A 72,089-nucleotide genomic window follows, 5' to 3' on the forward strand; every position below is an offset into this window, starting at 1 on the left:
AATTTTAAGCGGTTTTATACAATTATATATATCCTGTAAATGAGTTTCAATTGAGTAGCTAATGTTCTGTATTTTTTTTTACGTTTTGTTTAAATTCTTGTAAAACATGCACTACCTATGCACAAAAAACTGATTAATTAACAGTTCATTGGACATGATACTTACATTTCTGTAATATTTTAAATATTTTAAAATAATTGTTAATTCTTGTGATTCTTCTTAATTGTTTACTTTTGTGATAAAATAAATTGTGTGGGAAAAGGCACAAAAGAGGCAAAAAAATGTGTCTGTTTTGTATATAAAGTAGGTAACAAAAATTCTTCTGTAGGAGTCGAGTCTCCCCCCTGCAATGCAAGTGTCTCTTTTACTCTGAAGTAATGTATTATCGTTTCATATTATTGTTTTTTTTTAGGACAAATCAGTTTAACTGGATATTAGTGAAAGGCTCTGGGAGAATACCGTGATGTAATTTAAAACCATAACATAAAGGTACATTTCTCTCACTAGCGGTGCAATATTGTTCTGTTAGAGGTACAAACAAGAAGGTACAAAAATGTACCAGTGTTCAGAAGTACATTGCTGTACCCTACTAGGGTACTGCTGGGGCGACAAAGCATTTGTACTCTTTTAGGTACATTCCTGTACCTTGATTTTTCTGTGTGTACCTTGTCCCTCTTGCAGAATGAAAACTTAGACCTATCAATTCCCCACCACCTAACCAAAATGCAAAGTTCTTGAGTGAACCTACTCCGAACCAGTGAACCCAGCCTGACCCGAAGGACATAACTGGATAATTCTGGCCCGGCATCGCATTTCCATTGGTGACTCCCGATCACCAACCTCCCACCATATCTTCCAACGGTACCTCAATCCAGAATTACTCTAACCCTATCCTGAAAATAATCCTCTCAATCCCCCTACAGACCAGACAATAATGCAAAGGACCTCCTCTTACTGACATCCTGAAAAAAGAGCAAGCTTTAACAGTCACTGATCATTGCTTTTAAAGTGATTTGCATGTTATTTGTTTTTAGGCATGAGCAAAGAAAGGACAAGGAGGGACCGGGAAAGGTTAGCACAGGATTAAGCCAGGCATGAGGAGCTCTTTAGGGAGAGAAGGAGAAAGTTAACTTATTTATAATGGAGAAATTGAGTTGGTGAAACATTCTCTAAGACATACACTTGTATAGAAAACATGTAAAAGCTGTCTCTGTTACATCAACAGATATCAAGAAAAGAAAGCTAAAGGAGAAATTCAACCACAAAATATAACCAGCCTCCCAAAACATAAGAGAGCAAAGCATCGTGAGGAAATGAAGAAGACAGCAAGGAACAGAAAGAAGAAGGAGGATCTGGCAGCCATTTTAGATATTACTCCCCCATCACCTGAAGAAACTGACGTGTCCTTTAGTCCAGGTCATCTTTCTCCTGCTCATGGTTCGATTTCCCCAATGCCAAGTTCTTGGATGAAGATGTTGAAAGTGACCAAGTCCAAGAGTTTGAAGTGGGAAAGAAGCGATATGTGGGCCAAGTTTTGAATATTTAGGGAGAATAAATACAGGTGAACTGTACGGTTTAACATGGAAACAAGAATGCCTTCCAATGTGCCATTCCACGAGCTTCTCGGTTTTTTCGTTCCTCTCAAAAAAATCTGTAACGGAAAAATCGCGGACACACTCGAGGGGCAAAATACTGTGGGCCCCTTGATCCTCGCCCTCATTCCATTCAAGGAGGACATAGCGAATTTCCTACGCAGATATAGCTATTTCTCCCAGCTGCTATCTTTCGGCGTGAAAGATTCATGGAAAGATGACGGACGACGTCATCAACTACGCGGCGTGCTATCTTTCGGCGCGAAAGAGCGCACTGGGCCGCATGTGGATGACGTCATCAATTACGCGATGCTAGCGGGATCGGTAGCAGAGTGGAGGAATGCTTGCAGTATAAATAACGCTATAAATAACAAGACACAGTTAAAGAAAAGCAATAGACATGGATCCAGTACGTTACAAAAGGTACCTCGCTGGCAAAGAAGCACCTGTTCCAGAAAGAACAAAGAGAAGACGTAAACAAAAGTTTTTTTTAATTTTATAAATATATTTATATATTTTATATTATATATCAATATATTAAATTATATAAAAATAATAATATATGAATAATATATTATTTATATTAAATATATTTATAAATATATTTTTGTACGTCTACTTTTTTCTCAAAAAACGAATAGGTAGATATGATATTTCTTGATCAAGGATTTTTTTATTTTAGGTATCTCACCCAAGAGGACAATCAAGATGACCCGGTGTCTACTGCTTCTGATGACACAGTAAGTTGCTAAAATATTCAAGTTATGTGTTTTTTTTTTTTTTCGTTTTATTGTGCATGCACACTAGATAATTACACAACCCAAACTTCCAATTGATGTTGCTTAAAGTGGAGCACTAATTGGAAATACCATACCTTATTACTCTGTCCTTTCCATATTGCAGCGATGCCCATGTTTTCTGACCTGATGTCACTCTGACGTCAACACAGGATAATGTCAGAAAAATATACATGTGGACAAAAGGGGGCACAGTTTATATATATATATATATATAAATTAATTAATTTATGATATAATGATTTAAAAAAATCAATGGAATGGACTGTTAAAAAAATAAACAAATACATTTGAGCCTGACTTCAAATGCAGATGGCTACCAACCACATGAAATGGTACATTTGTATGAGTTTGTGCAAATTTGGGATTGCTAATCCAATGTTTTAAATTCACAGATGAACCAACCCATACCTGGCCCTAGCTCTTCAATTGGGGAGCCAGTAGAGGAACATCTAGAAGACCCCAGAAGTCCAACTTTAGACCAGAAACCAACAAAAGAACAGGTGGAACTCCTGCCGCTGGCATTAAAACTCAAACACGGATTAACAAATACACCCTTGGAGAACATCATGCATCTTATAAACTTTACTGCTGGTCCTAGAGGTGAATTGGAAAAGTACCTTTTCTACAAAGCATTTAATTCAGTGAAAGACATACTAGAAGTCAGTGGTGGAGGAAGTACTGAATCTCAGTGCTTTAAGGGTTACTTCAGCGATTAGCATATGGCTTTGTATCAGTAGAAACCCTGGAGTATATTCAAATGATTGTGCTTTCCCCCCTCATATCTCCCTGAGATAAGAGATTTATGTATTTTATTTCTGGAAAAATTCCTCCTATGACGCAAATTGACGATATTTGCATCATGAATGTTTGGCCAAAGGCTAAAGACTACAGCCAGCAGAGGGAGCCATTTCCACATGTTTTGAACCCTGGGGGATGGAGATCACACTCACAGCTCAGCTCAGCTGCAGGCACTCATTTAAACGGAGCGATGGTGAGCAATGGAAGTCTTTTAACTTCTCAAATTAATTTCTATGAAAGTTAAAGGGGGGGTGAAATGCTGTTTCATGCATACTGATCTTTTTACACTGTTAAAGACTTGGAATCCCATACTAAACATGGACAAAGTTTCAAAAGTTAAGGTGGACGTTTGATGGGAGTATTTCTTTGTCAAAAATACTACTTCCGGTTAGTCATAAGTTTCGGCAAGTTTTTTGAGATCATGCGTCCCCTTTGACGTTAATGGGGGCGGAATTTCCTTGTATGGGCCTTACGGACAATTCTACCGGAAGAGCGTGAGAGAGAGAGAGGGAGAGAGCGAAAGTAACAGGCTACGCCCATCAAAGCGCTGGCTTGTAGGATGCTGGACAGGTGATGTGCACATAACAATGTCACCAAAAAAGTGTGTTTTTGGTTGCCAGACCAAGACAGTCCTGCACAGATTCGCCAAAAACCCCGCGTTAAGGCAACAGTGGATGGAATTTGCTTTTCCGGATCAGCAACTGAGTTGCGCGAATGTTTATATCTGTTCGCTGCATTTCGGTGCCGACTGTTTCATAAACAAGGCCCAGCTCGACGCCGGATTTTCCCAATCGCCTAATGCTGAAGGATGGAGCAGTCCCAACGATAAAGGTCCCAACGTTAGAACCGCAGGCGGTGAGTGAGACTGCTTCAAATGTCTGTGTTTTTGCCTATGCTCATCAAGTAGCCCAAACATGATCACGTATAGTTAATTGATCAATGGAGCATGCGATGTGTAGTGCGTGTACATTTGTTTAGCTGGCCACTATATGTGTAACTTTATGTTTGTGTATTGTAAAAGCACTCCAAACAACAATACACAAAGAGTGGGGAAATATGTTGAACTAAATAAGCGCGCTTCTTCATTCAAATGTGCTACTATTCCGTGTCTTTCTATGTAAACACTAACTTAACCTGCCGTGCAAAACCAGTCCGCTTACTAACGTTACAATTGTCTAAACCACGCGTAAACACACACACACACACACGTGCACAACTGCACTTCCCACATGTACACCTTCAAAGACAAAAATACGGCGATATAATTCAAGTATAAATATGTAAATAACACAAGCCGCTCAGCATATTATATAGTTAGTGTATAACTTGTAACTTACCACATAGAGACGTCCTGCTCTAGTCGTTTTTGCTGCTGCTCCTGTTCAACTGCAGCCTCTGGGTCTGATTCCGGATCATAGATGTATGGCTGTATCTGATTAAAAGCCATATTTTTATTTTGAATAAAGTTTTTTTCCCGCTGTTAGGGATGACACAGCTTTACGACGCACTCAACACAATAGCAGCGGCGCGCACACGTCATTATTTAGCTCCGCTCACACGACACGCCCCCACCCGCTCGGCTTTTTTCGGAAAGACTCGGAACAGCGCATCTTTCTTATATAATTATAAAAAAAATAAAGACTTTTCGGAGATATGCAGGATGCAATGCTACTCTATAGGTACTCAAGATTGACATGACACTAACTGAAACTGAGTGTTTCACCCCCCCTTTAAGCTTGCAAAGGCATGAACTGAAATGCGCCAGACTGAACTGGCGTTGTGAATGTATGCCGCGAGTGTAGTCGCGATTACCTCAGCGCTCATCACGAGAGCTCATCAGCTCATTTATCTCACTCCTGCAGTCAGTGCTCAGTGCTGTGAGACTCGCGCGGCGACTCACTCATTATATTGAACACACACGTTCAGTTTTTAATTGTAGTGTCTTCTCCAACTCAGTCACTGTAATCCAGTAGCGGTGGCTTTGGGAATGGCCTCATAGCGCAGCGAAGCATTCTGGGAATTGTAGTCTTTCATCCCCATGAGACAAAAATACATTTTCTGTCTTTTCTCAGTCTAGAAAGCACCAAATTCAAAAATAATTTCACATTTCTACTGCATTGATGACCCAGTTTAAATACAGATTCATCTTCCCAGCTCTGAAGTACCCCTTTAATGATTAAAGTACAAATAACCAGAGCCATATTTACTTAAGTAAAAGTAGAAGTACTACAACGACAATCCTACTTAAGTAAAAGTAAAAAAGTACTTGATTTTAAATGTACTTTTAGTATTAAAAGTAAAAGTACTTGTATAACAATTTATTCTCAATGTCTATATTTTAATAATTAAAAAGAAGAAAACAGTATGGGCTGTGCCATTTTAATTAAGTTAGTTTTGGGTTAATGTCGGCTAATTGTGCGAATCATCTGTTGCCCAATAAATTAAAGGGGGGGTGAAATGCTGTTTCATGCATACTGATCTTTTTACACTGTTAAAGACATGGAATCCCATACTAAACATAGACAAAGTTTCAAAAGTTAAGGTGGACGTTTGATGGGAGTATTTCTTTGTCAAAAATACTACTTCCGGTTAGTCATAAGTTTCAGCAAGTTTTTTTAGATCATGCGTCCCCTTTGACGTTAATGGGGGCGGAATTTCCTTGTATGGGCCTTACGGACAATTCTACCGGAAGCGCGTGAGAGAGAGCGAGGGAGAGAGCGAAAGCAACAGCCTACGCCCATCAAAGCGCTGGTTTGTAGATTGCTGGACAGGTGACAATTACACATAATGTCACCAAAAAAGTGCGTTTTTGGTTGCCAGACCAAGACAGTCTTGCACAGATTCTCCAAAACCCCGCGTTAAGGCAACAGTGGATGTAATTTGCTTTTCCGGATCAGCAACTGAGTTGCGCGAATGTTTATATCTGTTCGCTGCATTTCGGTGCCGACTGTTTCACAAGGCCCAGCTCGACGCCGCATTTTCCCAATCGCCTAATGCTGAAGGATGGAGCAGTCCCAACGTTAGAAGGGTGAGTGAGACTGCTTCAAATGTCTCTACACAAACCACGCGTAAACACACAAACACACGTGCACAACTGCACTTCCCACATGTACACCTTCAAAGACAAAAGTACGACGATATAATTCAAGTATAAATATGTAAATAACACAAGCCGCTAAGCATATTATATAGTTAGTGTATAACTTGTAACTTACCACATAGAGACGTCCTGCTCTAGTCGTTTTTGCTGCTGCTCCTGTTCAACTGCAGCCTCTGGGTCTGATTCCGGATCATAGATGTATGGCTGTATCTGATTAAAAGCCATATTTTTATTTTGAATAAAGTTTTTTTCCCGCTGTTAGGGATGACGGACTCGACTCAACACTACAGCGCTGCTGTACACGTCATTATTTAGCTCCGCTCACACGACACGCCCCCACCCGCTCGGCTTTTTTCGGAAAGACTCGGAACAGCGCATCTTTCTTATATAATTATTAAAAAAATAAAGACTTTTCGGAGATATGCAGGATGCAATGCTACTCTATAGGTACTCAAGATTGACATGACACTGACTGAAACTGAGTGTTTCACCCCCCCCTTTAAATTAGAATAACATTAGCCTAAATGGTTGTTAAATTAAATAATTTACACTGACAAATTACAACTGCATTAAATGATATTATTGTCGCGGTCAAAGCTGATTCGAAAGACCACCGCCGTTCGCCAGTTTCTGTGTTTACTAGAAGCACGCAAACGCAACTCGGCCGTCGTCATTATGGCCCCGCCCACCGACTCTATACACAATGTGATTGGCCCAGCAAGAGTGAGGGGAACACAGCTCAGAAGGGTATTGAGAGTTGCTAGACGACACTCGTGGGCAGATTAGATTTGCTGCCGCTAGGGTGCGTCTAGATTTCTAGGCTAGGCTATAGATACTTAATTAATTTAACTCATAAAAACAACCATATTATTATTTTTTTCTTTTTAATTCAATTTCTTCAATTTCTATGAAAGTATTTGCCACAAATTCTGTGTTGTGTATTTTATGGTAATCAAATGAAGACATAGCCTATAAGATTAATTTATACTTAATGAAACTTTTGACACTGAGCTTTATAATGTTAAAATTAAAAAATGGAAGAAAAATGTATATATTATGTAAAAAACTGTGTTTTGATAGTTTATAATTATAACATTAGTGTATTAGTATTTGTACAACAGTGATATATTTCTCAAGTAAAACCAAACTTTTATTTTGACGGGTTGCCGTGAATAACTTTGAGTGTCTGTGTTTATGACATGACGGTGGTTTTTCTCAAATTAAACGGTAAATTGCTCGTGAAGTGATTCTCAGAGCGGCTCTGGAGATGACGGACATGCGTTATCCCAGCTAACAGGGAACGTTCTCAGAACGTTGGCTAACGTTCTTTGAAAGTTCTCTAAACGTTATCAAAAAACATTCTCGCAGTAACGTTATTAGAACGCTGTGCCAACGTTTTTTGCTATAGAGAAACGTTCTAAAAACGTTAGCTATAAAACGTTATTCTTACATTGTTAGTGGAACGTTTTAAAAACGTTACTACATTAAAAAAAGTATTAGTCATTACAAATTAGTCATACAGCTTTTTCTTAAACTTCAGATATATTATTTGTATATCTAGAGATAACTTAATGACACTTAAATGCTATTTTCGTGTATATATTAATTTTTTTACAATCAGAAGTAAAATCTTGTAAACTAATTGTGTACTAAATAAAAATGTAATATAAATTTAAAAGTCAATTATAAAAGTGGTTTTAGCTTTTTTTAAGAAAGAATAAGTTGTCAATAAACAAAAGCAAGTACATTAAAGGAGAAAACAGGAATATTTTATTTGATCATACTCCACACCCTTATAAGAACGTTATTTAACGTTCTTAGAACCTAAAGAGAACGTTAATACAACGTTCCACAAACTGGACATTTCAACGTTCCTAGAACGTTCAAAAACGTTTTTAGAACTTAATGGGAACGTTAGGGAAACCTAAAATATAACCTAAAATTGTTAGCTGGGATGTCCTCGTATGAGATGGAAACGTGATACTATGTAGGCCTATGTGTTTGAGGTAAACTGCGGGTCACGCCATTCATTCATTCACACACACACACACAGACACACGCAGGACACTCAGGATTCGTAGCCTAAATAGTCTTTTTGCTGTTTAATATTCACATACACTATCACCAGATGCGTTGGTCTAGCAACAAGTGCAAGCCACTTCACAGACATAGATAGTTGCATGTTCTGTTAACACAATCAGAGCCTAAAAATACGGGATATTTCACAGGAAAAGAGCTGAAATATGTGAGAAACCCAGAAAAATGGGAGGTTTGACACAGCTATGGCTCGGTTACAGGTGACAATACCACCACCCACACTAAAGACCCTCTTCGATGGGGCGCTAGCTGCAACTCCACACGGCTGAAGTCGAAGAGCATTTTTTTGAAGGCGCTGCTCTCTTTCGCTGGCTGTTTCTGCCGTGTTGTTGGAGTATGCATGCGCTGCCCTCGGGAGAGAGGAGGGGCAGAGGGCTATGGAAACCCTGAAGGAAGATTAGGTGAATGCAAAATGTATGTATTGTGCTATACTGTCGAGGGGGAGAAAAAAATAAAAAAAATAGATTTTTTTGCCCAGCCCTATTTTCGATACTATTTAGTATAGATAGTACGTGAATTGGGATGCAGAGAGTGGCTGCGTTCGGAACCGCATACTTCTCTACTATACAGTATGAAAAAAGCAGTAGGCGAGCGAAAAGTATGTCAGAAACCTCAGTAATCATAAGAGTAGGCGAGAAATCCCAGATGGCCTACTGCGCTCCGCCCAGATTGTGAAGCACTCATCGTCGGATACTGCCTTCCCATAAGGCCACAGGAAAGAAAACGTCATTAGCAAATATGACGGAGATAGGCGACGCAGGTGTTTTCAAATGTGAGTATTACAAAACAAAATCACGGTTCCCTTGTGTTAAAATGCCATTGGTTGAGCTCCTGTAGAGTAAACTGTTGAATTATTGAAGGTGTATAGACAACAGACAGTAGAGTATAGTTGTAATTGTGCTGTAAAAACACGTTTTATTGTGTATAGCTAACGGGAGCGCCAGTAACACTATTCATGCATTCACACTAGAATGTTTATTCTAAAACATATACAGCTTAAATATTCTTATTAAATGTGTGACAGGAAAATCTTCAATGAGTATTGCAGATGAGCAATCATGACATTAAATAGACACCTGAGTCATGTCCTATATGTGTGCTGTTAATTCAGTGTTGTCAACACTGCTCACATAGCTAAATGTAAATAATGTAAATAAACAATTTTGCATAAAGTTACTTAGCATTAGTTATTATTTTATTTGTCCATTAGTACTGTTGATAATTTGAGGAACATTTGCAGTGGATTTAAAGCGAGTTGATATACCAGCAACTACCTCAATGTGTAAATGTAGTATTGAGCACATAATCACAGAGGTAACGTGAATGTTGTCTGATGGTACAGGGACAGATGAGCGCGCACACACACACACACACACACACACACACACACACACACACACACACACGTGTGGTTATCCAGTGGAGAGTGGCTCATGAAGCCCTCTTCACTGGGAAGCAGAATGCTGCCATCAAAGGCTTTGAGTGAGTTTACTACTGAAATAGATTAAAAATGTATTTAAATCTTATATATATATTATTGTAACTTCAAACATTCCAGTTATTACAGCCCTTTTCTGATCTTTATGTCTGTGTATTTGCTGCAGGGCCTTTGTGGTGGAGCAGGGCCAGCAAGGCAGCGTGACGGAAGCGTTTGTACAACAAAAAAAAAGGGAAAACCTCAAACAAAAATATAAAGTAAGATTCAATTTTTACTTCTAAAACAGAAATCAAACGTCATTGAGCTGTTTAAATCACTACATCTGTATTGTTTGTGCATTTGTATAGGATCTGAAATGCCGGCAGAGTGGCGTCAGCACTGAGGATGGGGAGCCCACAGCAGCTCCTGGAAGAGGTACAGTGCCCTGGATGAGGAGATTGGGGAAGACCCTCCATCACTCCACCTGCCCTGAGTGCCTCATCTGGCCCAGATTGAGCTGTGGCCTCTTCATCCTCAGCAACGGAAAGAGGAAGAGGAAGAAAGCGGGCAACCCAAATTATAGAGCTGATTAGAGAGATGGAGGAGAGGGAAGCAGCGAATGAGAGGGAGGAGAGACGATGGAGAGAAATGGAGGAGAAGGATGAACGGCGAGAACGAGAGAGAGGAGAGACACGAACGTGAAAGAAGAGAGCGAAGAGAGATGGCACCAGGAAGCAGGTGTGAGAGAGGGAGACAAAAGAAAGAGATGAGAGATTCCTTCGTCTCCTAGAAATAATTTCAAAAAAATAAGATGACATTAAAAAAACAATTATGACACTGAACAATCTTTTGATCATTTACAAATTTGGAGTGTAATTTTTTTTTAAATAAATATAATTGAATTTATTATAAATACAAAGTATATATATATATATATATATATATATATATATATATATATATATATATATATATATATATATATATATATATATATATATATATGAATAGTACTTTCTGAAAGTATCACCTAATTTACTGTGAATGGCTAGAAATTATTTTATATCTAATTAAAAAAAATGTTTATATATTGTTATTTTATTATTTTTCTAGGCATTCACAGTACCTTATGTATATCTGGTGATACTTTGAAATAGGAATATAAAAAAAAATAGTGTATATATATATATATATATATATATAGATAGTGAGTGTGTGTGTGTGTGTGTGTGTGTGTGTGTGTGTGTGTGTTAATGACTGGTGTAATGTAAACACCTACACACGCAAAAACAAATTTTAAAATATATTTTATTGCATGTGATCTGGCTTCTGAATGCACACAGAGCACACAGTGATGTTCAGACAGGTCATGGAGGGCTACTGCAGGCTTCAGTTCCAGCACAGCTGTTTGTCATTTGAGTAATCAGTTATTCATTGGTTTGATGGGATTGTTCAGGTGTGTTGAATTAGGAAGGACTCTCTGCTGGACATTGGCCCTCCATGAGTTAAGTTCAGAATGTTTACACAAACTACCTTCAGTTTAGCATTAAGTGCAAAAGAGATTAACAGTGAATAATAGGTTATTCACCCAAATACACCAATTCATTATTTATGTTTTTTAAAGGGGGGGTGAAATGCTGTTTCATGCATACTGATCTTTTTACACTGTTAAAGACTTGGAATCCCATACTAAACATAGACAAAGTTTCAAAAGTTAAGGTGGACGTTTGATGGGAGTATTTCTTTGTCAAAAATACTACTTCCGGTTAGTCATAAGTTTCGGCAAGTTTTTTGAGATCATGCGTCCCCATTGACGTTAATGGGGGCGGAATTTCCTTGTATGGGCCTTACGGACAATTCTACCGGAAGAGCGTGAGAGAGAGAGAGGGAGAGAGCGAGAGAGAGAGAGAGAGAGAGAGAGAGAGAGGGAGAGAGAGAGAGAGAGGGAGAGAGCGAAAGCAACAGGCTACGCCCATCAAAGCGCTGGCTTGTAGGATGCTAAACAGGTGATATAACCAGTAGCTACTGACTTACCCACTGATAGGCCGGCGGTCGATCTGTATTTGCACTTTCCTCACGCGACGGGCGAATCACTTTCCTCACAGAGCGACTCACTTTCCTCACGCGGCAGGCGAATCACTTTCCTCACTGAGCGAATCACTTTCCTCACAGAGCGACTCACTTTCCTCACGCGACGGGCGAATCACTTTCCTCACAGAGCGACTCACTTTCCTCACGCGACGGGCGAATCACTTTCCTCACTGAGCGAATCACTTTCCTCACAGAGCGACTCACTTTCCTCACGCGGCGGGCGAATCACTTTCCTCACTGAGCGAATCACTTTCCTCACAGAGCGAATCACTTTCCTCACAGAGCGACTCACTTTCCTCACGTGGCGGGCGAATCACTTTCCTCACTGAGCGAATCACTTTCCTCACAGAGCGAATCACTTTCCTCACTGAGCGAATCACTTTCCTCACAGAGCGACTCACTTTCCTCACGCGGCGGGCGAATCACTTTCCTCACTGAGCGAATCACTTTCCTCACTGAGCGAATCACTTTCCTCACAGAGCGAATCACTTTCCTCACGCGGCGGGCGAATCACTTTCCTCACTGAGCGAATCACTTTCCTCACAGAGCGAATCACTTTCCTCACGCGGCGGGCGAATCACTTTCCTCACTGAGCGAATCACTTTCCTCACAGAGCGAATCACTTTCCTCACTGCAGCGCGCTGCTGCACACGTCATTATTTAGCTCCGCTCACACGACACGCCCCCACCCGCTCGGCTTTTTTCGGAAAGACTCGGAACAGCGCATCTTTCTTATATAATTATAAAAAAAATAAAGACTTTTCGGAGATATGCAGGATGCAATGCTACTCTATAGGTACTCAAGATTGACATGACACTGACTGAAACTGAGTGTTTCACCCCCCCTTTAACAAACATGACCAAAATCACCTTTTATGTTCAGGGAAAAAGGGGGATAGAACAACATGAAGCTGTGTAAATAACTGAATGTTATATGTTTGGGTGAATTAGCCCATTGAGCCCTGAAATGTCTGAAATGTCAGCATTTCGATTATAGTAGGACCTTCAAGAATTAAGCAGCTTTATTGAGCATTTGTGGCTGAGGCACTTTCTAAAAAGGATTACTGACAACATGAACTGTAAAATGTTTTATTATGTGTTTCACAGGTAATCGTGCTCATGGAGAGCTGGCACATTGATGTTTGGAGCGGACACAGCAGCAGCCAGATTGTCCCGCACATGTTCTCCCACTCTTGCTTCAAGGATGTGGGGTTCAGGGGGTCCGTCATCAAGGTCTTCCTCCTCCTCTGCCTCAATGATGTCCCCATTGAGCAGAGCGAGATTGCGCTGTTCTTCACAGCACGTGATCACTTCAGGCACAAAGGCAGGGCTCACCTCTAAGGCCTTGAAGAAAATGGAGCGCCAACGGGTCTTCATCATGCCAAAAGCTCGCTCTACTATGCTTCGTGCACGGGAGTGCTTGCTGTTGAGACGAGCCTGCACGGGGTTCTGCACAGGCTCTCTGTATGGGGTGATGAGACAGACAGGTGCACTCAGGCAAGGATAGCCACCATCCCCAAGGATGCCCTTGCCTGCAGGAGGATACAGGCTTCCAGTATACACAGGGCTGTTCCTCAGCACCCTGGCATCATGCACAGACCCAGGATATCCCACAAAGACATCAAGGATTTTCCCACAGTGATCAGTGATGGCCTGGAGTTGGATGGAATGAAATAACTTCCTGTTGAAGTAACAGTGGGAGTTATTTGCTGGAGGCTTTATTCGGACATGACCAACTGCTCTGCTGAAAGCTGGTGACCCAGCCAGCTGTGCAAATCCTGCTCCCACTGCCTCCAGGTCATCTCCGGTTGGAATATAAATCACGCTCCTCAACATTCCCATGATGGCCTTGCTCACTCTGTGCACAGTCATGCGCAGAGGTCTTGGGGATATCGAAGGTCTGTAACACCACTCTGTATGATACTGCATGGGCCAGCCAGAAGAGGAACACAAGCACCTCGATGTCCCGCTCCCATCCATGGTCAGTTTCCAGTCTGACTGCAGCAATGAGGGACATCAATCTTTTCCGAAGGCGATATCTTCGAGCAGCTGCCCGTCGTCTTTGTGTAGATGTTTGTCTCGTTTGTGCTGACAGTCCAACCACTGCAAAGGGATGAAAACCGCAGTAGGTAGGCTTGTGGAGTTACTGATGCAATCAGGTGTTAGTGCACCTGACACTCATTTCTTTTATTGTTTCATAATTACATGGTTTTATCTTTAACAATAATAATATTTTAAAAATACCATGGGTTTGCATACATTATTCACAGAGAAAAAAAGCACAATAACAAGGTTAAATATCTGAATAATTCTTAATGCAATATATATTTGTTGAAGTGATGAGACAAGTTAAATCTAACTAAAGGGAAATATAAAGGCGATTTAGGCCACTTGTGCTTGTGGAGGAAATCTTTGGCATATAAAATAAAGAAATTAAAATGTTAAAGAGATCACAATTTTTGGTTTTCGCAAGGATAAAAAAGGACAAAACTGTCAGATTAGTAGGGTAAAAATCTATTGCTTATACTACAATCACAAAATAAATGGGCAGAAATGTTTTATACAAAAATAAACAGTTTAAACCAATATAGATAGATAATTAAACCTGCCACACGAGTTGCTGAGCTTGTGATATCGTCATGAGTCACATGATAACGTCAACATGCCGCATAAAGTGCGGATCGCATTCATACTTAACGAGATCTGGATATATAGGCTGTGTCCCAATTCAGGGGCTGCATCCTCCTAAGGCCGACTTTGAAGGCCGATTGCGTCACCGCAGAGCGACGAGGCTGTCCCAATTCGAAGGAGCCTTCCAATGCGGCCTGCCGTCAGTGTTGCCAAGGCCGCGGTTTTCACGCCGAATTGGGCTACTTTTATGTTGTTGTTGCGGGTAAAAAAATATTTCCACGGGTTGATTTTCAACCCTGTAAGTACGATTTCGGCGCTCCACCATCCCCAAACGCACAAATTCAGGGAAGAATTTGGCCGCTCAATGGAGAAAATTGCATTGGCAGTTTTGGGTTAGTTTTGTTGCAGAGACCTGGCAACCCTATCTCCCCGGAACGCGAAGGATTGAACGGATTCTCCGCAGCCTAGCCCATCCCACGGCAGAGGAATACAAATATAAATGTAAGTATTGTGTTTTAATTTACTCAAATAACCAACGAAACGTGTTAAAAACCTGGGGTCTTTGTTTCTTAACGTGAACTTGACGCCTGCGTTACCACTGCGGCTTTATCCTTAGGTGATCTGATGTAATGTTTTGTTTTATGGAGCAGTTAGCAGACAGCTTTATTAAAATAAGAGCAGCAAATTAGTATTTATTTACCCGGCCGAAAAACCCGGCCAGTGTGGATTGACACTGATCACTGATCACTCTGTCGGGGTTTATTCTGCGATAACAACAGGCTGGGTGTACATTATCCCTTACTTATACCCCCCCTTATCCAGTTGATAACAATAGTCTATCATAAAAGCTGTGTCTACAAATGTTTTAACCAAATTTGAGTATCTAGAAATATGATTTCTGGAGTATTTTGTATACATGTATAATACATACAAAATGTATAGCTGCATCATATATTTAAAATTCCACCCCTGCCTTGCAGGTATACAAAAAAAAATGGGACAACTAAAAAAAAATACATGTATGCAAGTTAATAGACACATCTTTTCTGACATGTATTGCTGTTGTGTTTGTTGTTTTTAACAGGAATGTTTATTTTCTCTGCATTAGGATTGCAAGTGTCCTGGAACAGGTGAGGGAGTGGAAAACTTGGCCATGGTTTGTCCTCATGAATGACGTGTTGGGACAGGCATTCATGGCCTTCACCCCTGAGGACCATGGGCGTCGCTAGGCCCATTTCAGAGCGACTTCAGCTTTTATTTGTAAATAAAAAGTTATTTCTCTGCATTGTTTATTTTTGTAATGCAATTTTTTTTTAATGAAACCAATACATTGTTTACATATTTGTCATGCAAGTTTTGTAAATGAAATCAATTATTCTGTTGGCTACATTTATTTTTGTCATGTCAATTAATTTGTAAATGAAACAATAAATTGTTCTAAAAACAAATATTTACAGTACTTGTTTACAAGTATTTACAAGATAAGTTACGTTTAAGATGGGAAAAACTAAATAAAATGTTAAATGAACTGTACATAAAAAATAATGGAAGAAAGGGTTTTATGTAGACTTTTATTGAGCAGGGTGGAGACCCTGGATGGGCTGCACAATAGAGACCCTGGTAAAGCCTTTGTCAGCGGGACATCATCTGGGATCAGCGCATATTTCCACCTGTCCAACAGGTTTGCAGTGCTGACTCAGTCGACTGCTGCCATGTCGCTTAGATGTTTTCAGAAAGAGTGATGAATAAATTAAATGAACTTACATCCTCAAAATCAAACCATAACATATTTGAACATGCATAACTGTTCTATGAGCTGAACTCTGCAGGACAGCGGCCCTCCAGGACCAATGGTTCCTATCCCGGATCTTGAGACATATTTTAGTGTATTTTATTTTTGGATTCTATAATGTTGATGTTTTAAACAATATCAAAATCTAATATCCATGTATAAAAAGTCAGTTTTTAATTGAACTACAATATTTGCCTCTGAGATGAAGATTAAACTCAAATATATTTATAGTAAATTTGTTGCAGCATTTGTAATGTTTAGCAACTGTGACAGCTGCCGTTGAAGAGTAGCAGTAACAAACTGAACTGCCTAACAACTAAAGATGTTCACTTCCGTCCATTTATGTACATAATAAAGAGTATAAACTACATAAACTCGCATGTTGGTTACACATTAGTTGACATTTGAATATTTATTGGATTTTTTATTTATTTATCATTAGATAAGGCTACTGGAGTAAATTGAATCCCAATGCTTACGTTACATTTATGTGTAATCTGGCTTTCTTTAAACAAAAAATCTGACGTCGCGGCGCGCAATGAATTCTGGGGTTGGCAAGGCTGCGAAGCATCCATCTGAGTATCCTTCGTTTCACGGGCAAATTACGCCACCTAATTTGCAGGCGTTATTTTGAAGGAGCCTTCGAAGGACCTTTGAATTGGGACAGCCTTCGTCGCGCCGCGGTGACGCAATCCGCTATACCTTCCACTGTAAACAAGTCTCGGTGCGTCCTTTGAAGGCCGCGTCGGCCGCGCACTTCGAAGGACACAGCCTTCAGAGGACGCAGCCCTTGAATTGGGACACAGCTTATAGTACCTACTCTTTTAGTGCTTGTTAAGTAAGTACTTATTGAAATTGAGTACCTACTCAATGAGTATGCGGTTCCCAATTTGACATCATGGGCTGTCGGGGGTCAATAGAATTGCCATGATCTGATAGTAGTTCAGACCCCTGTCATGCTGGAGGCGTTTCTAAGAGGAGTTCCCTTTCGAGATGCAACTTTAAATACCTTTGTGTGGACGATTGGGGCTGTCTGATCCCTGGAGATCATAATTTCCCCAAAAAGGGCCTACTCCTTAAAGGGGGGGTGAAACACTCAGTTTCAGTCAATCTCATGTCAATCTTGAGTACCTATAGAGTAGTATTGTATCCTTCATATCTCCGAAAAGTCTTTAGTTTTATCATATTTATAAAAGAAATATGGGCTGTACCGAGTCTTCCCGGAAAAAAACTGAGCGGCTGGAGGCGTATCGTGTGGGCGGAGCTAAAGAATGACGAGCGCGCAAAGCGGTGACGTCCTCAAGCGTGGAGAAACCCATCGCTATCTCAGCTAATACAGATAATGATCCAGAATCAGATCGTGTGCTAACGGACTCCATTGTTGTTTTATGTATAAAGTTACACTAGTCTGACATGCAAAACTGTTTTGCTTGCTACTGCTAAGGTTTAGTCGCATACAATAGTCCATAAACTGAATCATGTCATGTTGACAGGCCTCTAAATACAGTCCATACCACAGAGACGGACGTCCTGCTGTTGCTGTTTCTATTTCAGCCTCCGAATGATTCTGGATCATATCTATTAGCTGAGATAGCGATGGGTTTCTCCACGCTTGAGGACGTCACCGCTTTGTGCACATTCATCATTCTTTAGCTCCGCCCACACGATACGCCTCCAGGCGCTCGGTTTTTTCCGGAAAGACTCGGTACAGCCCATATTTCTTTTATAAATATGATAAAACTAAAGACTTTTCGGAGATATGAAGGATGCAATACTACTCTATAGGTACTCAAGATTGACATGAGATTGACTGAAACTGAGTGTTTCACCCCCCCCTTTAAATCTAGGCAAAGTTTTTTTTGTTTACTGGTTGATAAGGCAGGTAAACTCTAAGCTCATCAGGCTAGAGCATTGGCAGCATTAAGATTGGTTCCTGCAATAAGGTCACCACAGGAAGACATTTTTCATGCTCTAAATAAAATCAATAGCATTTCTTAGTTTTACTCAGGCCTTTACACTTCTGAGCTTCCCTTAGGGACAGGTTTTGCAAATTACCCTTTGGTTATAAACATTATAATACTGGTATGGGATTGCTATATTGTTTACTGTATCTGTCCCTATTAAATAAATTATAAATAAAATAATAAAACAAGCATGGTGATGCATTTAACCCAGTAAAATAAACCCAGTAACCCCCCCCCCCCCCCCCACACACACACACACACTTCCAATTCCTACCGGGAATACCTATAAATCCGATTCTCTGACCATTAAGCCATGTCTGCCGCGGTGGGAATATGTAGACTGTGCAGATACGAACCTATCTTGTGCCACATTATTGCTCGTCTAGCCTGCATTCTCTCTGCAATATTTTTAAGACCCATTTCGCAGGCTAATTGGCAACACTGGAGATTCAGATGATATTTTTGGCAGACAAAGACACCACTGGCTGCTTATTAAGGATGTCCGCCTTCTCCTTCTCCAACTTTGGCTTTTGACGCTGCTTGTGCCAGATTGCGGAGCTTCTTGGTTATGCTGCATCATGAGGAGAGGACTCTGGTGCTTCTGTATCTGATTCCTCCAATTCATCATTCTCCAGCACTGTCATTCATTTCATCCACATAGATGCAGAACAAAGAGAAACAATGGGGAAATTACTATTCTAACAAAAGAGAGAGAATATAAGATTATACTAGAAAAGTCAAATATGCGTGGCCTCCTTTTTAATGGTTTTTTAAACCTTAAACCTTTTTAAAATTAATAAAACACTGCAAACAATCGTTGACTGGTTCTCTGTGCTTGTCCTCTTAAAGGGTTCGTTCACCCAAAAAGGAAATTTAATCAACATTTATTTATTTAAACACAGTTTAAGATATTTTATATTTAGTCCGAGAGCGTATGCAAGTGTATGCACACTATACTGTCCATGTCCAGAAAGGGAATAAAAACATCATCACAGTAGTCCATATGAGACATCAGTGGGTTAATTAGAGTCTCTTGAAGCATCCAAAATACATTTGGGTCCAAAAATAACAAAAACTACGACTTTATTCAGCATTGGCTTCTCTTCCGCGTTTCTCCAAAAAGATTCAAGCGGTGTGAATCGATCAATGGTTCAGGTCGCCAATGTCACGTGATTTCAGCAGTTTGGCTACTCTGATGACCCCCCACCAGGAGATGCAGTGGCAGCAGCACTCCACACTTTCACACCTGGAGCGGCAGGGGAGCTATGTGCGGATGCTCTTTGTGGATTATAGCTCTACATTTAACACCATCCTCCCACACAAGCTGGTGGTCAAGCTTGGAGACCTCGGGCTCCCACATACCACATGCAGGTGGATCAGCAGCTTCCTCTCTGGTCGTAGACAGAGAGTCAGATTGGGACATCACACATCCACGGGCTCTCCTCAGGGCTGTGTGCTGAGTCCCCTGCTCTACTGCCTATAGACACATGACTGCACCCCTGTCCATCACAGTAACACCATTGTGAAGTTTGCAGATGATACCACAGTATCTTTGGGGGGAATGAGTCCGCCTACAGAGAAGATGTGGATCAACTGTCGAATTGGTGCATGGCCAACAACCTTCATCTTAACACTGCAAAGAGAAAATAACTCATAGACTACAGGAGAAAGAAGACGGAGATTACACCATTGCTCATTAGCCGGGACAGTGTGGAGAGGGTGGCAGACTTCCGCTTTTTGGGAGTCCACATACAGGACGGCCTATCCTGGAGTGTGAATACCTCTGAGCTACTGAAAAAGGCTGTACTTCCTCAGGAGGAATAACATCATACAGAGACTGCTGGTGTCCTTTTATCGAGCCTCTATTGAAAGCATACTTACTTACTGCATTTGGTTTGCCAGCTGTACAGTGGCTCAGAGGAATGCGCTCCAGAGGGTCATCAACAACGCTCAAGAGATTGTGAGCTGCCCTCTCCCCGCACTGGAAGAACTATACAGATTGCATTGTCTCAAAAAAACTCAGAACATCATAAAAGACACTTCACCCCCTGGGCACTCCCTGTTTGAAATGCTGCCTTCAGGCAGACGATACAGACGATCAATGCAAGGACCAACAGACTCAGACACAGTTTCTATCTAACTGCAATAACCACTGTAAATGCTGCCAACAAATAATGTGCAGTGTTATGTATAAAGTAATGACTGTGTGTGTATGACTGTGTGTGTTTGTTTATGGTGCTGTGTGTATTCTTATTTTTCTTAGTAATTTTAACACTCCATTTTTATTTTATCTTATTATTATTATTTTTTAGATATAGAATCAGTGAATGATGCACTGACCGGAAGCACTTTTTATATGTGACAATGACAATAAAGATCTATCCTATCCTATGATGTTTTTATTCCCTTTCTGGACATTGTGAAGTGGGCATTGACTGCCTACGCTCTCGGACTAAATCTAAAATATCTTAAACTGTGTGTGAAGATGAACGGAGGTCTTACGGGTGTGGAACGACATTAGGGAGAGGAGTTAATGACATACATTTCATTTATCGGTGAACTAACCCTTTAATGTGCATGCATCTTCAACCAAAGGCTACGATATTATACAATACAATATTTGTGGTTTTAAAAGATTTTTGTTTGTTTTTACTACAAATAATGAAAATAATGGCATAATAAAAAATAACCCCATACATGCTACCAATTAGGCTAATAATACAAACGATATATTTATTATTTTTGATTTTGGTGCCTTCTAGACTGAGAAAAGATGGAATGTATTTTTGACCCTTTAACTAAGCGTAGTGCCACCTTGGTGAGGCTACACGTGAGACCTGAGAAAAGCTAAATGCTTGAGTATCCAGTTCTGTCTAGATGTGAGCTCTTGTGTGCCACTTCCACTTGGTTTGGGGTGTAACCATTTGGCAAACTGCGCAGCTATGATGCACGTGTTTGTACTTCAGGTTTCGTACACCTTTTCCGAGGTGAAATTTAAGCACTTTCAAGGTCCATTTTAAAGCCTTATGTTTTATTATGTAGTGTTTATATATATATATATGATTTTGACAGGGTCAGCAAAGAAGGCCCTGATAGCCCACCACTGTATATATATATATATAAATCCAGGCTTGGCTTTATTATTGATTTTTATTATTATATCTCTAAATATATATCCTTATACAGCTGTCTCTAGAGTCAAGAGGTTATCTCAGGCCAAAGGCAGGGAAACAGAGAGGGAAATAATTTGAATATTCAAAGCATCATTTGTCATTCAGTGAGCTGTAGTTGCAGTGGTGTGTGTGTGTGTTGATTAAGATCACCAGCTGCCTCTAGTAAGGTGTTAGAGCTGCTCCTCTAGGACTACTAAGGTAAGATCTGTTATCTGTTATCCACTGGAAGTTTCTGTTCATGAAGTAGGTGAACTTAGCACTTGATGACAGACGGTAACGTTCAAAAGTTTGGGATCGGGAACGTTTTTAATGTCTCTTCTGCTCTGGATTTATTTAATCCAAAATACAGTTAAAAAGTAATATTGTGAAATATTATTACACTTTAAAATAGCAGCTGTGAATATTTATTTACTGTATATTGATTGGGCTGAGTAAAAAATAATTACTTGATTTTAATCGATTCTCATTTTTATGAACCAATATCGATTAGTCATGTTGTTTTCAGCTGATGAATGAATGTCCCTTGTCAAAAAATCCTTAAGGATTTTTAATGGAAATCTGTACAGGATTCCATTAAAAATTTCTATCATATTTTGGAACCGTTCCTATAGGATTCCGTTAGAAATAATCTTATAGGATAATTTATGTCTTGTCCTTTAAGATTCTTATCTGATTCCTATAGGATTCTTTGGGAAATGTCTTATAAGATAATACATAAATATCCCGTAGGATAAATCCTAAAGGATTCCAATAAGATTCCAAATGTTATCTGATTCCTATTGGATTCTGTGAGAATTGTCTTATAAGACAATACATACATATTCTGTAGGACAATTTCAACAGGATTTTATTGGATCCAATTGGGTCTTTCTCTCTCTCTCTCTCTCTCTCTCTCTCTCTCTCTCTCTCTCTCTCTCTCTCTCTCTCTCTCTCACACACACACACACACACACACACACACACACACGGTTTTGCTATCTTTGCTTTTTACATGGTAGGGAAGGCATATTCGGACACAGCAAAGATAGCAAAGTGTACCAAGGCTACTATGTCTGAATACTTGGTGCACTGTAAGAAAGAAAAAAAAGTAGAATTAGACCCTTTTCACATTTCCGGGTGTCTCAGAGCGGAAGTCGTCATAGTTAGGTTAACTTCCCTTACGAAAAAGAACTATGGTTTTACTATAGTAAAACTGTAGTTTAACTATGACTAGTATAGACTAGTTACTAGTATGACTAGTAACCGTGGTATTTTGGTGCGAACCATGTTTTTAAAAAACATGGTTTTACTACAGTTATATTGTCGTAATACTTTAGCAAAACTTTAGTTTTAATTACTGTAGTAACTGGTATTTTTAACAACCATGGTTTTACTACAGTTATATTGTAGTAATACTATAGGAAAACTGTAGTTTGAATTACTGTAGTAACTGGTATTTTTAACAAGCATGGTTTTAATACCATGGTTTTACTACAGTTATATTGTAGTAATACTACAGTAAAACCATTGTAACCATGACTGCAGTAACATGGTTTTTGCAGTAAACATGGTTTTAAAAAACATGGATCATGTACCATAAATTGGTTGTATTACCACAGTGCAGCCATGGTTTTACTCAATTATCTTGAAGTACATTTAAGTTACAACAAACATCTACAAAATAACAACAGAAAGAAGTTACCATTCTATGATGCAAACTTTATTACAGAAATTACATAATCTGAACAAAAATATAAACTTTCATGTGTTCTCATGTAACATAAAATAATAAACTACAAAGTTGTAAATTATTGGTGATAAAGTGGTGCTGTGCAATGGTTAAAAAATTCAGTTGCTAATTTACAAATAAAAAAATAGCAATTTGTTCCACTGTAATAATGATTTATACAAAAATAACATTGTACAAATAAAAATGACTTAAAGCACCTTTAAATACACAGCATCTTCCTCCTCTAAAATGTCTATAAGCTGTAAACATGTGCCCAAAACAAGCATACGTTTGCAATTTACACTGTACAAAAATTAACAGGATTATAACAACATTACTTAACAATTAATTACTTTATTACCTAAAAACATTACTAAAATAATGTTTAAAATGATATCCACTCACAATAGTTGAAGACATGAAGTCTCCTGGTGGGGGACGAATACATTCTAGGTGGAAAAGTGTTCAGAAACATGTGATGCGGCATCCATGCCAGCAGCTGTCAGTGTGAAGTCTGTCGTATAGGCCGGCAGGTTACAGTCCAGCTTTGGTTTGGTTCTGTCTTGACCTTCAGCCCAAAAGGATGTAGGAGCTAAAATGAGAAGAATACACACCACATTAACACACGGCTAGCTGGAATTCTTAACTTTACTATCGAGTAGCCATTGAATAATGTCCAAGTGCAATGATGTCTATTCATTCAGTGTTTTCACAACCCATAAATTATTATGGCTCCAAAAGTAAAGCAGAAAGAATGTACATTAAAGGATTAGTGCACCCCAAAATGATAATTCCTGATCTTTTACTCACCCCAATGCCATCCAAGATGTTCATGTCTTTCATTCTTCAGTAGAAAATAAATAAACATGTATATACTTTTTAACCTCAAATGCTCGACTTTGATGATGTAAGGCTTTGTGGCGTCATTACGTTGGAAAGGTCAGGCGTGTGACGTATGTGGAAGTACCATCCCAGTGTTAAAACCAACGTGCAAAGACTAAATCAAACACCCTTTACAAAAATAAAAGGTAAAACAACGATGTCGGACAATTTTAAAGTTAGAGGAGAACATGAGATGGAGTTTTTCGGCACTGGGTCAGCACTGACCTTTCCGGCGTAATATGCAGTGGAAAAACAACATCAAAGTCGTGCATTTGAGGTAAAAGGTATATAAATGCTTATTTTAATTTAGTAAATGACCGATGGAAATTATCAGGAGATTTTAATTTTGGGGTGAACTAATTCTTTAACAATACAGAACACGATTTTAGATTCAAATTCAATTTCTATTTGTTATTAATCTGCCAGGTTCTCACACCAGCCAATCACAGCGCACTCCCTCTCCCGAATACTGATTACTCACACCTGAACCTCATCACACTCATCTCCACTATAGATAATACCAGTAAAACTCAATAGTTTTGTGACCTGTTTTAATATAAACAGGGTTTGTGTTTTTAGGTTTACTTGTTAATTTAATATTTGCTCACTGTCACTTATGTTTTGAATGTCAAAGCCTTCTTAATATGTATAATTTTGCTAAAGAAAATAACTAAAATCATGCTGATATTATGTCAAATATTATGTGAAATACATGCATATAAAATTACCTTCCTCGGTTCACCTGTTTCTTACAGCTCTGTCAGCAGCTTCCTCCAGAAATGTTGGAATCTTCCCCTCTGTTGTAGATGGGTTATTTTGTCCCTCCTGAAATCACAGAACATTTTTACAATATTTGTTTGCCAGTTTGTAGCTAATTTTCGCGCTCCATAACTGACATCATCGATGAACAGCAATGTTACAGTGAATACTTTTAGATTTTTAATACGTACCATTGACAAATTAGCAGCAAAACCTTAACAAAACTATCAAAACATTAAAGTTTCACATAAAGATTTATTTAAAAGCTCAAGCTTTCATAAACAAGGGCTCAATCGATCAAATCGATAGAGTTAGCTTAAGTTACCCTCTTGTGAAAACGGTTGCTGACTTTTCCCGAAGACACTAAACCATTTCTATCAAGTAAATATTCAACAGAAGTGTGTCAGTTAATGTAAGAAAGGTGTCAGGAACAGTTGTGTGTATTATTTGTGTGGTTTTAGAGTCTAAACTCACCTGAAACTAGTGAAAACAGCGCGGAAGTGCTGCTCGTTTGACTCCGAGTCCCCGTTTCCATGGCAACTCTGCTCCAGTGTGGTTTGAAGAACGCGATTCGAATATCCAACGCGCATGCGCATTAAAACGCCACAGTCACACATTATTTACATGATAAATAACCATCTAGATTTAAAACATTACATAAATAAAAATCTCATTGATATTAAATCATGAATTTAAAATTTATTTAGTCATATGAGCCATTCATAGGTGCAAAATGCCACCCCTGCACTAGATAGTGAGACAAAATGGCACTTTTATATATTTTATATTAATGTATTTTGTATTATTATAGGAACACTCAACCTAATTATTTAATTTGAAAGTATGATTGTTTTTCTATGCAAACGCTTTGCTTTGGTTATATAACAATATTAAGCCAATCTCTGTGTTTTTTCATTGAAAAGTGAAATTCCATTAAAATAAATCAGAATGTCCAATAGGATTCTAAGAATCCAATAAGATCCAACAGGACAAAGTGAAATTCCAATAAAATAAATCAGATTGTCCTATAGGATTCTAAGAATCCAATAAGATCCTATAGGACCAAGTGAAATTCCAATAAAATAAATCAGAATGTCCTATAGGATTCTAAGAATCCAATAAGACCCTATAGGACAAAGTGAAATTCCAATAAAATAAATCAGATTGTCCTATAGGATTCTAAGAATCCAATAAGACCCTATAGGACAAAGTGAAATTCCATTAAAATAAATCAGAATGTCCTATAGGATTCTAAGAATCCAATAAGATCCAACAGGACAAAGTGAAATTCCAATAAAATAAATCAGAATGTCCTATAGGATTCTAAGAATCCAATAAGGTCCTATAGGACAAAGTGAAATTCCATTAAAATAAATCAGATTGTCCTATAGGATTCTAAGAATCCAATAAGACCCTATAGGACAAAGTGAAATTCCAATAAAATAAATCAGAATGTCCTATAGGATTCTAAGAATCCAATAAGACCCTATAGGACAAAGTGAAATTCCAATAAAATAAATCAGATTGTCCTATAGGATTCTAAGAATCCAATAAGACCCTATAGGACAAAGTGAAATTCCATTAAAATAAATCAGAATGTCCTATAGGATTCTAAGAATCCAATAAGATCCAACAGGACAAAGTGAAATTCCAATAAAATAAATCAGAATGTCCTATAGGATTCTAAGAATCCAATAAGGTCCTATAGGACAAAGTGAAATTCCAATAAAATAAATCAGAATGTCCTATAGGATTCTAAGAATCCAATAAGATCCTATAGGACAAAGTGAAATTCCAATAGGATTTTTTGACAAGGGGTAACTGTTACAACTGTTTTTAACTTGTGTAAGGCCATTATGGACAATATGGCTACATGACTGCACAGACAACATTTCATTCTGTTCTACAAATTACAACAGAATTACTTCACAAACAATGCTACGTGTGCTTAATGCACGCAAAAAACCTGGCTAACATACTACCGTTCTTTTTTTAGTCATTGTGGTGGAAAGCTGCAGTCCATCTGATGAAGCATACATTAGAAATATACAGACAATCATTCACAACTTTCTGAAATGCAAATGCATGAATAGAAAAGCTTTTCTGTTCAGTTAGCATCCATAGATTCATATGAAACATTATTGTGTTTTCTCAAAATGTATTTTTCACTCAAAAAAGACCAAAAAGGTTCAATCGTTTTTGTCGCATTTAGGTTGACCATACACGAAATCAACAAATCTTAATACTTCGTAAACATCACGCATCAGGCGTATTTTTTCCACAAGATTCAAAGTTTAAATTGAAACACAAGAGCATAGAGTCCTGTTGAATTCCTGCATCCGAAGGCCTTCTCTTTTTGACAGCTTTCAGATCTTTATTTAGGGTGGCTGCGTGTCTTTTGCCTATGAAAATATTCACAGTAGGAAATTACTCAACCTTTTTATTATTACAGTGATATTAAAAGAAAGTCAAAAATATACAGATAAATAAAGATGCACAGACAGTAGACAGAAAGTCAGAAGGAGAGATGAAGACAGACAGAAGGAAGACAGTGTAATTGGAAGAGGGAGAACTTTAAAATTGTATAATAATAATTGAATTACCACTGATAACGGAGTCCAGCGTTTGCAGACTCTTCCCTTTCATTGACTCTGTCTTGGCCACTTGGGAATGTTTCATCTGTCTGTCGATAATACTCGCAGTGGACTCGGATATCATGTCCCATAAAACAAGTAACTTACTCAAGTTCCTGATTGCTGAGGTCGAGAAGCTGACATAAGATAGCTACATGTTTCCTTAACTTTGTTGATCTTAGCAGTTCTGGGTTTTTGGCCTTGCTCTCTTCTGCATATCTTCTGAGGCACTGAGATTAGTTGTTGTGCTAACTAAGCCTGGCAAACAGAAAGGGGTTCTCCTCAAGTATGCCAACTTCCCTCTGTTTTTCAATCATTCACTGTCTCTGTGAGCTTAGTCAACGAATGAATGTGCATTGTGTTGCCCACGGGCAGGCTTATACAGCGACAGTATTTACCACACTAGTTGTTGCTTTAAACGATACGCTCCCAGCATTTCGCCCACACATCCCAACCCTATATATAGCAGTGGGAGGTCATATGACAGATAAAGATAGCTATTAGCTGCAGTCTCATTTTCTGCAGTGTTTTGGTGAGCTTTCGCCGTGTTTCTGATTCCTCTGCTAAAATCATCATCTGCAGCTCTAGATGTGGCACTTTAGTGAGAGAGCGAAGCAACATACCCGGATCAGAAAGGGCTCGTATGAAGCGCATTTGACTCTATATAAGAAACATTACAGGATATAGCAGATATAGATCATTAACGTGAATGACCCTTTGTGTTTGTGATGTGACACTGTTGCTCCAACGTGCTGCTGGATAAAAAACAAAACCAAAACAATTTCAATCTGACCTAGCATTCCTAATATTGTGTTGGTCTCCCTTTTGTTGCCAAAACTGTTCTGACCCGTTGAGGCATGGCCTACTCTAGACACCTGAAGGTGTTCTGCAACAGATCCTTTAAGTCCTTTATAAGGCATTATCCTGCTGGAAGAGCCACAGCCACCAGAATACCGTTTCCATGAAAGGCTGAACATGGTCTCAGCAATGCTTAGGTAGGTGGAGCGTGTCAAAGTAACATCCACATGGATGGAGGACCCAAGGTTTCCCAGCAGAACATTGGCCAAAGCATCACACTGCCTCCGCCGGCTCGCCTTCTTCCCATAGTGCATCCTGGGGTCATGTGTTCCCCAGGTAAGCCACACACACACACACACCCGGCCATCCACGTGATGTAGAAGAACACGTGATTCCTCAGGTCCAGTTCTGATGCTCACATGCCACTGTTGGTGCTTTCGGCGGGGTCAGGGGTCAGAGGTCACCCTATGCCGCCCCATACGCCTCAAACTGAGCTGCTCTGTGTATTCTGACAGCTTTCTATCAGAACCAGTATTAACTTCTGGAGCAGTTTGAGCTCCAGTAGCTCGTCTGTTTGATCGGACCCCACGGGCCAGCCTTCGCTCCCCACGGTCATCAATGAGCCTTGGCCGCCCATGACCCTGTGGCCGGTTCTCCACTGGTCCTTCCTTGGAGCACTTTTGATAGATACTGACCACTGCAGATCGGGAACAGCCCACAAGAGCTGCAGTTTTGGAGATGCTCTGACCCAGTCGTCTAGCCGTCACAATCTGGCCAAACTCGCTCAAATCCTTACGCTTGCCCATTTCTCCTGCTTCACACACATCAACTCTGAGGACTAAATGTTCACTTGCTGCCTAATAGATCCCACCCACTAACAGGAGCCGTGATGAAGAGATCATCAGTGTTAGTCACTTCACCTGTCAGTGTTACCTCTAATTATAATTTTGGTATTACAAAAAGTTTTAAAAGCCATTATTAAGTCAGAACTGTGGCCAATGAGCATGACACACATGTGAGTGACCCAACTCCTGAAGTCCTTTCCCAGTCCGATTTCCAACTCATTTTTTGTCTCCTCAACTGTATCTAAAAGACCAAAAAAACTGTAAAATTGAACAAAGAAAAGAGCCATTCTGAAAGTCTTCTGAAGTGATATTATTACTTTGTCTGATGGTCACAGTAAGTCATTATTCACTGTCCAATCAAATCAAATCAAATAACTGCTCAGCTCAAGTGTACAGAGCCCACATCAAATATGGCAACATGTCAGAAACATAATCTTCAAGGTTCTTGTGTCAGGATTACATGATTTGGGCTCTACAGCTGGCTCATTTTTATTTTTATTGTTTTGCAGGTCTCCTGCAAAGGGGAGATCAAGAAGATCTCTGCCGAGATTCATCTGCTTTCAGCAACGAGTCCTCCGTCATCTCATATCATGTACATCATCATATTAGAAATGTCTAGAAAGGAACTAGGGGATCATTTTCTCTTGACATGATAATCACACTCTTCATGTCTGTTGATTCCTACAGTCACTTTCCCCAACATGCTTCCCTGGACCAGGAAAGACTTCCTACAATGTAAGTCACTAAAGAATTATTAGAAACATCATACTAATACTGTTTGACCCCCTTTTCCATTCAGAACTTAACTAATTAACTGCCTTAATTCTCCGTGGCATTAAACAAACAAGCTGCTGAAAGCATTCTTTAGAAATGTTGGCCCATATTGATAGGAGAGCATCTTGCAGTTGATGGAGATTTGTGGGATGAACATCCAGGGCACGAAGCTCCCGCTCCACCACATCCCAAAGATGCTCTATTGGGTTGATATATGGCGACTGTGGCGGCCATTTTAGTTCAGTCAATTCATTGGCATGTTCAAGAAACCACTTTGAAATGATTTGAGCTTTGTGACATGGTGCATTATCCTGCTGGAAGTAGCCATCAGAGGATGGGGACATGGTGGTCATAAAGGGATGGACATGGTCAGAAACAATGCTCAGGTAGGCCGTGGCATTTAAACGATGCCCAATTGGCACTAAGCGGCCTAAAGTGTGCCAAGAAAAAATCCCCACACCATTACACCACCACCACCAGCCTGCACAGTGGGAACAAGGCATGATGGATCCATGTTCTCATTCTGTTTACACCAAATTCTGACTCTACCATCTGAATGGCTCAACAGAAATCGAGACTCATCAGACCAGGCAACATTTTTCCAGTCTTAAAATGTCCAATTTTGGTGAGCTTGTGCAAATTGTCGCCTCTTTTTCCTATTTGTAGTGGAGATGAGTGGTACCCGGTGGGGTCTTCTGCTGTTGTAGCCCATCCGCCTCAAGGTTGTGTGTGTTGTGGCTTCACAGATGCTTCGCTGCATACCTCGGTTGTAATGAGTGGTTATTTCAGTCAAAGTTGCTCTTCTATCAGCTTGAATCAGTCGGCCCATTCTCCTCTGACCTCGAGCATCAACAAGGCATTTTCTCCCACAGGACTGCTGCATACCGGATGTTTTATTTTTATTATGATAAGACAGTGAGTAGACAGGAAGTAAAGTGCAATAGAGAAAAGGGTGACTGGATCAGGAAAGATCCACCAGTCGGAACTGAACTCGACTGTCCACAAGGCAATTAGGGTTGATGATAGGAAATTAATGTTTTCAATTTGACCACCAATGTTTTATTCTCCATTATTTGAATGACTGACTGAATTAATAAATGAAGGTTTAGTCGGTTACGAATACAAACAACACAATGTATGTACAGCAAATTCATTACAATCAAAGAGGATAACCGAAATCTGAAGCCATGGCTTATTACGCCTACCCTATTAGAGGATGGATACCTGACCCGAGCCCGGCGGGTTCCGACGGTACCCGACGGGTCGGGCCGGGTTCGGACAGATATTTAGAAATGACGTTCGGGTTCGGGTCGGGCTCGGTCACGTCAGCGCGAAAAGGCATTGAACCTTTTAAATTTAAAACTGCTTACTATGCAAGTAGCCAATGGGCCTGTTTAACTTGATGCAATGGTTTGTTTTTGTGATTAAAATACATTTAAAATATTACCCTAACATCCGTCTTCCTGCATGCGGAAATTTGTTTATGTCGCCGTGACAACAACTCGCAACACGTGCGTGCATATTGCCCGCGGCATCCTCGTCATTCCAGTGAGCGCAACTTCAGCTGCTGGCAGCAGGACACCCTTGAAGCCATCCACAGCTGATGCAATCCTTTTTCTACATAAAACCTCGATTAGCCTAAACTTTGATGGATAGATTATGTAAATAGATCCCATGTTGCAGTTTAGGAACCACAGTTTGAGAAAATTGGTAAGATGACTTTCATTTCAATAAGCATTTAAATTGTGTTACGTTAATGTTTTGTTCTGTTAGCTTGGGCCATTTTTAGCAGATCTTTGTTCATTTAATTTCAGTTGGCTATTTGATTGGGCTCTGTGTAACGTTTGATGCCCCGTGTGCGCGCTGATGCGCTCGTCTGTAAACATTTCAGAATGCCTTCCTTACAGTTGCTTAATAAAAGCGGGATTTCCACACACAAACAAACGTGCGTGTCATTAGTATATGAGGGGAAAAAATAGATTTTAACTGTCGGGCTCGGACATAAATATTTGAATGCCTGTCGGGCTCGGGTCGGGTTCGGTTACTGCTCTGTCGGACGCGGGTCGGGCTCGGACAGAAAAATGCAGCCCGATCCGCACTCTATACCCTATGTACAAAACACTACTCATCAAAATCTTAACATAAAAAATATACATGTATAAACATGTGCATACATACATACATACATACATACATACATACGCACACACACACACACGCACACACACACACACTCACTCACACACATAGCCCTCACATAGCCCTCTGGTGCTCTTCGGTCATTTCTGACCGAAAAATGTTCTGTTTTAAAATGTAAAAAATCCCAGCTTCATTGGAATGATATGAAACTTGGTGACTTTTTTAGCATTAGGTATGTAAACAAACAGAAAATTGGGGTCATGATTCGAGCATGCTAATTGGTCATAAAAAAAGCAACTTTCATTGTCTTCGGTCATAAATGGGAACCATAGGAAATGAATGGGAAATCGGCAAAAAAAACTGGACAATCTACAAATCGGCCACAATGCTGAAAAAAAGTACACAGCAGTAAAGGGGTGACACTCAGGGGACAAAACAGGGGTGTCCAAACTTTTTCTCCTGGGGTCAGGTGCAAAAAAATATCTGTTGTCTCGGGCCACATGTCTGTAATAATAATAATACAAAATTAAAAAAAACTGTTAGACCAGCTAATTGATTATTGCCATTAATCTGTTTTGTATACTTATATTTTAAATGTGCTTTTTCTAAAAATGTTGTGTGCTAAATATATAAATATATATATATATATCCCATGATAGCATATATTTTTAGAAATATTTTTAGAAATCATTACAATGTATTGCTTTCAATATTATTATTTTTTACTCACCATTAACTTTATTAATGTGAACAGTGATGTTGTGCCTTGGATTTCAGAACTGATGTCAGGTCAGGAGTAAGTCGTGTTGTAGAGATACGAAGCAGATCACAGAGATGGCTGTCGGTCAGATTGCCTCTCAGTGGACTCTTGTTCAGCGTCATCAGCCAAAATGTTCGCTCGCATATGTATGTGGAGCCAAACAGGCTCATCATCCTTTGTGCATGACGTTTGATTAAGGGGAATCTGGATGTGTCCAAACTCTTGTAAAATGGGAAGAAGCTGGTGGCGGCCGCGGAGAGTCATCGCACTGCAGCTCTGAGTTCCAGCTGCACATTCTCTTGCACTTCTTCTACGTTAACCGAGAAAGAGGTTGAGAACAGTTTGATGTCATTATCAATAGCGGAAAAGTCTTGAAAACACTGATTAAATTCTGTGATCAGGGATGTGAGCACTGAATAATATTTATCAATTTTTGGGATGTTGGAGTCTGGAAAACTCGAGATGATCTCGGACAAACTAGGACACAGTATTACAGTCACTGATTTGTCTCTCAAAAAGTCTTAGCTTCACAGGATTTGAAGTGCGCATACATTTCTGATATCAGCTGGTCCTGGCCTTGCAGGCTTTTATTCAGTGCGTTCAGGTGACTGGTCAAATCATCTAAAAAAGCAAGGTCTGCCATCCAGTCAGGGTCATTGAGTTGATCAAGAGTCAGATGTTTTTCTTTCAAAAACTGGTCAATTTCAGATCTCAGTGAATAGAAGCGCTGTAGAACAGAGCCGCGACTCAGCCACCGCACGTTAGAGTGCTATAATACCTCACCGTATTCTGCATCAATATCAGACAGAAATGCCCAGAATTCTCTCCGGTTGAGTGCCCTTGAACGAATCAAGTTTATAGTTTTCACCACAGTGGTCATCACATTGTCCATCTGCATGGCTTTGGCACAGAGTGCTTCCTGGTGTATGATACAGTGCATTTTAAAGCCTCACCTCCACTTTCGCGAACTTTGTTGCACACCATGGAAGCCATTCCTTTCCGTTCGCCGATCATGGATGGCGCTCCATCTGTTGTAATGCCACATAGCTTGGTCCAAGGGACATTCATGTTTTCAATCGCACGACACGGCTTCAAAAATATCTTTTCCCGTTGATGTACTCTTAAGGCTCTTCAAATCAAGAAGCTCTTCTGAAATGCAGAAATCACTGTCCACACCTCGCCAAAAAATGAACAGCTGAGCAGGGTCTGTCAGGTCAGTGCTGTCATCACACGCAATTGAATAAAAATCAAACGTGGGTACTTTGTCTGTCACTTGTTCTTTTAGATTTGTCGTCAAGTCTTCAATTCGCCGCCCGACTGTGTTTCTTGAAAGACTGATGTTTTTAAAATCTTGCATCTTTTCTGGGCAAATTATAGTGGCAACTTTCATCAGACACTCCTTTTCACTGGTTTTCCGTGCCGTCTGTTAGGTGAGCTACCTAATAACTAGCTAATGTAGAATTTCCTGTGCTTTATTAGCACGGAACAAATGTTGTTGTTGAGCTGACAAGGCAGTTGTTTCATCTTTTGATCACGCTCGGCCCCAGTGTACGATTTGAAAGACTGATGTTTTGTTTCATAATGTCTTCTAACATTATATTCCTTCATCACCCCAACGGACTCCTGGCAAATTAAGCAGACACATTTCCCGCTGACCTCAGTGAAGAAGTATTCATTTCCCCAACATGTCTGAAATCTCCTCCATTCACTATCAATTTTCCGTTTTCTTTGTTGCGCCATGACTAAACGAAAATGTGATCAACAATAATTGTTTTCATTTAGCCTGATTATGTACATCTTACGTTCTAACTGCCTTGGCTGGATGTGAAAGCAACACCCAATGGTTATTTTGTGAATTTCATCTATTTGTCCCCTATAGCGGGCCAGATCCGCACACATTTAAATCACCCGCGGGCCGCGCAAGCCAAAGTTTGGACACCCCTGCTCTAAAACATCAAGAGTGTGATACTGACACATCCACTTACACACACAAGCACACTTATACACACACACGCATTGTTTTGAAGGCCTAGTCTCTATTTTAACCTAAAATACTGCAATACATTTTTTTTTTTTTAAATAATTTTAAATGACAAAAATAGACAAATATTATAGAAGATAAATAAATTGCATTGGTTTTACTGGGGTGGAGGAAGTTTAATTTTTAGGTGTCCGGTCACTTATGACCATACCTTTCAAGTATCCCGTTTTGGCCGGGAAAGTCCCGTATTTTACCCTTCTTTCCCGCCATCCTCCCGTATTCATATTTTCCCGTAAATCTCCCCTATTTTAACCTGCGTTATTAAAAATAATAATACCGGAGTAAGAAAAACAAAAACATTTCCAATCTGAGCTCTTTAACTAGCCTCGTGTTACCTGCCGTCTGCAGTGGCCTACAGTATAGGTGGCCGTTGTCGGAGGTTAGTGTGTGAGGTCAGATGACGAGTGACAACACGGGGAAAAACAAAACAGAGACGGATGATGGACGTAACTAACGATAGAGACGGAAGGCACTCCTGCCAGTAAACCCAAACCCTCGTGTAAATACCGTGATCAATGGGACAGGGAATGTAATTTTCTGAAGAAGGGCAGGTGGGGGACAGTCACATGTTTTGTAAGTTTGGTAACTGCGACTTCAACATGTGCGACAGGTTCACTTAACAGCCCTTAATTGTTCGTTCGTGGACAAATGTGGGCACGGAGGTCTCAGGTGTGATACATTTTTTTAAGTTATTATAAATGTTATATCACTGTCTTCGATAAAATTTATACTATCCATTTATGTTGTTTTTTTATTTATTTTTGCGGTATTTGAATTTATTTACTCCTAAGAGTACCACATTTTCTATGTAAATTATGTTTATTTTTATGTTATATTTAATATTTATTTAACTACATTAAAAATATCATTCCATTAAGTTCTGAGAGTTAAAACCTAAAGATGAGGTGTCTTTGCTGCCATCTAGTATCTCATATTGGTATTAAATTAAGAAAAAACGAATTATATGAATAGCCACTAGATGGCTGTATAGTACTCAATGGCTGCATATAGGCTGAACTAGATGGCCTTCCTCTCTTTGTTGGGGGAGTTGCTGTGGATGTGCCAGGGATGTTCTCTGAGGAGGATTGTCTCATCTGATTCAGCATCCTCAGAGAGGCTGCTCCACAGGGAACGCTCTTCCGTCTCTCGATCTGTGGAGACACCAGAGCCTTCCCGAGCTCTTCCAGGAAGAGCCGCCTTCTGAAGTTCTTTCCTGCATTCCAGGCCGGATTTATTTCCGACCACAGGACGAAGGCGTTCAGGGCTGACACATCCAGCATATTGAAAAACACCACCATTGGCCAACGGTTGGATTTCCGCTTACATGTGTAGGCAGCGTTGAATAATACACACAGAATAAAAATCAAACACTATACTGACAAAAATACATTTACATTTATTTACTTAGCAATTCATACATTTGTTGCAAATTATAAACCACAAGCAATTTGTCATAGGAAAATTAGTAAGCAATGCAAAAATTAAAATGAGTAAAATACCTGATCAAGGCTGTCCACTCCACCTTTGGTCTAGTTATAATCCAGCATTACATCTGGCTTCCTCTCTTCACCTGCGCTGACTGTGGCTTCCTTGTGAACTGTGCTCATCAAGAGCACATTTTTGGGTTTTTTGGGACAGTAAGACACAAGCGTGTGCGTACTGGTAAACGCTAACATTGAAGAGAATTTCTCTCTGCCCCTTGTCTTCACAAGTGCAGATGGGAGCTCCGGCTTGTTCCTCCTCACCGTTCCCAGCATGCCCAGTTTCCTCTTCAGGAGCTCCTGGCCAAGGGCATACGATGTGAAGTAATTGTCACACGGGATGGTGTGCCCTTGGAGACCCGTGGACATGTCAAGGACGACGCGCATTGCCAGGTTTTTTTCTCGCTGCCCATTAGCTGGCTTGCCAGTATAGATTTGCATATTGTATGCATAACTAGTCTTAGCATCGCAGGCTGCCCAGATTTTGATACCATATCAAAATGTTGATGCCTCTGAAAGGTACCAGGCATTCATCTACTGGAACTTCTCTGCCTGGGTTGTACATTTTAGGTAGATTTTCGACCCATTTGTCCCAGATATTCCGTATCGCAGCCAGTTTGTCGTCTCTCCAGCGGTAAGGTCTTGTGTCTCGGTTGTCAAACCGGATGACCCTTGTCATCACTTCAAATGTACCCAGACACATTGTAGCACGAAAAATGGCTCTCCCTGTGTCAGCGTTCCACAAGCTCCTTGTGGCCTCGTTGTGAGAGCGATAAACCCCGGCCAGCAACAGCAGACCAATGTAGGCCTGTAAGTCCACCCAGTCCACCTCTTTCCATGACTCCCCATACACTATTTTCCCCTCTAAATTTGTCACGTCAGTCAGTGTCTTTTGAGTGTTCTCAGGGAAAAAAAGCTCAAAAGCTGACATGATGGTCTCCACGCGCGAACAGGCATATCTGGTTGGCCCAGGGGTCATCTTCATCACAACCTCTGCAGGTGCTCTCCCTGGTGTCTGGGTAGGTGCAGTATCAGTCCAGACGATTTCCCCATTTTTAGATGCCTAAGATACCACATCCTCTTCCTCTGAGTCTACCCCATCTGTCTCCTCATTATCCTGGTCAAACTCTGTTTGAGTATCTGTTTCAGATCCTTGATCGCCTGATGACTCTGAACCACAGTCTGGCAGGCCTTCTTCCTCCCCTCTGGATTCCAGGAGAATTTCCAGGGTTTCTGCTGCACTATACCTCTTACTCATTGTGCTGCTTGCAGTGAACTGATAAAATAACTGCCACTGCAAGTTCAGGTAGCATATGCTGCATAAACGCTTTGTTTCAAAGTAATAAACACACCTTGATCTGACTCTGAAGTGTGCCTGCGTGTGTGTGTGTGTGTGTGAGAGAGAGAGAGAGAGTCTGATGAGCCAGGTGGATGATTGGTTCATACCAAAAAAACATGGTCAGACATTGGCTCATTCAATTCTTTGTTTTTGTATGTGTGAGTGAGTTTTTATTTGAAAAAAGCCCATCTCTGTCATAGGCTCATTGAATGCATTGTTTGAGAGAATGATTGAGAGTTTTTGCCATGTTGAGAATGTTGTACAGGATCAGCCCTTCATTTGTGTGTATGATAGATATACATTGCATTGGATTTAATTTTTTTATTTTTTTTTACAAAAACCATCAAGAATGCTCTAAATGACAGTTTTTCCCATTCATTCCTATGGGTGGTCATTTTTGTCCACGAACGAACAATCAAGGAGTTTTTTTTCATCCACTTAACATTGCAGCATCGAGTGTGTGTTTTTTGTGTGTGTTCAGGTGGCAAACTTAGGAAAAGTAGCCAAGTCTTGTACCGCTCAGATCAAGGGAAATATTTTTAAAAAATGAATTAAACTAATTTTGCCCACATTTGTCCCCAATAGGGTATTAGGGTTAAAGTGACAGTAATCACTTATAATGACAATGTAAAGAACAAAAGTAATTGCTCACTAAATATGCTCTGCTCTTGACTAAATATCTTCAGTAGCTTTAATAAGGTACCCAAGTACCTGTTACCTAATAAGGATTATTCTACATATAATTAATAACTTATGCAGTGCAGACTGATAACAATTTATGTATATTCCCTACTTGTTAAGTTGTTACACAGGTAGGAGGAGCACAGGTACAAATAAAATGTATTATTATGGGTTTATGTGAGGATTTACATGATCCTTCCCCCCAAGACAACCAATGCAACGCCTAAACGAAGAGCACCAGAGGGATAGTCATATACACGTACTGAATATATACGTACATATTTACATGCATACATACTGTCACAGTTCTCTAAAAGAGGACTCAAATACACGAATGAGTGATCAGGGGTTTATTTAAGTTCACCTGTGTCATTACTAATTGATTACATATTGATATTGCAATACATTAATACATATTTATACACTGTACTACTAACAGTCATTAAAATAATGTAAAAGCTGAGTGTCATTTTTGTTTTTGATGAAGAATATTAATAAAATAGATGAATTGGTTAGTGTTTAATGTCATTATGTTGGAGTTGAAAGGGTTTTCTGGTATATCATTGTGGTAAAGAGTAGAGCCTGTGGTTAGGCTGAGGGTTTGCCTAATCTCAATACTTTGTTGCTGGGGACACAAAAATTTCAAAAAAGTAATTCAACTAAATATTCAAATAAAATGATTTATTTGTATAAACTATAATACTGATCAGCCAACATTGTCTCTCTATGATAAATTAAAATAAGCTGATAACATCACTGTTTACTCCAGTACGACTGTACAGCCCAATCTAATTCTGCTGCAGTATTATCCTGTTTGACACTGAAGCTGCTCTGACACAATCGTGATTGTAAAAGCGCTATATAAATAAAGATGACTTGACTTACATTTTTTACATTTATATTTTTATGCATTAGGTAGACGCTTTTATCCAAAGCGATTTCCATTGCATTCAAGGTACACATTGTACATTTTGCCAGTTCTTGCAGCAAAAGTAACATGAAAATAAACTAGAAGTGTGTATACTTTAGAACAGTGAGCACGTTTACATGCACACCGTCAAGATGACAACTCACAGATATCAGCTTATTAAAATAACCAGTTTTCCCTGTTTACATGCAAATCAGTTACCTAACAATGCAAGTAAACCAACTTTATTAATAAATCGGGTTATTTCCCTGTAGTGACATCAAAAGATAATCATCTGTATATCTGTATATCAAATGCTATGTCAGTTTGTATTGTATCGATTGCTAAAGGGGTACTTCAGCGCTGGGAAGATGAATCTGTATTTAAACTGGGTCATGGGTCATGAAAGGCATGGGGTTAATGTTGAAGAAATGTGAATTATTTATTTTGGTATTTTGTGCCTTCTAGTCTGAGAAAAGACAGAAAATGTATTTTTGTCTCATGGGGATGAAAGAAATTTTGTGAAAGAAATAACGTTGCAAAGTTCACTCGTGTTTATTCAGACCTCTTAGATACATACAAAATAAACTCGCGCTCTCAACAACTCGGTACAATAACAATTTCTCAGCAATTTTTCTCCAGCTCACCTTTACTCTCTGCTTGTCTCACTAAACCACGCCCCCTGTCACCATATAATCTCATTTCAAATGCAGATGTCAGCCAATCACAGCAGTGGGTGTTTTCACTGAAGCCTCACAGCAGACACGCCCCTTGAAACAGAGCATTCATGCCAAAGGGCTAATATCAGTAAAAAAAAACCCTGAGACTTTTACCTTCTGTAAAAAGGCCCGGAAAAAAACCTGCTGTAAAATGTATGGTAAAGTTCCGTCATTACATCATCTTTTCAAAAGCGACCCGTATCCGATATTTGCATTTACACTGTACACTGGCGAAAACAGCCCAAGACGCTCTTAACCGGTGAAAGGAATGAAAACGGCGCGATATGCGATGGACGCAGACAAAATGATTGCACAATGTTTTGCTGTCTGCACTGTTCAACACGTCTTTAAAGTCGGCAAAACATTTCTCTCTTAAGACGGAGAAAAAGAGGAGAGCCCTTGACGGGGTTGCCAGGTTTTCACAACAAGACCCGTCCAATTGCAACTCAAAACTGTGTTAAAGTAGCCCAATTCTGCATGAAAACCACGGACTTGGCAACACTGGCCCTTGATCGCAGTTTGTGTCCACCTGAGTTGACGTCATTCGCCTCCGTCCTTTGTTCAATGACGTACGACTCGCATTTACTGGGGAATATCCGATTTGACTGCTTACATGGCAGACACTGATGCACGCATCCGAATCATATCGGCTTTATTACCACATATGAGTGAGGCCTGAATCCGATCTGAGGATATCGGAATTCATGGGTTTTTACTGCTTACACGTTCACATGTCATATCTGATCTGTGCCACATGAGAGGAAACAATCGGAATTTGGTCACTTGAACCATGCAGTGTAAACAGGGCCTTAGAGGCACAACACTTATTTTAGCTCTAGGAAAGTGTCTATTACCAACACAATCCAATCAGAATCATTAGACTGGACCTAACTGTTTATTAAAACATATATAGGAGACAGAGCAGACTGGTGCTCATGTTGTGTGTTTGCTCACGTGATAACAGCAACGTCATACGCACATGACGACACAGAGCTTACTGTGGTACGTAAAGCGAGTTACTCCTCTCACTTCTGCTAGTTTTATTGAGATGTCTTGAGGTAAAATGACTTTTACCCTCACCTCCCCATGTTAATCTAATCCCGTCCGAATAGGGCTTAAGACTATATCAAGTTCTCAGGGAGTGGAGGCCTCAGCAGAACGATTCTCAGATCGAGAGGAAACATAACACACTAAAAAACTAAAAAAGCGAGAGGCTTAACAATGACTCTGCCTTCTCTTAGCAGAGACAAAACATTTGAAAGTGTTAAATTAACTTGCAGTGTGAAAAAAAACACTTTTTCAGGGTTTATATACAGTCCCTGACAAAAGCCTTGTCACTTATCTATTTTCTAGAAATACCTGATATTAACCTGACTTTTAATTAATTCATTGGTGTTAGAAATAGCTCATATGAAAAGCTAAAACCCTCCCAAATGATGTTGAATGCACTGAAATAAATAATTTTTATAGAAAAAATATTTATCATTTAATCAAGACAGAAAAGTCAAATTTTGGCAAGACAAAAGTTTTGTTACCTATACAGAAATTGAACAAATTTACAGCAAATACAAAAATATGTCAGCAAATTAAGTTGTGGTGCTGTGAGATCCAAATTTAATATCTTGTATGACTTCCATGAGCTTGAAGGACTGCATCCATGCGGTTTGGCAAGGATTCATACAATTTATTGATGAAGTCATCAGAAATAGCTAAGAAAGCAGTCTTGCATGCCTCCCAGAGTTCATCAATATTCTTTGGTTTCGTCTTCTATGCGTCCTCTTTCATCCTACCCCACATATGCTCAATGATGTTCATGTCTGGTGACTGGGCTGGCCAATCCTGGAGCATCTTGATCTTCGCCTTGAGGAACTTTGATGTGGAGATGGAAGTATGCGATGGAGCACCGTCCTGCTGCAGAATTTGGCCTCTTTTATGGTTGGGAATATAAGAGGTAGCTAAGATTTCTTGGTATTTTAGACTATTGATGTTGCCTTCCACCCTGCAGATCTCTCGCACACCCCCATACTGGATGTAACCCCAGACCATGATTTTTCCGCCACCAAACTTCACTGTTTTCCGGGTGAATCTCGGATCCATTCGGGCTCCAGTAGGTCTCCTGCAATATTTGCGGTGACTGTGGTGTAATTCAACAGAAGATTCATCTGAAAAATCCACCTTCTGCCACTTTTCCAGCGTCCATCCTTTTAGCAGGCTGTGGGCCTTGGCAAATGCCACACGGTTTTTCAATTGTCTTTTGTTTAGTGCTGGCTTCTGGGCACTGATTCCACCATGGAGGCCATTTCGAGACAGAATCCGACAAACTGTTCTGGTTGACACAGGGACTTCAGGTGACCAGGTCTCGTGGAGCTCTGCTGCAGTGGAAAATGGGCTGGCCTTGGATTTTCGAGCCAACAAACGGTCCTCTCGAGCAGTTGTCTTGCGGGGTCTGCCTGACCTGGGCTTGTTAAAAACGTCTCCAGTCTCTTCAAATCTTTTTTTTTATCCTCTGTACTTGACGCTGAGACACATTGACGGTGTCTGCCACATCAGCAGTGGATCTGGTCTTCAGCCTCTTGATAATCAAAACTTTAGTCTCAGGGTGAATCTTAGGCATGTTTGCAGAGCTCTAGTTGCAGTTGATGTGAAGGTCTAGTGTACTGGGGTTCTTTTTATACACACTTGAGACCTAATTGATCCATTATTAGTCAAAGGTGAAGCTCATATGACAAGGTGACAACACTTATGTCTTTGCAAAAATTGACTCAACGGGCTTTACCAAGCTGTGAATATTAGAATACTTTTTGAAAGTTTAGTTTTTCACTGAAACATTATCACAAAAGCTGGTGGGATTAAAATGAGCCATTTCTTGTAAAAAAATCTTGATTAGAAATATATTTCAGCGGCACTTTAGGTCAATTTTTACACAAGCGACAAGACTTTTGTCAGGGACTGTAGGTCCACACTAAATAGAGTTAAACTGACACTTTACATAATGTTACTTATTTTAACACTTGCATAATGTAAAAACAACACTGTAAGTGTTCACCGTTAACACCGTTTGTGTTGCCCCTCTGCCAAATTTACACCAAGTTAGTGTTGAAACTATACTAGGTGTGTCTATATATCTTAACACCAAAAAATATATTTCCACACTAATATAGTGTTCATACTAACCCTGATTAAAGTAATTAAGTGTAATCTGTATTTGACTGAAATAAGTCAACACATATCAGTTTGGTTGTACTGTCAGAAATTTGATTTGTCAGCAACACAGAAAAAGGTACAATGCATTCTTCACCCCCTGACCCATATAAACACTGCAGATCAAAAGGCCTGTAAAACTTATAGATTATATACATCTATATACTGTATTATGTTCAGAAAAAACATCAACAATTAAATGCACAGTGCTGTCAATTTCTTTCTTTTTTCTTTTTTTTTACAATTTCAAAATCTGATTGAAAACAGGAATTTCATTGCACACAATGAGGTCTTGTCTATATTCAGTTCCACCATTTTGACCCATTTCATGTAATGCATGCTTTTCTGTATGGGATTATGTAGCATTCCTGCATGTAGCAACTTTTCACCATTGACATCATTCCAAAAAAATGTTTTCACTGGTCCATAGTCTTTCTTGACTCCAAAAGAAGAATTTCCAAAAATAACCTTGTTTTTTTTTTTTTTTGGCTGAAAAGTTCAAAGGCACTCAAGGAGCTGGTTCCAGCACAAGGGATGAGGTGTTTGTCCACAATGGTATATAAGTGGTCGATCCTACCCTTGATCGTTCCTGATCCCAGTAAGAAGGGCTGGTTGGCCCTCCCTCCCTCCGAGATTGCCTTAAATACTGGTGCAGGACTGAAAAAAATAAACAGGAAAAAATGCATTAAAACAGGTGTTTAAAAAAATAAATAAATAAACATACACCTATATAACAAATGGTACATTTGCACAGTTATCCCAGCGATTTTCAATCCTGGTTCTGTGAACCCACCTCTCTGCACATGTTGTATGTCTCCCTTATTGAACAAACCTGATTCAGATATTCACCTCACTAGGCAAGAGCTCCCTGAACTACTATCCCTTAAAGGGTTATATCACCCAAAAATGTAAAATGTCTGTCATTAACTCCCCTCCCTAATGTCGTTCCACACCCGTAAGACCTCCGCTCATCTTCACACACAGTTTAAGATATTTTATATTTAGTCCGAGAGCGTATGCAAGTGTATGCACACTATACTGTCCATGTCCAGAAAGGGAATAAAAACATCATCACAGTAGTCCATATGAGACATCAGTGGGTTAATTAGAGTCTCTTGAAGCATCCAAAATACATTTGGGTCCAAAAATAACAAAAATTACGACTTTATTCAGCATTGGCTTCTCTTCTGGGTTTGTGTTCAATCCTCAAATAAAGATTCAAACGGTTATGAATCAGCATATCGATCAATGAATTGGATCGCCAGTGTCACGTGATTTCAGCAGCTTGACATTAATGACATACATTTCATTTTTGGTGAACTAACCCTTTAAGCCTTGCTCTTTGAGCAACAGAGTTGTGCCAAAGTGCCTTAGCCAGACTGTCAGAACATTAATTTTATCATTGGTCCAGCCAAGGTCCTAATGTATGCTTTAAAATATGAAAGGGGAAGGCTTAAAAAGAGGGTAGTTGTTAAAGGGGACATGTACATGCACTTTTACAAGTTGATTGTACAGAAATATGTGTTGGCAGTGCCTCTACACAACCGTCCTATAATGATAAAAAATCCATCTAGTGGTTATGTTGTCTCCTGTCTCAAATTGAGCCGTTTGACCATGTGACGTCACACACGCCCCTCCCACGACTGTTGATTGACAGCAGTGTTTCACCTTTTTGGTTTCCACCTTTTTTAGTTTTGTTTTCAAAAGGAATATTCCCCCGATACACTCGATAATGCTTTCATGCAGAGATGCTCACAAGTCTCTGAGCTACCAAGTCAAGTCTCAAGTCTCTGAGCTAGAGTCCAAGTCAAGTCTCAAGTCTCTGAGCTCGAGTCCAAGTCAAGTCTCAAGTCTCTGAGCTCGAGTCCAAGTCAAGTCTCAAGTCTCTTTATTATAATAAGTCTCTTAAGTGTTGCATCATGTATGGTGACTCATCCACACTGTGTAGAAAACTGCAAAACTATATATATATATATATATATATGAGGAATTCAAAGCATGTAATATGTTATTTTGACACCTTTCTCTATTAACATACCTTATCAGCTTTGATTTTGTTATATAACTGTAAACAGGCTATTGCAATATGACAAAAACACCAAGAATGCTTTACCTTTAAGATAATATCTGTATTTTGCCTTGTAGCATGAATGCACAGTACAGTTACAACCAAAAATTTTGGTTCTGAAGAAAGGTTCTGTCTGTCGCTGAATTATAATGATTATCATTTAGTATGTTTTTTTAAGCATTTTGGATTATGAACCATGATTACGTTTTATTTTAATACCCATGTCATTATACACATTTGTGTCCTCATAAACCATATACATCTCAACATCAAATATCTTAATTTCTCCAACTACGGGCCATGGATCAAACAGAAAATGCGCGCTGCGTTAACGTTAATCAGATTAGTGCCGTTAAAATTAATTTGCGTATTTTGAAATCCCTACTAAAAAGAAACATTGTTCACGAGTCCCGCAGCTCGAGTCCAAGTCGAGTCTGAAGTCTTTTGAGCAATTCAAGGACGAGTCTGAAGTCGAGTCTGAAGTCACTGTGTGTGCGACTTAAGTCGAGTCTGAGTCTCAAACTCGAGTCCCCATATCTGCTTTCATGTTTGCGCCATGCAAATAATTTCTCACCAGTTTGAAACACTTGCACGCTTTCACGATGAACACGGCTAAAGTTTACAGGGCGAGTTACATGCTTTCTATGTATGACGTCCTCAATATAATTCATAATCCAGCGTTTATAATGAACAACGCGTTATGGTTATTGTGTTATTACAAACTGTGTATGATGGTGATAAAGTTAACGTGGTCAAACTACACTAAGCTTACTTAGTTTATAACAGTGTCTGTTACTGTCAAAAAAATTGTGTTGTAACAGTTATTACAATGCATAGATAACAGTACGCATCACTGACAAGCCTACATTTACGGATAAAAGGTTTTTATTGGCATTAGCTGTAACATCAATCTGTCACACAGTATTCATATCTCACTACGCTAGCGTTATCCTGCCAGTACATACAAAGATAGATCATAGTGACATTACATTAACCAACCATTCAGAAACGTCCTGTTCGAGCCTTAATTGTCGAATTTAGTTGGGGCCGTCATCTTGTCCCGGGTCTGACTCCGGTTCAAATTGATAGAGTTGCACAGATGTGTCCTCAGAGACTCCTGTCACCATTCTTTCTCCAACTATACCCTCAACTGTTGTCAAGGCAACACTTCACATGTGTGTGTGTGTGTGTCAAAGTGCCCCACAGAACAGAGGGGCAGGGTGAGCATCATTAGCATTTAAAGACACATGCACTGAAATGGCTTGGAGAAAACAGAGCTGTTTTTGACCAGGTAAAATTAGTGTTTTCTTACAACACTAATGAGAATTTTTAATTAAATGTGGATGAAAGACAACAACTCCCAGAATGCACTTGCTTCACTGCCCTACGAGGTCACTCCCAAAGCCACGGCTACTGGTTATGCCCACCATGACACTGCCCCCACCGTCATTTTGATTTCATAGTAATAAAATAATTTATTTTAGTAAGAGAATAGACACTACAATTAAAAAATAAACGTGCCTGTTCAATAAAGTGTGAGTGAGATCCCACCCCTGTGGGCGGGTTGTAAACATGCGGAAATAGGACAATATTCCTGCTGAACTTCCTGTGGTGGAAACACAGCTTTATTCACTGTGTTTTGTTTTCTTTTTGTAACATACTTCAGAAAAAAGTTCACGGACACAAAGACAGCAGAAAGCATATCCTGTTTGTTTTCGTTATTTTACAAAAGCTCAAACGGATGAATAATTCCTAATTTTGATGTGTTTTCTCTCCCTCAGATTCCCATCAGCTCACTCTGGATCTCAACACAGTGAATACACTCCTCCGTCTGTCTGAGAGAAACCAAGAAATTACATGCACTTACTCAGAGCAGCCGTATCCTGATCATCCAGACAGATTTGATTATTGGGAGCAGGTGTTGTGTAGAGAGAGTGTGTGTGGACGCTCTTACTGGGAGATTGATTGGAGTGGGAATAATGTGTGTGTATTAGTGTCATATAAGCACATCAGCAGGAAAGGACGGAGTAATGAGTGTCGGTTTGGACACAATAATCATTCCTGGAGTTTGTCCCACTCTCCCTCCGGTTACTCATTCATACACAATAAGAAAGTGACTGATATCCCTGTAAAGCCCATCAGCAGTAGAATAGGAGTGTATGTGGATCACGGGGCAGGAACTCTGTCCTTCTACAGCGTCTCTGGAGAATCAATGAGCCTCATCCACACAGTCCAGGCCACATTCACTCAGCCACTCTATCCTGGGTTGGGTGCTTATTATTATGGATCATCAGTGAAACTGTGTTGATGAATCAGAATAGCTTCTTGAGATTCCACCCATTATAGTTTTTGTATGATAAATCAGTAACAGTATCTTAATTTATTTCATTAATACTGCAGCTGAACTTCTGTCACTGAAATAACATGTCACAATAAATGCTTGTAATAAATCCTTCTATAGACAGTATTGTGGTGTATGTTCTTCTTAGCAAGCAATAATGACTTGAATTAAAATAAAACTCTTCACTAAAGATTTATAAATTATTATACAGGGATGCAGCACACACACATTGAATCAATCAAATCGCTTTCTTCTCTTTTTCTTTGCACACTAACTCGTATTAAATGTATTCTTAAAGGTGCCCTAGAATGAAAAATTGAATTAACCTTGCCATAGTAAAATAATAAGAGTTCAGTACATGGACATCACACACTGTGAGTCTCAAACATCATTGCCTTCTACTTCATATGTAAATCTCGTGAATCAAAAACACCACGGAAAGATAAGTGCTTCTCAACATAAACCCAGCCGTGACGCAAGCATGTTGACCAATCTTTAATCTTTTTCAGTCATGGCACCCTACAAATTCTTTTTACATTTTGTGGCACCCCCTCGCATACGTTATGCTACGGGTGTAACGGTACAGATTGCTCACGGGTTGGTTTGTATAACGTTTTAGGTACTATTAGGCAAATACTATTAGGCAAAGATACTGATAAAATGAACCAGGTGAAATGATGCTTTTCATTAAGGGTGTAACTATTCATCTACTACATCAATGTTTCGATTTATATTCTTATGTTCCAACTACATCGATCTGTGCTCGGCAAGTTGGCCTTCTGGACGACAGAAATCGATCGATTGTATCGATAATGGGAATAAACAGGGTTGCCAACTTTTAAGTTCAGGTTGGAGTGAGATTTTTGGGGGGCCGGGCAGGGGGAGGGGGGGTAATGCTTTTGATCTTGATTCAGTATCAGTTTATATCTAGTATATATACTGTACATAATAATATGTTTGTTTTGGCACTAGTTTAAAGATTTCTTGGGTCAAATTATATGTGCCATTCCTTAATATTCACTTGTGACTGCTTATATAAGTATCATTATTCATTAAAAAGATTAGGATGCAAGTTATTTAAGTTTTGAAATTTCACATTTAAAGAAATCTAGTGTTTGATCATCATATCTAAATATTTATTAGAATGCAAAGACTGCAATATATTTTGAGCAACTAGATTAGATACATGTATATTTATTAAAGAGCCATAAGGCACCTAATGGCATTACAAATAAACATTAATATTTTTTAGCCACAAAATGACTCTAATTTGCCTCTTTGAATTGGAATTCTCTATTTTAATATTAATTACTACACTAATTGTTATATAAATTTTAGAAGAAATACAAATATAAGAAGAAAAATATTTTAAGTGGTCATTTATTGACAATAATTGTTGCACAAATAGTATTTAGTACCAAAAGATCTCCTCAAAATATTCAATAAATATCATTTAATGAGTATGAGTGTGACCTATTAGTGTATTTTTTTACAGTCTATGCCTATTAGTAAGGAATGCCTGAGGGCTAAATACAAGAATAACATTAATGTTATTCACTCTCCATAATAAAACGATCCTGTAAATATGGCTGACTTAATAATCAATAAACACTAACACTATGCTGTACTGTTTACCAAAACTTGCAGCAAACATCTATATGGTGAAACTGTTGTGTATCCGCTTAAGCCATTTAAATTAATTGGCACGGCGCTAGAAGTATTGAGCGCTCATGGGCCACGTGACCAGCGCGCACCGCAGGGAGACGAGAGCATGCAACTCCGCTTTTCAACGCCGGCTCTGGCTTTAACATTATGCCACATTAGCGCCAAAACGCTATTTATTGTTTGAATTTCATTAAAACACATTTAAAAAAATTAAAGCTTATAGCTTTGTTTAATATCAAAAGCAGGTTTGGCAATTTGGCGTGAGATTGAGTTGGGCGGAGTGAGAGCGTGAGACAGAGCCTGAAAGCGTGAGTATCACGCCAGATGCGTGAGAGTTGGCAACCCTGGAATAAAGCATTTTGATTTAAGCACGTCAGACTTTATATGGATGTTTTTTCTTAGCCCTTTTAATGATAAAGGCGTTAAACATTACTCAGTCTGCCTATATGTGACGTCAGCCGCACGCGCCAGCAGCAGCACAATGAAAACAAAACCTAGCGGATGACAGAGGAGAAGCCAACGAGCGATGAATGATCAAGCCAGCATTGCGGCCCAGTGTGAGAAAACACTTTGGCTTTAGTAAAGACGGAGATGTTATTAATAAGTCGCTCGCTGTTTGTAGTAGCAGCACGTTCAGCCACTGCTCGTTCAACCTGAAGAAATGTTGGTTGTAACTTTTGATATTAATATTATATTTGTATTATTTTTATTCCAAAAAACAACAGCAAAAGTAGCAGGTAAACCTACTGTAAATTAAACCTGAAGAGATGTTAGTTGCACTTTATTTTTGATATTAATATTGTAATATTTTTATGTTAAAAAACAAGCAGAAGTAGCAGTAGCAGTATGTTGGTTGCACTTACTGTACTTTTATTGAAAATGAGAGCAGAAAAGGTTAACTTTCTGTTAATTCAACCTAAACTGTTGGTTGCACTTTATTCAAATAAAATGTGAACACATTTGCCATTAATTGTTGACTTGTTTGATTATATCCATAATGAATTGATATCTGATTCCCTGAAAGGAAACAACAGTAATCTAGGAAACTTCACCTGCACGTATATTTCAGTCACACTGATTTAAATTTTTGGCTAAAAATTTACTGAATCGATTTCAAGTCACTGAATCGTTTCGGATCGTATCGTTCTAAATGAACCAATATCGTCCTTAAATCGTATCGACAACCTCAAATCGCTATACGAATCGAATCGTTAAAACGAATCGTTACACCCCTAGTTTTCATGTTTTTCAGGTAGGTCTAACAGTTTTTTAGTTAGAGAACTTGAATAAATAATCAAATGTAAAATAACAGCATATTTAACTGTTTAAATTAAAGATTAATCCTTATTAAACTTACAAAAGCTATTCAATCAAAAGCAGTGAGTGGGGGGCGACTTCCGGCACCGAATGGAGTGAACGTGTTTTTGCATAGCTCTCCACGAGTGTTCTTAATTTTCTGTTAATATACCTTATAGCCGCTAATATCACAAGTTTCTAAAATTGAACATCCTGAACCATGCCGACTAATCACAAGAAAACAAAAATCAAACTCCGAAGAGCCTGGAAATACAGAAAATGTGCACGAGGAGCCACCGGCTAATGCTAACCAAACCAATGCTGAAACCTCGGTGCCAACAAGCAAAGACATAATGGAAGCAATAGCGAAATTGACAGAGTGGATGAAAGGACGTAGAATTTTCTGTCAAATGTGGTGCTCAGAGCTGAATGTATCACTTGCGGGTATCTCCACCAGAGTGGATGTGACTGAAGAGGCAGCAAAAGTTCACGAGGCCCGCATCGAGTCATTAGAGAGGCGATGTGCACACCTGGAGACCGAATATGAAAAGCTCAAAGAAAAGACCTGCGACCTGGAATCAAGATCTCGACGACAAAATATTCGAATTGTCGGCATAAAAGAAGGTACTGAAAACGGCAAGCCTACAGAGTTTGTTACAAAACTTCTGACAGAATCGTTAGGCGAGGAGAATTTTGGCCGACCAATTCAGATCGACAGAGCACACCGTTCACCACAACCCCTAAGAGATGGCCGCTCTCGGGCATTCATTGTCCGACTTCATCATTACCAAGTGAAAGAACGCATTCTGCTTCTGGCAAGGTCGAAACCTTTACAGTATGAGGGGAAAGCAATACATATCTTTCCAGACCTCGCCGCTGACGTCTTGAAACAGAGACAGAAGTTTGACAACATACGAAGGAAATGCAGGGAACACGAAGTAAGATGCGGATTTCGTTTTCCTTCTAAGTTCATTGTGACCGTGAGGGATAAAAAAAACGAAGACTTTTGATTCATCGGAGCTGGCTGAAGCGTACCTACGGGGAGCGGTGGAAAACTGGTAAAATGTCGAAATCGCTGCAATGAACAACGGAGCAGGAAGGATCTTGTCCATTAATAATTTCATTTGATAAGATTGTAAAGACTGCAAGGTATATTTTTTTGTTGTATAGTAAAATTAGTGAAGGGCTATCTCAACGGAAGAATGCCAGGTGGCATCGATGGTGAGTTGACAGATGCAAAGTTTTTTGGGGGTATCGGCTTCCATAATGTTTACATGGGATACGTGAAAGAGGTGGTTAGGGGGAGGGAGTGGGAATTTGTTTGCAATGTTCATGGGAAGGTTACTTTTTTTGAACTTATGTTGGAAGGTTTTATGCTCAGCTTTTATTTAGGCTAATGGAGTCAAGTAAAGTATGCTTTATTTCATACACTGAGTAACGGAGTAAATGCTCGCGGGGACGGTATGCTGAATCCATTGAGTTGGAATGTGTGTGGAATCAATAGCCCAGTCAAAAGAGGAAAGGTCTATGCACATCTTAAGAAATTGGGTGCGGAGATAGTTTTTCTTCAAGAAACACAAATTAAAGCTACAGCAAAGTTTAGCATTAAAGCGCCATGGATGTCTCAAGTTTACCAATCTAATTTCTCTAGTAAAGCTAGAGGAGTAGCAATTATTATTAATAAGTCTGTTCCTTTTATACATAAGCAAACGGTAAAGGATAGGAATGGCAGGTACTTAGTCGTGTGCGGAGAGATAAACACACTACCCATTACATTAGTGAATGTGTATGGTCCCAATTTTGACGATCCCTCGTTTTTTGAGAACATCTTTAGGATCATACCAGATTTTACACATTCACGGGTCATCTTGGCAGGTGATTACAATTGCGTGTTAAATTCCAAATTAGACGCGCGTCCCCATCGAACGTGCGTCCCTCCATGGTAATAAGTAAGTCGGCTGGTGTATTAAACAATTATATGCAAAAGTTAAACTTGGTTGATAGCTGTAGAGCAATACATCCGACTGATCATGATTTTTCATTTTATTCCTCACTCCACAAGACTTATTCAAGGATTGACTTTTTCCTCATAGATTCAAGTTTGTTACAATTTGTAGTTTCAACTCAATACCATAATAGACTGATATCAGATCACGCCCCAGTTTCTCTTAATTTAAAAATAAAATTTAGTAGAGGAAATTACGTGTGGAAATTTGACAATACGTTATTAAATGATGTTAAATTTTGTGATTTCCTATCGGACAAGTTTACATCATTTTTAGAAAATAATGATAAAGGAGATGTGTCCGACTCAGTCCTTTGGGAGACAATGAAGGCAGTTATTAGAGGCGAAATTATAGCATATCAAACCGCTAAGAATAGAGAGAATGTCACATGCCTGTCCTGTCTTGTGTGCACATGTGGGTTTTGTCATGTCTAGCAGTGCTCCTGTCATTGTCTGATCCCTCCCCCTTGTTATCTGATTAGTGTTGATTTCTCCCACCTGTTCCCTCTTGATTTCTTCCCCTTATAAGCTCCTTGTGTTTGTCAGTCTGTGTTGGATCCTTGTTTCATGTATACGTCTTCCGTTCCCCCAGTGACTTCTGTTTGTATGTTTTGAGTTTTAGTTTATGTTCTATTATGTGTTTTGCCCCCTTGTGGGTGTTTGTTTTGTATTTATGTTTTATTTTGTTAATAAATTATCACTTCTTTTGCAAATGAGTCCTCGCACCATTTTCCCTTGTCTGTGATGTGACAGAAGGATCCAACCATACTAGGAGGACTCAGCAGGAGGTGTTTTGTTTATTTATTTATTTTTGTTCTCTGTGGACATGGAATCAGACAGACACTTACAAGTGATGTGGCAGGTAAACTCCAAGTACATCCGTCAACAGGGGGCGGGTGCAAAGGAGTTTGCCTGCCAATTCCTCAAGGAGGTGCATCACCTGTACCTTAACGAGACAGAGAAGGCAGAGGTGTTTAAAGGGGGGGTGAAATGCTGTTTCCTGCACACTGAGCTTTTCCAACTGTTAAAGACTTGGATTCCCATCCTAAACATAGACAAAGTTTCAAAAACTAATGTTGGACGTTTGATGGAGTATTTCTGTGTCAAAAATACTCCTTCCGGTTTCTCACAAGTTTCAGAGAGTTTTTTTTCGAGTATGGGTCGGCTTGACGTTAATAGAGCGGAAGGTCCTTCTATGGGCCGTATGGGCTCTTCTCCCGGTAGGGTGCGCGCGCGACTAGAGCGAGACAGAGGATATGCACGCTGTAAACAGTCTCTCAGGTGCAGATCCAGTCCTCCGTGAAGACTTATGTCACGCGCCACTTTATTCCTATGGGTGACATCGAGCGACTTCAACACTTCAGCACAGCATTCTGGGAAGGCAGCGCTACATTTGAACCGATTTGAATGCAGAAATTACGGGAAGCTTCAAAGCATCGCTTCAGTCACGTCTCAAAGTGGATTTCCACGGTCACTGCTGTCACAGGACTTCAACAAATCATACCAAAGAAGTGTGTTTCTGACGGAGCGGTCCCAGCGATAAAGGTTCGGTCCTGCTTTGGAAGCAGCCGGTGAGTTAAACTGCTTCAAATGTCTGTGCTGTCGGCTATCGTCGCGTGAGTAAACATAAGTAAACGACACGATCGCGTGCTTCATCATTCAAATGCGCTAACGGTTACTCCATTGTTGTTCTGTATAACACTAGTCTGACTCTGACGTGCAAAACCGCTTTGCTTGCTACTTCTAAGGTCTAGTCACATACAATAGTCCATAAACCGAATCATGTCCTCATAAACTGCTTGTAAAGACACAGAAATGTTGACAGGCCCCTAAATACAGTAACGCTACATACCACAGAGACGGACGTCCTGATGTTGCCGTTTCTCCTGTTCAATTTATTTCAGCCTCAGATTTGATTGTGGATCATTATCTGTATTAGCTGAGATAGCGATGGGTTTCTCCACGCTTGAGGACGTCACCGCTTTGCGCGCTCGTCATTCTTTAGCTCCGCCCACACAATACGCTTCCAGGCGCTCGGTTTTTTCCGGAAAGACTCTGTACAGCCTATATTTCTTTTATAAATATGATAAAACTAAAGACTTTTCGGAGATATGAAGGATGCAATACTACTCTATAGGTACTCAAGATTAACATGAGATTGACTGAAACTGAGTGTTTCACCGCCCCTTTAACCTCTGCCTGGACATGCCTCAGTCCCACAGAGGTGGAGAAAATGGGGACTCCGGACTTTTGGGAGTTTGTGGACCGGCTGGACTCCAGTCCCGGCCTCCAGTTTGTTGTAAAATGGATAATTAGTATTAATCACCGTGTAGGCTATATAGCATATCCAGTGCCTCTTATTCATTCAGCTAGTTGATCACTCATTTAGGGCTACTTGTTTTACTTTCACACTTTATTTATTTATTTATTTAATATTATTTAATATTTAGCCTATTTAATCTTATTATGATGGGAAGTGGGAACCGTTGTCCATCTTGACACTGTCATGTCTTTTTTCTTCTTCTTTTTTTCTCCTTTTCCCATTTTAATTCATGAAGGCGAGTCAGTGGATATCACGCAATGTGCAAACGCAGTCTCAAACCCAGTCAATTATTCACTACAGAAAGTGAAAGTAAAATCTGACAAGCTTTCGGTGCATATTCTCAGACAACGAGAGATAAATGTACTGCAACATGCTGATAATGTAGCCTATAATGGTCTTAATTTACTTGTCTTTTGGTCCATTTTAGCCCCGTTTCCACCAAAATTACCCGGAACAATTTGTACCAGGAACTTTTTTACAGGAACTTTTCTCCCCCCCAGACCTGCAGCTGTCTGCGTTTCGACCGCGATAAAGTTCCGAGAAGATTAGGCAAATTAGTCCGGTGATGTAGGACTGCACGCGACTGTTCCTCCAAGTCAGTGACGGACAAGGGCTGTCACTTTTTATTCGATATTCGAATATGCATTCGAAGATGACGTGAAATATCGAACTATAAATAAACTATCCGGTTTTTAAAGTGTCATGTAGCGCAATTTTTTTTTTTTTACTGTCGGTGCGTTTACATGGAGCACTGTAATCAGTTTAAAAGTCCAATCTGAAGGAAAATGCTCCATATAAACACCTCAATCGTAATAAAAATGCCCAAACTGAATGAAATTGTAATCGTTTTGAGATGGGTGGATAAATCTTTTCATGAATCGATCAAACGCAACATTTCACCATGTAAATGACCTGACCGGATTACTTTTGAGTGTGCGTCCTTATGTGACAACAGCGCGCGCCCCACTGAAGAGCACACGTCGCGCTCATGCACCAAGCATGACAAGAGAGGAAAATACATTTTTCTGAGGGATAATCTTTTTATTTCATAAGAAGTTATGAAGATAATGTTGGCATAATGACACTGTCCCTAAGCCTATGTAAGCAAACAATCAACTTCTTCAACTGTGCCTGACATTAGAATTAATTTTTTCTGAGATGATTATTACACTTTACAACAAATGAATAGCTTTAATAAAACCGTAAAGTCCTGGTGGCCGTTGAGAGTTGCTATGGCATCCGTAAACACATTCAGCTGCTGGAGATGACGGCGTTGTAGATAATTTAATATATTCGAATGCCTTGCTTGATATTTGATATCCGTTCGAATTAGATTTTTTTCAAAAATGACAGCCCTAGCGGACAGTAATCATTTTTGTGTGTACCGATTGAAAGATTTGGTGGATTTAGTTATTATAAGCTATTTATTTGTTTAAATAATCATCTCAGAAAAAAATAATAATTCTTCTGTCAGGCGCAGTTAAAGTAAAAAAACTGCCTGGGGCAATATACGCTGTGTCATTACTCCAACATTATCTTCATTATCTTATAACTTACGAAATAAAAAGTTAACCCCTCAGAAAAATTAACTTTCCTCTCTTGTCAACATGAGCGCGGCGTGTAAGACTTTTAAAAATGCCGAGTTGAACCTAAATGCTGCGTCAGCTCAACCAATCAGCATGTTCAGCGCCCGAGTCCCGCCCTCGAAAGTTCCTGAACTTTGAAAAAGTACTACCCCGCGAGCAGGGCCGTTTGGAGGGGGAAATATTTACCCGGAACTTCATTTATACCCTGGTTCCTGCGGTCTAAACACACGAAGTACCACCCAAAGTTCCTAGTTCCTGGGTAAAGTTCCTGTGGTGGAAACGGGGCTATTGTGAGAAAAAACTTTGTGAGGGGGGTCTGCAATTACCAGAGACATGGGAACTTGGTTCAATCCACCTGAACTTGACAAAGTGCTAGAGGAGGGCGACGCTTTGAATGTCAGCAGTAAGATGTAGCTTATTGCTGAAGAAAGATTTCGACATGATCATCTGAACATGGATGAACTACCTCAGCATTACAACCTCCAAAAACCCTTCCAGTGTGCATAAGTCAGAGCTGTTGATGGGATACCTGAGAGCTAGAGGAAGTGCTGAAACAGAAGGGTGGGTGATTCCTCTTAATGAAAGACTCCAACGCTTCTCAACAGATGTTTCCCACGCACTGCTTATTGTCTCTCCAGAGGGCATTGCTTTGTTCAGAGATAGATCTGGTAGATGTGGGTTTTTTGACCCACTTTCCCAAACTGCTGAAGGTTCACCACCTCCAACTGGTGACAGAACTGCAGTTATGTTAACTTTTACTGAACTGAATGACATGACCAACAGAATACTTGAGCAATTCCAGGATTGTGGTGAAGCTTGGTATGAATTCATGCCGGTTTCATTTGAAATGGAGCAGCAGTCTGAGAAACCCGTGCTCATCAGCTTCTCTGTCACGATCAGAAGTAACTGCATATCTGCCACAACCATAAACAAACGCCGTTGTCAAAATCCCAGAAAAATCTTGTTCGGGAAAAACCAGAAAGCAGACTCTACCGCTAATGTTCTGCTGAAAGAATGGTTCCTCAATTATGGTGTGCCGCAGCGTCTCCACTCGGACCAGGTGAGGAAGTTCGAGAGTGCCATTATTGCAGAGCTCTGTAAGCTGTATGTGGTGAGGAAGAACGCTAAACCCAGGGAAATGCACAGTGTGAGAGATTTAACAGAACTCTCCAACCCTACAGCACGACTTCACCATCCAGCAGGTTCATCTTTGATTTCCCCTTAAGGGTCAGTCAGAAATCTTGGAGTAATCTTTGATGACCAGCTGTCCTTCAAAGACCACATCTCAAAGACATGCAGGTTTGCATTGCACAACATCAGGAAAATCAGACCGTTCCTTACGGAGCATGCAACACAGCTTCTTGTCCAAGCCCTGGTCATTTCTAGACTTGACTATTGCAATGCGCTTCTGGCTGGACTCCTTAACTTTTTAACTGGGTTATCAGATCATAACTTAAATCTCATATCTAGGAAATTAAATAAAAATAGGTTTGTTTATCATGAAACTAAACAGAATTGTTCTTTTAGAATACCAAAAAAGGATATGAGTGCGTTCGAAGAAGAGCTTGGACAGATTGATTGGGTACCCCTTTCATCTACTGAAGATTTGGAAACGGTACATACATTTTCATAGAGGAGATAAAAAATAAAAAATATACAACACTTCTTAGAAATAGGCAGAGAAAGAATAACTTGCCATGGATTTCAGAAGAGGTATGGATGCTCATGAAAAAGCGTGATAATGCTTTTAAAAAAGCTATAAAATCTGGTTTACGACAGGATCGACTTATGTTTAATAGCTTACGAAACAAGGTGGTTAAGACATTACGGCAGGCTAAGGCGCTATATTTTATTAATATTTTAAATCAGGCTAAAGGAAATGGCAAAAAATTAATAAATTGATAAAGAAAGAATCAAAATCATGTAATAAATGTTCAGAACTAAATCATGAAGGAAGAATATTAAATAAACCTGATGAAATTATAGATACTGCACTGATGAGTGCAGCAGGTGAAAGTGATGAGTCCTATAATCAGTGGCCACATCTCCAACACAACCTCACAAGACACAGAGAAAAGAGACGATGAATTCATAAACTGTAATAGAAGCCATCGCTACATTACCTACACCAGAGATCCTCCACACCTTCCAGCACAGTTGAGATAGAGAGTATTTAGGCCACACCAATCCAACTCTCTCCATTGACTTTCTAGTCAGAAATGAAAAGGAGGCGCTTCCCACAATAGAAAGTCAATGGAGACGGTTAGTTTGTTTCCCCCCAGTGGGCGTGGGCGTGGCTTTCAGATTATAAGGCGTGTCGCTCTGTCTCTATGCAGACATCTTCAGGGTCTTCTGTTGTAGCTTTACCTCATAGATTCTCATTGCTGTCTTATAATTAAATATGTGAGCCATTGCTTCTTTTTAATGAAATACTTCAAGTACAATAAAACATCATAGGACAAGACACCCTCAAATATGTCATGGCCTAAACAAGGTAGGAGAGCAGGCTGGCAAACGTGAAAAGATTTCAGAGTATTGAAAACAGTTTAGCTTTATGCCTTTGTTGTCTTGCCTGTCTTCCGCTTGTAGATCACCAGATATGTTTACTGTATCTAAAACCCTACAGACGATTGTTGAAGAGATGCAAAATGTACATGAGTTAGGACAAGATTACACTTTCAGTAAACTGCAGTCACTTTTAGAAACTGACATGTCTTACAGATGATGTTGTCAGTTGAGTGTGTGATTGTGTGAATGATTCAGATTTGTTCTCTTTGGCATCAGGGACCCCTGAGAACAACATATTCAAGAGCTCAGACATTCAAACTAATGTTTCATTACTCTAGTGTTTCTATGTGCTCCACTAAGCAGCACAACCCTCAATGTCTCTAGTGTTGTGCTGCAAAAAAAGAGTTAATCATTTTCACAAACTAAAAACATCTTTATCCCACTTACGCTGCATACAAGAAACTGAAAACCCATTGCCTGTTAAACCCTTCATATTAACACAATTTTGCTGTAACCTACTTACATATTTTCATCTGTAATATATAACATGCATTTATAAAATGTAGGCAATGTTTTCTTTCTGTAGGCTATTGAAAAATCAGATGTCTGAAAAATATTTGAACACGGTTATGTTGATATTTTAACAGCATCGTATTGCAGCTTTGTTTGTTTAAACTGCATTAATCTGTAAATTCTACAAATGAATATGATTATTTTAACATATTACATTTTGCATATTATTATGAGATTGTTTATTTCTTTAGTAGTCACTATTTACTAACCATCACCTGAACACAATAAACTAGTAATCTCTTAAAATGGCATTAAACATAATACTATGCAAAAATCAGGTGCCTTAATTAAAGTGACTATTTAAATATGATAATTAATGAAATAATTATTCATCTCATCAATTAAGACAGCTATTTAAATATACCTCAACTGGTTCTGGTTGCCCGTGCCCGGTGGATTCAACACTTATCAGTTCAGAGTATCTTTGGTATTCTTTTTGGTCTTGAAATACATTAATGCTGGTACATAACTGTTTAAAATATAAACCTGTTTAAATTATTTTCTATTTGTTTAATTAGACTTGCAATATAGTTGTATCAACTTTTCTCTTATGTAGGGATGGCAAGTTCTTCAAAAGCTGATCTGAATCCGTGCGTGACTGGCTATATCCATAGCATTACTCCTCTCCGTCAAGGGATGAAAAGACCCTATTTTGAGGGAGTTTTGCAGGAGCGGCATAAAATATCCAAACTTATGGTTTGGATATTTTTGTTTATAATATTTATTACTTATGGCTTGACCTTCACAGTCATTTTCAGAAATGTCTGTTCTTTGTTCGTCAGTAACTTAAATTAGACTTAGCTTTTCAACAAATAAAACCCCTGTAATTTCTGTTCAATATTCTCATATTTCAGATCTCCTGTACAGCTGATTGATGTTGTTTTACAACCAGCAAGACATGCGTATGGTGAAAAGGCTATTCTACACACCCACAAATCAAAGATGTCCTGTTTACCATCAGTCGATTACACCTACAGTTCAAACATCTTCACCTCCCAGCAGAAGCTGACCGTCTTAGGTTCTCTAAATGGATATGGGGTATCAGAAAGTAAGTACTCTTCAACACTAAAAGTTAAGGTTATCGTATTTGTACTTTATGACATTGAGCTCATGTAGAAGTCTTGGTATGTAACTTCTGTACAGTGTCCAGCACTGCTATTTACCTGCTAAGTAGTTCTTCTGACTGAACACTTAATTTTATAAGTGTAATTTGCAACTAAATGCTTTTGCAAGACTTATTTTATTCTCTTCCTACAGGTGAACATACGAGCAAAGGCAGTCGAACTTAACAGCGAGGGGCACAATGTCCTTCAGAATGACACCTTTCTCGAGAAGAGGACATGCCATTGCTGATTCAACTGCGGTGATTGGGCTCACCATGTGGGGATTGGAGCACATCATTGAAATTGGCTCCTGGTATGATTTTACTAATGTGTCTTCCAGAATTTACCATGGTAATACGTTTCTTTCCAGTACAAAAGCTACACAGGTTTCCTCCGTAATCTGCACCGATCCCACCTTTCCAGTACAAGAGACCACATCCGAACAGCTCACTGCAGAGATAATTGGCGCAAAAGTCAATATCATTCACCTTTGCCCCCTAAAGCACCGTGTCAAAGATATGCCACTCACATGCACCAGGGTGCCGTGTGACAGATGTGACGCATATTACAAAGCAACTGTAATATCTGTTCACACATCTGCCAAGTTAACAATTCAAACTACATCCAATATTATTAAACCGGTCAAACATTGAGAACCACATAATCCAGACAGTAGTGCAGATTCCCCACACCAGACACGATCACGGATTCACTCTTAAACCTCCCTCCATTCACCCTTCACCATGACTGTTACCCAGCTCACCTACCCGTCCATAAACCAGGCACCCACCCCAATGATCATGATCTCAACACCCACACCTACCCAAACTTCAGATTTAGAAGACCTTGAGTCTCTTTTAAAAGAGGATTTTCCCTCTGAAAACTCCCTAACTGTCTCCTCTCCTCCTCACCCCATTGATGTTGAGATTATCCCCCACTCCCGTCCTCCGTCTCTGGGATTTGTTTAAGCTGTTAGCAATACCATTTTCATACCAGGAGCCAATTTCAATCATGTTTTAGTGGAAAATATTTCATTTGTTATTGAATCTTTGTAGCAATTTAATTGTTTGTATGCATTATCCCATGAATTGTTTTGCTGTTTATCACTGTAAACTGACTGCTTGCTTTTGTGTAAAGGTTCATATTTGTGTCTGTTACAAATAAAGTTTCCTTTCAGAATTGATGCTTTCGCTTTTATTTAAATGGCCTGCAGCCAAAACATTTCCATTAAAGGTTTTTTTTAAATAATCTTTAAATGCTAAAGTACATTTGTGTACTATTGTGGTACCTTGTCCTCTTGTGAATTAAGTGTGACAACCTAATGCTCACCTTGGGTGGGCTTACAATAGCTATGTTTTGAAGGGTAAGTTAAAAAATCACTTATTTAAAGGGAAATCGATCGTTGAATAATGTAAACTTCAACATAAGCCTTGGTTTAACATGGCATGCATTCACCAAACAGCATTGAGTAACCATGTACAGATATTTTTGTTGAAAGCTGATGGCTGAGAAAGGCAGCTTTTATCCGCAGACTTTATCTTTATCTGAACGGCGGATCTGCATCATATTCTCACGCATGCGCCGCGTTTATGTCAATAACTTGGTGGATGAAGTCGTTATTTTGATTTTTGTGCGCACAATAACTATTTTCGTCTCATTGTAAAATGATTGTAGAGCCACTGTAGTGAAAAGGACTTTGTAAAGATGTCTTTAGGGCCTTTATGGGTCTTGTGAGTGGGAATGGACTGAATGCCAATGGAGGCCGTTCATTTTTCTGTAGGGTTTATGCTTGCTGTGCATTTGCTATGCCGATAGATAGTTTTTTTTTTACTCTACAAGTCAAGTACACTAGAATGATGTTTAGCTGAACCCTTTTGATACCCACATTAAAGAGAATGAGGTCTCTGCAGAACAAAAGTGGGTGTTTTCAAACTGATGTGTTTATAAATCACGCAATGAAAATTATTCCCTTTACCCGACCCCTAAAGGCTGCAACATATCAATCAATCAATCAGTCAACTTTATTTATATAGCGCTTTTACAATCACGATTGTGTCAAAGCAGCTTCACAGTGTCAAACAGGATAATACTGCGACAAAATTAGATTTGGCTGTACAGTCGTTCTGGAGTAAACAGTGATGTTATCAGCTTATTTTAATTTATCATATAGCGACAATGTTGGCAGATCAGGATTATAGTTTATAGAATTAAATAAGAGCTAATTCATTCATTTTATTTGTATAATAAGTTGAGTAACTTAGATCATAATGTTAGTGTCCCCAACTGAGCAAGTCAAGCCAAAGGCGAGAGTGGCAAGGAACCAAAACTCCATCAGGGCAACAACATACTCCGCAAGAACAGAGAAAAGTTCTGGCTCCCAGGGCTGGAGAACCTAATGACGTAATGTTGTTCTCAGCTCTGGTTTGGGAGTTCTCGCAGCTTGTTCTCGACACATCGCCTGAGCAGAACTTTTTTCTTGCGGGTGTCCAAGAACTATTGTGTGATTGGTCAGACATTTAAAGTGGGCGTGGTTAATGCGGAGAAACGCAGATGATCAGCACCTGCTTTTCTCGTGAAGTATGAATGTACTGGTAGAACGAACTTTGTTCTTGTTCTTGCCACCTCAAGAAAACGAACACATTTCTTTGTTCTTGCAGAGTATGTTCCAAGCTTTAACCTTACACACACTGTGATGTGGGCAAATCAGGTAACGGCGTTGAAAACGTCCCTCTGTTTATGGCCACACCCACTGATGTGGGCAAATCAGGTAACGGCGTTGAAAACGTCCCTCTGTTTATGGCCACACCCACTGATGTGGGCAAATCAGGTAACGGCGTTGAAAACGTCCCTCTGTTTATGGCCACACCCACTGATGTGGGCAAATCAGGTAACGGCGTTGAAAACGTCCCTCTGTTTATGGCCACACCCACTGATGTGGGCAAATCAGGTAACAGCGTTGAAAACGTCCCTCTGTTTATGGCCACACCCACTGATGTGGTAATGCCTATTACTAACCTGCAGACACATATAATTGGATAAAAAGGGGACATTTTCATCTCATTTAACTAACAACTAAACAAAAGCGGAAAACATTGCCATAGCCAAGTTACATTTGTGTATTGCGAATTTATTTTCCTTTGTATAATATATTTCTTGATTATTTTACTTTCTTTTCACTATGACTACTGTATATATTGATTTATTTTTTCACCTTTGAAATAAAACACTCTGGACCGTGCATTTTTGTCCGCATTTTTGTATAACGACAGTGTAATATTTTGGGGTTAACTAACTATCAAAGGGAGTTACAATGCAATTTATTGTAACCCCCGTCTTTTTTTTTCTCTCCTTTTGTTAGTTACTGCCCATATCTTAAGCTTTAAAACATCATCCAATCAGAGTGAATTACTGTATATATTTAACTCTCTCTCTCTGTCTTTTTTAGACGGTAAGCCAGAGCAAGAAGCCAGAAAGGCCGTTCAGATTCTCAGATCAGAGCTGCTGTCTCTCATGAGTTTGGGAAGCCATTGATCACGACTCTGGACCTGAGAGAGGAAGCTGAAGATCAGGAAAGACTCCTGATATCTTTAAGAGCGGGCCTGCCCTGTTGAGTGCAAACTTCACGGTACAGTTTAAAGTGTGAGCACATATGCATTCCAGACTTCTTGAAAATAGTTTGTACTGCTTTGCTAAACGTTCTTTGACAGGAGATTCTGCTGTTGGGATCAGATCTTTCTACTCAAAGTGCATATCATTGCTTCAATTTGGATTTCATCTTAATCTTGGTATAGTTATAATGATTTACCTAACTTTTCATTAGTAATACCAACCTATTCGTCTCACATAATCCCGTGATGGGTCCACAGAAGTGATACCTGTGTAAGTCAATGACAGCCAGCATCCGGGGTCCACACACGGATTCCTTATCCCAACACCTGCGCTCCCCCAATTGAAGTTTACTAAAGTACTTCATTTTAATATTTATTTTTAAAATGATATGGCATTGTTCTGTCGTCGTTTAATCGCTAGAATAACCTGTTCTGTGACAGTACCATGTAATATTCACGTTCCCCTTCACTGGACGATAATGCCTATTGAGGATTTTGACACTAAGTAGGCTCAAAACATTTCCATACAATCAGCTTGTTAAAGTGGGGTGCTTGCGCAGTGTGGGTTTGTAAAAGCGAAAGTAAATCTTTCTCGCCTGCCATCTCGTCTCGCATAGGCCTAAGTGCCAGGACCGGACGAATTGATTACTTAGATGGATGAATGACCAAATAAAAGTATGATATGCCCGATAACACTAAAAAAGAGTTAATAAAAGCGTTGTAGCCAATACCACGAACTCAATTCGCTCCTGACACACGGTGACGGACCGATGTCAGACTGGCGGAGGATTGTTTGCCGGCTGTCAGTGCTCGCGAGTATACAGATCTGTTCTAGGCCTATATAGGCTTATGCCCTTGAACAATCATAATCAAATACACCCATTATTATGTCTAAATGTCCGTCTTGGCAGTGTCTTGAGTGAATAGGTTTGGGAAGTGTGACAGTATAGGCTATTGGGTCCGTGTATTAGCCTACTGTAGGCAGTAATCTTTAAAGAGAAAGCAACCGCAGCCTATAGGCTACCTATCAAATAATAACCACTGAACAAAATAATAAAATAACAGTAGCCTGACTTAAACGATAAAAAACAACGACTTAAAAAAGCACTTTTGTATTTATTTATCACTGTATTTATTTGTCCTCATATCATTTGTTTATTAGTTCTTATTTTATTACTGACTGTTTACTTGATTACCGGAAATAATTATTTGAGAACTTTTTATGTAAGGCAATTGCTTATTGCTGTATTTACTTTTCCCAGATATTTCCCACCCTAAGCGCGATCATGTTATTAAAGCAGCTACACCACTGGACTAGCTTTTTTTGTGTAAGATACCAAAATAAACAAGATTTGTGCATTTTGTTTGTTCTATTGTTGTGTATGACTATTGTGCATCTAACATAATACATAATATGGTAAATGTGGTATCTTAATTATTAAAAAGAAAAGAAAAGAAAAACGCAACATTTTTCGCACATTTCTGGAAATTACCTCGCAAAAATCACAAAAAAATATTGTGAAATCCTGGAGGGACTGATGAAGTGAATGCTTGTATCTGTACAGACTTGTACCTTTGCCTTTTTCAAAAGGTTTTTTTACGCCGAATAATCAGATGCTCACTATTCATAATGTAGATGGTTGGCTCAGTTCCCGAATTAAAACTCTTTATATAGACAGCGGAAAAACACTTGCTGTTAAAATAGTGGGTGGGCACTATTGAGCTCCATAAAGCACACTTTAATAACTAATTTACAGTCTACAGAAATTTGAACATGGAGAAAGTCAGGTTAAAATGTCTTATGTTTTCTTGACATCATAGAGCCAATTTCTCTCTTTGCTCTCTTTTGGATCAAATAGGGATGGGCATTTTTGTACATTTTTCATTTCGATAGGTCTCAAAAACAAATAATCAATTAACCGTGTGTGGGGGGCGTCTCCTTCATGGAGATATGAAACTATTTTAAGACTGTTACGAAAATGTATGTTGACAAAAACGTGAAGTGTCTATGCAAATATAAACATATGACAATAAAAAATAACTGCTAGATTATGATACATACATTTCTTTGAAAAAGAAACGAAATAACCGTCTCGAATAACCCAGTCAATGATCGCTCGGTCACTCATTAGCACTCGTCACCGGCCCGCTCTCACGGGCCCTCGCCCCGCTGCTCGCCACAGTAATATTTAATAAAGATTTGTTTATTCACGTTAACATCTCAATCGCTGTTGTTTTATCTCCCTTTAGATGCTGACACAAAAGCAGCCAGGCTGCAGCACACACAGGGCAAACTCCTGTTAACGCCAGAGATCGGGATGGACTGGCGATCAGGCAAACATCTGCTGGTATCTGGCGATGGACTGGCGATCAGGCAAACATCTGCTGGTATCTGGCGATGGACTGGAGATCAGGCAAACATCTGCTGGTATCTGGCGATGGACTGGAGATCAGGCAAACATCTGCTGGTATCTGGCGATGGACTGGAGATCAGGCAAACATCTGCTGGTATCTGGCGATGGACTGGAGATCAGGCAAACATCTGCTGGTATCTGGCGATGGACTGGAGATCAGGCAAACATCTGCTGGTATCTGGCGATGGACTGGAGATCAGGCAAACATCTGCTGGTATCTGGCGATGGACTGGAGATCAGGCAAACATCTGCTGGTATCTGGCGATGGACTGGAGATCAGGCAAACATCTGCTGGTATCTGGCGATGGACTGGAGATCAGGCAAACATCTGCTGGTATCTGGCGATGGACTGGAGATCAGGCAAACATCTGCTGGTATCTGGCGATGGACTGGAGATCAGGCAAACATCTGCTGGTATCTGGCGATGGACTGGAGATCAGGCAAACATCTGCTGGTACCCCAGAGGATTGGTTTATTTTATTAGAGGATCCATAACCCACTGAATGTGCTGTGATGTGTCATAACTGGTCTTTTGTGTTTTATGAAAGGTAAGACTGTTTTGAAATTCTGCCTGTTGATTGGCATTTGTGAAATGTCCTGTATTATTATAAAATAATATCTTTGGATAATTGTGCTTTGTAAATGCATGATTCATCAAACAAGCATCATTCGTAAATGCAGCACATTATTATGAAAATCAGCTTTTTGAAAAAGCACATTTAATAATGAAAAAAAAATATTTTTAAACGGTGTGTGTGGAAAAGGTAATTGTGAAATATTAAACAATAAATGTTGTGTTATGTAATTTTACTAAATAAATAGATACATTATTTCAGAATAAACTGGTTCATCTAATTGTTGTTTTATTGAAATCATTTTGAGTAATTTGGTCCTCCATAAATATGAGACTCTTAACTGCTATTATTCCTCTTCTACTATAAATATGTCTAGAAATGTATCAAACTGATCAGAGATCAGGTAAATCCCACAGAGAGTTGTTCAAACGTTCTCAGTGACTGCTCATGTCATAGCGGTGAACCTTTCAAAGCGCTTCAAACCGTAACCAAGCCTCGTTTCCGGACACACGCTCAGAACCAGTCGAGTCAAAACAGAAGATTCGTAACGCTTTGGCCCTCCTGCCCCGTTGAGTGCAAACGTCATGCTACGGTTTAAAGTTTGATCACATATGCATTCAGACTTCTTGAAAATTGTTCCAACAATTGACGTCGTTTTATAATTTGGAATATTATAGCACTTTAAATATTCTGAGATTTGTTACAACCCTGGCTCTAGAGATGGCTCTCAACGTAAAGGACACAAAGACAGAAATCTGCCAATCAAAATGATTAGATATGAAGAGATAACGGGCCTGTAGAGAGCCCAGTGCCCCTGCTACAGCAGTGCTGAGAGAGGGAGAGCGAGGCCTAGAGCTCTTATAAGGCTCCCTTCAGGTGCCGCCCATTAACCGGTTGATTGCAGGTGAGCTACCAGGGAAACTGCACCGAAACAGAGATTAGACACTCCCACATAACAGATTACTAAAGTGCTTCACTTTAATTTTTCATTTAAACTTTTAATTGAAAGTGATTTTAACTTGATATGGCATGTTCTGACGTCGTTTGATCGCTAGGATAACCTGTAATATTCACATGTTCACCTTCACTTCACTAGCCTGGGAAAACCAAAGACAACTTCCGGCAAATTTAGATTTGCTCTGCAAGTAATCTGGCAAAGAGTGATGACTGACATTGTGAGCAAGTCCAAATACATTAAACCAATATTGAATGGACACTAGTGTGTGGCATGGTCAAAGAAGTCAGAATTATTGTCGTACTGTTCAGTATTAAGTCATTTTTATGAATTGTGCCTTCACTCAATCGAAGGGTTGTTTATCAGTCTTCATTTATCATCAGAAACACTCTTGTCTCAGTTGAGATTAATGTAAACAGCATGGACACAGCGGCAGCTACACGCCGATATGAGGGCAGAAGCAGCAAGGTCAGGGTTTCTCCATGCTAAACCGCTGAAGGAGACGTCAACCGAGTGCCACTGGACATGGAGGCTCACAGAAAGGGTTCATGAGCAAACAGTGACTGCTAGATTAGAGAATCCGTGTATCATCTAGGGAGGTAAGGAGGAGCATTCAAGCGGGAAACACGCATTGTCAGTCTAGTCCCAGACTAAAATGTTTGTTTGAGATGTTTTAACTGAAAGCTTTTTGCACTGACATAAGCAAATGTCTGATATCCTACACGGTGATTTCTAATATGTCAGTGCCATTGTTTTTTCTCAAGATGCACACTAGTAGTTTTTTATACAATTGTAAAACAATTCTATGACAATTATAAAATCTACTTAAGTGCCCTAATTGAGCTAAGGCCTAATCCTGGTTTAGTCTAAAACCTGTCTGTGAAACCAGGCCATAATGTTCAGGCAGAGGATACTATTATCAAATTGTAGAAAAATGATTTTGTTTTTATAATTATTTAGGTTTTCTAAATGATTATTATTGATTATTTATTATCATTTTTTCATTGATATTCTTGATGGCAAGTTGGAGACGAGCAAAACCTTCCGTGTGTCTGAGTTTGAGGCTTCTGTTTGGGGTATTGTGAGTAAAGTTAAAGAAGGCCTTGGACATGAAGACCTGCTGATCCTGACTGATGGCCAAGGAAAGGAAATCCTGGATCCTGAAGGAACTAGAGCTATAATTAACATTTTGCATTGCATATTGTAGCAACTTTTTCACTGCCTCAAGAACACAACATATAAATCCAGCATACTTTGTTTTAAAAGTTTCGTTTTAAAAGTTTCAAAAGGATCAGAATACTGGAAGCAGAATGCACGGAAAGTATTTGCTGTGCGGCAGGAAGAATTCGTTTAATTTCAATGACATTTGATTTGTGCTCGTTAACACCTTCATGTCCTCCTTCACAAAAAAAATCACACAAAAACCATACCGTCAAAGCCGTAGATGTGATATTGTGCCTATAGCGTTATATCTGTATTATAGTTGTGCAAAGATTGTTGTGTTTCACAGTGCCCCCTGCTTTCCTCTATTGCAATGCCACACTACTAAACCAGAAGTTATTCTCTACTTTAGTATAGAATTGCTATTTTGTACAATTGTACCTCTCAATCTTTCTCTGTTGTACTTTCTCCACAAAATATTTTATGTTCAATAAATTGCCAAAACAATTTCCTTCACATTATATTCTTAGTGCATCTGACACCTGTATTCTTCAACTAAAAATAAATAAAAATATTAATATCAAACGTTAACTCAAATCCTATCCTGCAGTGCAAAAGGGTCAATAGAAAACAAAGCAATGTCATTTAATTAAAGTGTTCCTCTAAAATAAATCTGCTATTGTAGCTTCTGGACGCTGTCCTGCGGGTCTTCCAGTGCTTTGGCTAGGGCTTGCAGCTCTTCCTTTTTCTCGGCCACACTTTAGCGATAAGCATTGGATTTGGACAGTAATGTGAAGTCCGGTTTGTTCTGCTTTCATTGCCATTCCGTCTGCCTCTTTCTGCATCATCTCACTGATTTTCATTATTCTCCTCTGTTTTGCATTGACATTTTCTGTCTTGGTGGAGCTCCTTTCTTCTCATTTGCAGTTTGTTCTTTATTCTTTTATTCATCCTCAAGGTATTGCATATACCCAATCTTGCTCCTTTGCAGTGTTAGATTAGGTCTTTTGGCAGGGCTTCATCAACTGCACGTGGACCAGCTGCACTGCTATCAGACTCCTCTCCTTCAAGTTTTCCACCAGCATGTCCTTGTTGACGGAGTACCCTCGCTCCACTGCTGCTAGTCCATGAGACAGAGTTAGGAGACATTTCATCATGGCCCACAGTGCTGCATACTCTGCTCTGCCACTGATAAATCAACTCCCAAAAAATTCTTCAAGCCTGCAACTGTATGAAAAATCTTGGAGTTCTGCCTTGAGGTTTGCACTTGCATGCACTGAGAATATTTTATACTGAGCAAGGATTTTGTCACACTCTGAGGCGGTGCACCGTCCTGCACTGAGGATAACCTGTAGGAGTTTCTCCAACATTGCTATTGCATGCTCAGTCTCTGTCCCCATGATCACAGGCTCGAGGGAGCTCATGTGCCGCTGTGAGACTTTGGGTTGGAGATCCAAACACAGTATTTATTGAGAGGGTAATCCACAATCGTAGTCAGAGAAAAGGCGAAAGGTCACACACAGGTAGGCAGTCCAATCAGGCAAACAAAACAAGGGACAGAGGCAAAAGAGTAATCCAGGACACAGGCAAGAACTCCAACAAAACCAAGAGACATGAAACCTGGGATAACGCTCAGAAATGCAGTGTGAGACAAGTAGGGGTGTGACGGTTAGTATATAACCGTGAGACCGACGGTTATAGTTAAACACCATCATTAGAACTCTATAACCGCCAAAACCGTGTTATTAAAATATTTTTTTAACAAACATAAAAAAAGAAAAACATGCACTCCGGGGGGAAATTGTATCAGCTGACGAGGGAAACGGAGGCGGAGTTAGTGGTGCTTCGGAGCATAGTTGCCAGGGTCGCGGTTTTCCCGCACAATTGGGCTATTTAAAAAAAGGAGTTGCGGGAAAAATTACGGAGCCGCGGGTTGCGGTTTTTTGGGCTACAATTAAAAAGTACCGCGGCCGCGGGAACGGGAACGAAGTCCCCGGGAACGAATTCACTTGACAACAACCGCTGCACGTGAGTAGACACGTCACTTGAGCATTTCACAAATCAAGCATCATCACGTCACACGAGTTATGCCTTTGGTGGTTGAAGCATCGGTTCGGTTGTCCGTGGATGAACAAGCAGCACTATAAAATGTCAGGTAAATGGAGAAAACCATCACCACAGATGCTTTCTCTCTTTACTGCTGAAATCTATTCAGCACCACATGAGAAGGGTGGGGAAGAGACTAGCATATGTCTAAATGAAGACAGCCCTGAGATTGTAAACTGTACACACACACACACACACACACACACACACACACACACACACACACACACACACACACACAATTTTGGAATCGACTATTTTGATTGTTTTTGAAATAAGTATCTTCAACAAAGCTGCATTTATTTTATTAAAAATAAAAAGTAATGTTGACTGTAATATTGTGAAATATTATTAAAATATAAAGAAACTGTTTTCTATTTGAATATAGTAAAGTGTAATTTATTCTGTGATTTAAAGCTGTGTTTTCAGCATCATTACTCCAGTCTTCAGTGCCACATGATCCTTCAGAAATCCTTATAATATAATTATTTCCTCCTCAACAAACATATGGTTATTATCAATGTTAAAACACTTTTAGGATTATTTAATTAATAGAAAGTAAAAAACAAAACAGTATTCATCTGAAATAGAAAACTTTAGTAACATTGTACTACCAGGGGTAGGGGGTGGGTAAACGAAGAAAGGAATACATTTATTCAGCACGGATGCCATAAAAATTA

At 39.5% G+C, this 72,089-nt stretch overlaps 2 pseudogenes; both read right to left on the reverse strand.

Annotated features, from left to right (window-relative positions):
• Positions 1 to 12,996: 12,996 nt before the first annotated feature.
• On the reverse strand, positions 12,997 to 13,912 carry LOC137079561 (putative nuclease HARBI1; annotated as a pseudogene).
• Positions 13,913 to 19,788: 5,876 nt separating this feature from the next.
• Positions 19,789 to 37,533, reverse strand: LOC137079562 (piggyBac transposable element-derived protein 4-like; annotated as a pseudogene).
• Positions 37,534 to 72,089: the final 34,556 nt, after the last annotated feature.

Source organism: Pseudorasbora parva, chromosome 6 (genome assembly GCF_024679245.1).
Source record: "Pseudorasbora parva isolate DD20220531a chromosome 6, ASM2467924v1, whole genome shotgun sequence".
Classification (NCBI taxonomy): domain Eukaryota; kingdom Metazoa; phylum Chordata; class Actinopteri; order Cypriniformes; family Gobionidae; genus Pseudorasbora; species Pseudorasbora parva.